At 37.5% G+C, this 72,089-nt stretch overlaps 1 protein-coding gene and 1 pseudogene across 1 annotated transcript; both read left to right on the top strand.

Moving 5' to 3' along the window:
* Nucleotides 1-15,400: 15,400 nt before the first annotated feature.
* On the top strand, nucleotides 15,401-19,313 carry LOC113303571 (chromatin remodeling protein EBS-like). The gene is made up of 5 exons (XM_026552618.1): nucleotides 15,401-15,755; nucleotides 15,906-16,248; nucleotides 16,706-16,774; nucleotides 17,902-18,040; nucleotides 18,956-19,313. Exons 1-5 carry the CDS (start codon nucleotides 15,683-15,685, stop codon nucleotides 18,980-18,982), a joined length of 651 nt encoding a protein of 216 aa, XP_026408403.1. The 5' UTR covers nucleotides 15,401-15,682; the 3' UTR covers nucleotides 18,983-19,313.
* A 1,448-nt stretch (nucleotides 19,314-20,761) lies between these two features.
* On the top strand, nucleotides 20,762-35,123 carry LOC113351820 (annotated as a pseudogene).
* The last annotated feature ends 36,966 nt before the right edge of the window (nucleotides 35,124-72,089 follow it).

The following is a 72,089-nucleotide window of genomic DNA, read 5'->3' as shown; positions in this document are numbered from 1 at the left end:
TACCCTGGTGAGCCCAATTACTATCCACACGTGCATCAGTCTTACGAGCAAGAAGATTATAGTACTAGTTCTTCGTCTCTATAGGATACAATCAAACTATTGAAAAGTAGTCCTTTTTATGATCCCTCTGTTCCTGTTCCTCCTTTAGAAGAGTCCCTCAGGAAGTTAGCTGAGTCGACGCGTAAGTTAGATGAGATGAATAGTATAATTATAGACGAAAGAACTACAATAATGAGTGAACCTTCTTTAGAAGAACACCTCAAGCGGATAGCTGAGACGAACGAAAGAATTACTCGAAATTATATGAATTTCCAACACAGTGTTCCCAGTTTTACCCTTGAAAATGAGGATAGTTACTATTCACCTAATCAAGATGACGAGGATAGAATTGGAGACACTATTTTAGATGAGGTTCGATCTCTTTCATGTTATTATGATGAGGATAGTGTTGATGGAGAATCATACTTATGTAAGAATAGTGATCAGGAAATGGTTACTCCAATTGAGCTTTACAATGATAATATTATTTCTAGTTCAAATCCAAATAATTTTAATAATTATTCACCTATTCAAAAGGACGAGGATTTTACTAGAGATACCCTCGTTTTAGACGATGTAGTATTTCCTGTTTACAAATCCGATAATGATTTAGAGGAACGAGTTTATTCTGAGAATAATGTTTTAGAGTCTAGCGATTTAGAAACAATAGTCTTAGACGAAGAAGATGAACTCGTAGAGCTTTTAAATATGAGTGAGGATGCATCACCTGAGTATAACCTAAAAGAAGCAATTGACCATTTTCAGGATTCCGATGATCTAGAAATTAGGGAAATTGTAGTTAGTCTACCTAGAGACACCCAAAACTCTAAGTTTGGGGGTGATTATCATTCTCCCTGTGCTTTACCTTTAACTCTTAGAAAGTTCCCTCGTGTAGGGCTTGACATTTGTGCCTCAACCATCGTACAAGATTATCTCCATACACGTTTTCCCGAACCTAATAATGTTCAGAAAGATGCTCAGTTGTTAGAAACCCATCATCTGGTTGATGTGGTTAACCCAGGCTATGATACCAAGATTGACTTTGTTTTCCCACCAAAAAAATTTCAACCAATTGTGAGAACATATGATTTTCAGATGTGTCGGTTATTAAGTTTTGAGACTAAACCTAATTACTTTAAGATATTAAGGTCGACACATTTTCTTAAGTAAGACCACCTCTTTAATTGTGGTCAGCTGTGTGAGTCAAATCTAATTGACTTAGAGGATCCCCAATTATTCAGGTTGTTGTTATGTGCTTCTAAGTTCTTAGTTGAGTTTTTCCAGACTCTAATGCCTGAAGCGGATCTTAGCTTTGAGGAAATCCAACCGATGAAAACCTTTTATTTAGACCCTTGTATAGAGCTTGAACCTGAACCACAACTAGATGTAGTTGTCTTAAGCAAGGGTATGTTCGGTATCTTCTTGGTTTGTTTCAGTTTCCTCTTCTTGTGGGTAACACTTTTTGATCCAGATGACCCACAATTATTTCGGCTACTGCTATACGATTCTACGAGGTGACTAATTCTTCCAATGTCTGGCTGAAGACTTTAAACTTAGCACTTCTTGGGAGGTAACCCATTTTCATGCGACACGGTAATATTCTTCCTTATTTCTTTTCCCTCAAGTGGTAATAGTTTCTCCTTGTTCATGTTTTTAATTTTATCTTTCGAACATTGAGGACAATGTTAGATTTAAGTTTGGGGGTAAGGGAGAAACTTTTAGCGTCACATAGTATCCGGTTAGCTAAATTTATATACTGTTTCTCACCGAAAAGATGAAAATTGGAATTGCTAGGGATAACATTCTATTGAGACATTAGAGAAAAAGACATTGAGATCTTTGAAATTCAGGAGAGAACTTGTTCCTTTTAGAGGGTAACCGTGATGGACCTAACCATCCATGATGGAAACGCAAGTAGGTCAGGAAATGCCAGAAAGACAAAGCAACCTCACAATGTAGTCTTAGTTACTGGATTGCGACTCTCTCTCAGTAGAAACTTATCATCATCAACAAGCAGGGAGACATCAAAATCTATGAAAAAAGTTGAAGACGTTTAAGGTTTAGAAGCAACAATAGAAGAGAATAATTCAAAAATCAAAGTTGAAGACTTAGTTACAAAAATCTATAAGAGCAAACGATTTAAGTTGTTGAAGTTCATGATACCAAGACATCACAAGTTGCGAAGATCCAAGTTCTAAGTCCTTCTCTCATGGCCATGTAAATTTTTGTCTTGTAATTGTTTTTTTACTGAAAAAAAAATGAAAAGAAAAAGAGAAAAGAAAAAAAAAGAAAAGAAAAGAAAATCATCATTGCGTTCTTTTTGTTATATAATTTGTTTTTTGTTTTTTGTTCAATAAGGCCATAGGGAAGTAGAAATTTTTAAGTCAAGCAAGAAATCGAAGAGAAGAGTTAATTGTCAAGGCTCTATGAGGTTCGGTAGTTTATCATCAACAGTTGAAGACCGAAGAAGACGTTGTTTCTACTGAGTACTATGAGAGAGTCGAAGAAAGATACATTTGGTTGCTTTGTTAGTCCGCTTTCAATATGGCACAAGATCTTTCTAGCACTGGTTTAACTCATCACACATAATTAGTCCAGCTGTGTAGCAGATGTCCCTCACATCTTTATCTCTCTCCTAATCTTATCCAGATGTAAAGCAGTGGACGCATCTTACAATGTTTATCTAGCTGTGTAGCGGATATCTCTTTATCTAGCAGTATTGCGGATGTGTCTCCCCTTTTCTTCAGTCAGCTTTAGAGCTGACACCTTTAATTTCTCTGGCATTCTAGTTACTTGGAGATAGGTTGAGAATATGTATGTCCTCATAGCTCTTTGGATACTTATGACCAATTAGAAGTCATGGTTTTGTGGGTACACCTCTGGTAAACCCTCCCGAGATTAACTCGGTTTTTTTTTTGCTCGAGGACTAGCAAATAATAAGTTTGGGGGTATTTGATAGACGCATTTATGTGTCTAATTTGTCCCCAATGTTTCGTATTGTTAGTACTCGTTTTCGTCCTTATTATGGTGTTTTGTGTGTTTGTAGGCATTTTTGGGAAATAAACATTTTTGGAAAATTCGTCTCGAAAAGTTGCTCGGGATACCCTCGGAGCACATTTGCTAAACGGACCCCCGCTTTGGATAAGGGGCACCTCATTTACAAAGGGGCAGCTTCTTTACTATTTGCACCCCAGGACAGCAACTGCTAACCGCACCCCATCACTGGTTAAGGGGAGACCATCTTCTTCTCAGTTTGAATTAATTGTTTTGGCGAGAAATTTTGGCAAGGGAAGAACATAATTAGGGTTCGAGTTTTGGTGCTTTTCTAAGGAGACTCAATGGCTGAAATTTCAGGGGAAGGCCTGTTTAAGCTTAACAGGCATGGTATGATCGATGCTTTGAGTTAAAATTGGCTGGAGCGTCCGTTGGAAGAAATCAGGGAAGTGTTATTTTTCTTGAAAAACCCGAGAAGGTTGTTTTGGATTTGGAAGTTATTTAGAGAGATTCAATCGATAAAATCTGTTGTGTTGGGCATGTTTCATCTAAACAGGAGCGGTAAGTCCATCAAATTCGAAGCAATATGGCTGCAACGTGGGATTGAAGTGAAACAGAGGTTGAATGATACTCGGGATTCTGTTGGGACGGAGAGTTTGGGAGAGGAATAGAGCACCACAGAGTCAAAAAAATCAAGCTGCAGAAACCTCCATTGCTGCTGCTACATGAAGAACATTGACCCACAGGCACTGTCGTTCATGCTACAGTGACAACGACACAAGGACGACAGACTTATTTGCTACAGCGTTTGCGATACAGACTCGTGGGTCTTAGAGCAACAGTAACAGTGACACATCCTCTGTATCGTTTTTTTTTTTTTTTGGTTTGTAACAAATATAATTGTTACAAACCCGGTTTTGAATTATTTCTCCATTTTCATCATTTGTAAACACCCTTTGAGCAATAATAATGATTTTTGAGCGTGTTTCCAACAACATGATGAGAGGCTAAATTCTCTCGTAACCAAGGCAATGGATGAAGCTATTCACACATGAATAATGGGTAACTATTTCATTTTCTCTAATATTTAATTATAATTCACTCAATCACTGCTTTTGCAGAGTTCTTAAAAGTTTACATAATTTTCTTCATTAGTTGTGATTCAATTAGATAGGTTGTGCTTTGTTTAGATAATCTATGCTTAGGGGATACAATTAACATTTGAGAATATGTTTGATTATTTGTGAATTAAGAAATAAAGGACTAAAAGGCTAATTAGAGTTATGAAATATTTGACATCATTCATTCATGTGTAATAGTGGATTCTAGTGTCTTGGTTTCCCAATATCTTGAAACCAAATTTTGAGTTAAGTTTTCTTTAATTTTTAAGTCTAAATTCTTTTGCTTTCACAAGTCTCAACGAACCTTTTTACTACAACTCAATTGAAAATCACATCAAACGTGCAGCATGCAAATTGAAGGATCTTTACCTACCTATTTTACCAAATTATTTATGATATACACTTACATATTTTGCCAAATTATTTATTAGTAAAGATATTGCCAAATCTTCATTTACCCTACGTGTTCATCTCTCTCGTCTTAAATCATTTCATGTTTCTGCTCTTAAATCTTCTAACCTCCCCCTAGAAAACAAAACAAGTTGTTTACTTTGATCATCTGATTCATCTCCTGGATAAACCATATATTCCCCTGTCAGTTTTGCTTTGCGGATTAATCGGATCGACCGTGTAAGTAATTCTTTTCAGTACTGCTTTGTTAACTGAGATTGTAACTCTAATGGTCATAATATGGTATCGTCTTCACATGCAACTGTATGTAGGTAGATAACCTCTGATTATTTGTATGATTCATATATGATAACTGAACTCACATTGTGATTTGTGATTACTCTTTGTGACAAGTTTTATTATTTCGTAGTTTTATTCGGACCACAATAACATTTTCACAAGATGTTGACAAGTTTTTTCTCCGTACAGGTATCTGAGAATTCATAATGGATCCTAGAGTGGATCCTAGAGTAATGGATAAATCTTGGATGTATACCGATAAAACCAAACCGCATTATCAAGACGGAGTCGATGCATTTATAAAGTTTGCTACGCATACATACCAACAGGATATTGTGACTGGGAAACGGAAACCATACAACAAGGGAAAAGTTAAGTTTCTATGTCCATGTGTAAAATGTCTCAAAGTCTACGTGCACAAGGCAAGTGAAGTTAAGTATCACTAATATACTTCTGGATTCATTCAAAATTATGCCGTATGGACGAAGCATGGAGAAGGAGATGAGTCATCATGGTGGACACTTCTGGATGGTAATGGCAGCGACGGTCCGCACTCTGATGAACCAGCACATGCTGCAGAGACTATAAAAATGGTTAATGCTTTATTAGGAGAAAATTTTCAAAGGAATCTGAGAAGATGCAACGGATACTCAATGATGATGGGAAACCCATATACGAAGGATGTAAGGATTTTACAAAGATATCTGCAATGTGTGAACTGTTTAACTTGAAGAGCAAGCACGGAGCTTCCGAAAAGTTCTTTAATGAACTTTCTACCACTGTTACAATCCATGTTCCCTCCAGGAAATGAGATGATGAAAAGTACATATGAATCTAAGAAGGTGATGAGAGATTTGGGTTCAGGTTACGAAAAGATACATGTATGCATCAATGACTGCATTCTCTATAGGAATAAATACAAGGATGACATCAAGTGTCCCACCTGTGGGGAATCAAGATGGAAAGTTGACGACACCACCAAAGAGGTGCATGAAAAAATTTCGGCAAAAGTCTTGTGGTATTTCCCAATTATCCCAAGACTGAAACTATTGTTTCAATCAAAGAGAATTGTCGAATATTTATTGTGGCACGACACCAGAAAGAAGAGGGTGTTTTACGGCATCTGGCGGACTCACCAGCATGGAAAAATATAGATGAAAGATATCCCGTAATTCGTGATGATCCTCGAAATATGCGGCTAGGCATTTCGGCTGACGGGGTTGACGTAAACAAAGGCATGCAAAAACAACACAGTGCATGGCCAATTCTGACAATGATTTACAACCTTCCGCCAGAGTTGTGTATGAAGAGAAAGTTCACCATGCTGTCATTAATTATTGATGGGGGCCTTGTAAGGACATTAATGTTATGTTACAACCGTTTTTCGAGGATCTCAAGGAATTGTTTGAGGGAGTCCAATGTTTTGATGCGCTGAAACATGAGATGTTTACTCTACGTGCGGTTGTTTTATGGACAATAAATGATTACCCTGCTCTCGGTACACTGTGTGGTTTCCCCTACCAGGGAAGAGACACCTGTAAGGTGTATGTGATAAATACTTACTATGTCAGGCTAAAACATTCTAGAAAAGAGGTTTATACCGGGCATAGAAGATACCTACCATACGATCATCCATTCAGACGTCAGAAGGGGTTCAACGGAAAAGAAGAAACTGAAAAGGCTCCGGAACTTATGACCCCGTCACAAATATACAATGAGGTAAGATTATAAAGAATAAATGGGGAAAGGGACGGAAGAACATTGTGGTGGAATTCGTGCAGGATAACCCTGGAAGAGGTGGAAAGATGAAGAGAATCGAAAAGACCATCGACCCAAAAAAGGGGAAGGGGAAGGAGAAGGAGACCGAAAGGCGCTACTGGAAAAAGTTCAATATATGGTTCCGGCTCCTCCCCTACTGGCGGTATCATGTTGTCCACCATTGCATAGATTTCATGCACGTCGAAAAGAATGTATGCGAGAGTATCGTTGGAACATTGTTGAACAATGAATTTAAGTCGAAAGACCACCTTGCTGCTCGAATGGACCTGAAGGAGATGGGTTTTAGAGACGAGTTGCAACCTCGGGAAAATGGCAAAGGGGGATATATACTAAAGGCATCATGTCACTCATTAAGCCCGGAGGAAAAGGACAAGTTCTGTGCAACATTATCCGAGATAAAGGTTCCACAAGGGTATTGTTCAAACTTTTCAACACTGGTGAATCGAAAAGATCGAAAGCTTATCGGACTAAAATCGCATGATTATCACATACTAATGCAACATTTTTTGCCCATTGCGATTAAATCAATTATGCCGCAGCCAACAAGATATGCTATTATCAGGTTTTGTTTCTTTTTCAGGGCAATATCTAGCAAAGAAATCAAGGTGCAGAGCTAGAAAAATTGCAGTCGGATCTCGTTGTGACGTTGTGCTTGCTCGAGAAATACTTTCCTCCATCCTTTTTCGACATCATGGTTCATTTAACTGTGCATCTTACCAGGGAAGTGCAAATTTGTGGTTGTATTCTTTCGATGGATGTATCCGTTTGAAAGGTGCATGAAGGTCATAAAAGGGCATGTGCGAAACAGAAACAGACCTGGAGGAAGCATTGCTGAAGGGAACCTTGCGGAAGAGACAATTGAGGTTATCAGTGAGCACCAACAAAGCATGAATGATACAGTCGGAATTCCACCACAAACTCAACACATCTGACACTGGCGAAGATTCTTATTCTTTCAGGGGAAAACCAATGTCAAATCCTAAGTTTCCTCGTGTTGATAAGGATCTGTTTGATAAAGCGCATTTCTATGTATTGCGGAATTCGCCTGAAGTTGCTCCTTACGTTGAGTAAGTATAACTAGATCTAACCAGATAACCTCATTTTTTATTTAGTTTTTGATTTGTGTCCGAATTTCTGTAAAGATAATAACATTAATCATTGCACTGTCCAGCCGACACCAGAATTTTTTGAAGGATAAATATCTTGGTATGAGTGATAGACAGCTAGATCAAAAACATCGTGAAGAGTTCGCCAAATGGTTACAAAAAGTGGTAAGAGTTTGCAGAAAATGTCACTCTTGCTATGTAACTTTTGCGTTGTTGGAGAGGCTAATCCTTATAATGTATTTCAGGTTGACAGTGAGTGGGCAGACTCTAGGGAAAACTTCAATCAGGACTTAAGGTGGCTATCAATCCCACCGAATGCACAAGTAGAGACATACGAAGCATATCACATCAATGGATACCTGTTTCGCACAAAATCTCATGATGGTTCTGTTAACCAGAATATAGAGGTTTACGTAGAGGCAACTGACACGCACATTAGACAAGCGGGGATCACCCTTAATTTGGCGGATTATTATGGTGTTTTACAAGAGATATGGGTGCTGACTTATCATTCGCTGAAAGTGCCACTTTTCAGGTGTAAATGGGTTACCAAAGCAGGGGTCTCAAAAGACAAACTTGGTTATATTTTGGTTGAGATTGATTAGTTGGGACTCCAGAATGATCCTTTCGTTGTAGCCTCCCAAGCTAAGCAGGTATTTTATGTGCCAAACCAGGAAAATAAAAGAAAGTCTATTGTGTTAGGTGCACCTACCCAAATATGGAAATATGATGGTGATGAAGTCGACGAGGAATTCAGTACGACAGTTATTTGTCGGAATGAGTATAAATTGCCAAAGGTAGATAAACTTGACCTGTAAAGGACATCCAGGGATGATTACTATCGGGACAACATTAAGAGTAGAACTGCAAGGAAACCACCAGCACCAGCACCAATAGCAGTCCCTTCTTCTCAAACGACTGCATCTGAGCAACCATTTCCAAGGACTAAGCCACAAGCCAGGTGATAGAATGTAGTTGTTTGGATTTTTCTGTTAACTAGAGAATGAATGTATGGATTGTTGAAAAAAAATTGATTCTTAAATCATGGTGGGGTTTTGTATGCAGATGGGTTTTAGCAATGTTGGATGAGTTTGGATTTGGCTATACTGATTATTGAATTAATATTCTGTCATGCTAGGATTAGTAGTAATAGTACTAGGCTTGCACATAGATTTTTTTTTTGAAATTGGGCCTAAAATAGTTTTTGAATTAATCTTACTCCAACAACATTTTATAAACTGGACTAATACCCACCATCTTAAACAACATTTTATATACCCTATTGATTCATTAATTCAGTCATTCCTACCCATCTCTACTTAACAATCATTGGAATTTTAGAATCATTCACCAAGAACATTGCTTGTTTGTACATTTATAAAAACAAGAAGACAATAACAAAAACAAGTCCAATACTACAAACATTCCTTTAACATTTATCAGATCATTGAGCATTATATCAAGTTTTTTCAATTTCCGCATCAGCACCACAAGTTCACACAACTATCAAACCCTCAAAAGATCAAAGCTTTAAACTACCATTATATATTCTCAAAATACCTTCACCAAAAGGCCATAACCCAAACCCCTTTCATTACAAACCATTGCTACAAACTTGAAACAACGACTACCCCTTTCAACTTTACAATCCAAACACAAGAAAATTCCCTGTATCTTACTACTTGCCCACAAAATCAAAATAAAATGAAATCCAAAACCGTCCGCATCAACTTTCAAAATACAAAGAAACTTGCCATCTCTGAAAATGGTAATCACTCTGCTAATTAACCCCTCAAATACCCCATTGTGCCAATTCAATTCCATTTATGGCGCTTAGTTAGCCGTCATGTCACTTTGTTAACTACGCCCATTCAAAGCCATTCGTGTCCCCTTCATTCTAACAACCATCATTACCCTATCAAGACCTATTTTAAACACCTAATTCCCATTAAGACTTTTACCCTCTTTGGAACTGCCATTAAGGGAGTATCTGGTGGGTCACCAAACTTTCATGTTTATCTTTGGGGTTTAATTAACTCTTTATGTTTTATGCATACTAGGAGATGGCAGCACCAGTTGGGAGGCTTCATTGCAACCTGCTAAAAATGCTCTTCCTGCTAGAACAGTCCTTCATATAATAGCGTGTCCAAAAAAGGAAAAATTTGGCCATATTACGTTTCCAAAGTAATATTAACAATAATTAAAGCAAATACTAATTAACTACTAAACTCAAAATGGATATTAAGAGAAGTAATAAGGGAGAAGGGAGAATTTCTTATTCACTTAAGAAATTGGGATACAAAATACAATAGCCTAAGGGAGCTATTTATACAAGTCTTAAGGTGTTAGCTTGTATACACCACCTAGTATTACATGTCACACTACATGTAGGATGTTATGTTGCAATAACACCTCTAGCTTGCAAACCATGCAATTCAACACCCACTAGCTTTAGGGGTTAATCTCATCCAACAAAGTAGTTTACTATTGCTTAAGTAGCTTATACAAGTTGCTTATACAAGGTGCTTGGTGTAACAAGGTGCTTATGCAAGGTGTTTGGTGTAACTAATGGTGCTAAGTGGATAGCCACCATATCCCATGCATATTATAACAGGCCACACTTTGATTTGGCGTGTTTATTAAAATGTTGAGTAGCTGAACCAGTTTAGTTTTTTTAAAACACCCTATAGACACGTCTAAAGATGGGCAGCTTCGTGGATTGATACGTTACCTAACTTCTTTGAGGTCATGCGTTCGAATATTGCGTTTGAAATCTTTTTATTAATTTTTCAGAAGGATGGGCTTGTTCAGAAGGATGACAGCGTCTTCTTCTAGAAGTTTTAAGGTAATTGGGCTTCCACTTGCCACTTCAATCCCGTCTCTGACAAAAATAGTTGAGGGCAGCTGCGGTTCGGTACTGGGTTTCGACTTCAGGTCACGGGTAGCCCTCTTAGAGAGTCCGCTTGCCAAATAGTTGCCAAGTGTTTGCTGCCGCCTCTTAACGGCCAATAAGTTGGTGTGGCGTTCAATAGGTCTTTGCATGCACTTAGTAGGCATGTGCCTCCACGATATCTCAACTAATTGATCTCGAGGATTGAAAAAGGATGGGTGAGATGTGTTAACTGTTGGTCTTCTCGTCCATAAGACCTGTTTGGAAGAAATCAGTTTTAATTTCCAATTCTGTAACTCTGTAACTTCCACATTCCATCTCCGCAAAATCCCTTCAGTGTTCCAATTGTTGAAGCTATGTCTAAGCGAGGTTATAATGCATATCTAAATCTGAATGATCGCCCAGCCATGTCTACAAATCAGGAATCCATGGGTAGACCAGAGGAAAAGAAGGCTAAGATGAATATGCAAGAAAACCAGGTATTGATTTTTGATAATCATGGAAGAATTGTTGGGTTCAAGGTGTTGAAAGTGAATTTCATAGTTGTAATTGGCTTTATTAGTAACTGTGATGGTGTTATTGATTGGGATTCCCCCATTTCTCCAATTTGACGGGTAGTAGAGATAAGCAGTAGCAGCAGTGAGGAACCAAAGCCAAACATGCAAGTTGGTACTGGAGGTGTTGGAGAAGTCAAAGAGGATAAGGTTGTTATGCATGATAGTGCCAGTGCTTATGCGTTGGATCCTCAACTTCCTCAACTCCAAGGGGATGATGAAGGGTGGGTGGTGTATGTCGTTCATCCTGACAAAGGCCAGTTTGTGATTAATGAAGGTGTGGTGCTTGTAGGGGAGCAACAGGTGGTTTGTGGTGGTGCTAGACAGGGGTTTTATTCTGCACCAGTTCCAGTTGCATGCAAAGCTAAGATTCGGGAGAATGACACTCATGGTCTCCCCAATGATGTGGTAGTCTCCCCAATATCTTCATGCTGGCACCAGTGATGCGACAGTTGGCAGAGGATGCTTATGATATTGCAATCTTCGGACCAGGGGAGATAACTGATTCTAATGAGATTCCTGAGGATGTAGTAGTGCCTATGCCTCCTCCTAGGGGAAACTATTTTGTGCCAAGGAGGAGGGATGCACCATAAGGGAGTGGATCTAACAAGAAGGTTGTTGGAAATGGTGTGGGGACCTCTGGGGTTGCACCAGGAGCTTGACCAGTATTCAACCATCCCCTTCCAGATGGTAAAGTAAGTATTCCTGTAAATGTTTTTTGGGTGAATATTGCATATGTTTCTCATGGATAAACAGTTAATGCTGGTGTTGATTTTGGATTTGATAGTGTTGGTTTTAAAGACAATGATGTTCAATTGGATGTATATGTGGTTCTGGGTTATTGTATTATGCTTGGTTGAGTGGCTGCTGTGTTTAATTTTGGTTTTGTGCTTGATATGGTGACTATAGTAAATAGCAGGGGGAATTTGAAAGGGGGTTATGCCCAAAAGTGTTTTCTACAAAAAGTTATTTACTAAAAATGTCTAGTTTTTTAAAAATCCGAAAAAGGTATAATGTGTACACATTATAGGTGTGAATTCTTGATATTGTGTACACAATATCAAGCAATGAGTACATATTCAAACATTTTTGGTAATTTATAACATTTTTGAGAATAACTAAAGAAAACTAGACACCTTTGGAAATTTTCTCGTTATCATGAAGGTTTGAAATTGTTTTATGGGGTTAATAGTTTTATCTGGGCATTCATATGAACTACTCCAACTAGTAGCATAGGCAAATTTGAAGTTATAAAGATAAAATAACATATTAGTACAGGAATGCTTGAGAGAGCAATGAAAAATCTTACCAGAAATGTAGTGTGGTAGCTGAGAGGAAATTTTGATAGCACACATAGTCCAGGAGTAGGATCTTTTAGAAACCAAATTGCAGACTCCCAAGTTATTTATAACATTCCAATGCAACGGATTACCAAATAAATTTTGATTATAGGTGTTTAGAAGATTTGAAGAAATAGTTTTGGAGAACCCAATAACTTGTAGAACATGCAAGTCAGAATCTATTCCAGAGAAAGCTAGGGAATTAGTCTTGAGGGTTTTGGGTGTACTTTTTGGCCACACTTTCAACTTGGTGTGTTTATTTAAATGTTGATTAGTTCAACCAATCTAGTATTTTCAAAACACTAATAAAAAACATCTAAAGATGGGCAGCTTGGTGGATTGGTACGTTATCTAAATCCCTCAAGGTCATGCGTTCGAATATGGGCGAAAGATTTTTATTAATTTTTCAAAATGAACGTTTTAGCCACGCTATAAAACCGACGTGTCTATAGAACGCACACTATGGACACACATATACTAGCGTGTCCAAAGAAGAACTTTTTGGCCACACTTTCAACTTGGCGTGTTTATTTAAATGTTGAGTAGTTCAACCAATCTAGTATTTTCAAAACACTAATCATAAACATCTAAAGATGGGCAGCTTGGTGGATTGGTACGTTATCTAAATCCTTCGAGGTCATGCGTTCGAATATGGGTGAAAGATCTTTATTAATTTTTCCAAAACGAAATTTTTAGCCACGTTATAAAACCGGCGTGTCTATAGAACGCACACTATGGACACACATATACTAGCGTGTCCAAAGAAGAAATTTTTGGCCGCACTTTCAACTTGGCGTGTTTATTTAAATGTTGAGTAGTTCAACCAATCTAGTATTTTCAAAACACTAATCATAAACATCTAAAGATGGCCAGCTTGGTAGATTGGTACGTTATCTAAATATTCGAGGTCATGCATTCGAATATGGGCGAAAGATTTTTATTAATTTTTTCAAAACGAACTTTTTAGCCACGCTATAAAACCGGTGTGTCTTTAGAACGCACACTATGGACACACATATACTAGCGTGTCCAAAGAAGAACTTTTTGGCCACACTTTCAACTTGGCGTGTTTATATATCCTACACCATGGACACGATATACTGGCGTGTCTATAAATCGTACACTATGGACACACATATACCGGCGTATCCAAAGAAGAACTTTTTGGCCACACTTTGAATTTGGCGTGTCAACCAATCGTACAATGTGGACACGCATATACTGGCGTGTCTAATGAACCAACTTTAAAACCACACCTTAAATGGCGTGACTAACCTTTTGGACACGCCACAACTCCCTAATGTGGCCATAAACTGGTCTATAAACACGCCCAATACCTAATGTGGCCATAGACTGGTCTATAAACACGCCCAATTAAAATTTTGAAGTTAACGTGACTAAACGGTTGAAATGTTGACACGCTAGTAGCCCTGGCGTGGCTGAAAGCACTTATATGAACACGACCATTGAACATTGCGTGTCTATAGGGTAGAAGTATACCCTATAGACACGCCAAAACCAAAAAGGCGTGACATGAAAATTTATATTTGGCGTGGCTAAAGGCCATTTCTGTACTAGTGCAGTGATGTATCCTTAGATGTTTCTGTAATCACAAAGGAGGTACTTATTGTTAGAGCACTGGTCGATTGAACCCACCAAGCGTTGGTATGTTTAGTTCCAAAACTCGGTCGCTTAAATTGGTTACTAACGTCAACTTTGTTAGGTTAAACTTAAGATGTATAAATGATAATACAATCTCTTTTTATTCATTAAAGAGCTGAAGACGTATTGAAGATTACGAGGACATATTTAGGTCAGTAGCTATTAAATTTGACGTCCATTTCAATGAAGTTATTACAGTCGTATTCATTCCATAACACGTGAAGTTTGTTTTCATGACTTTAGTTATTTAGATGATTTGATCATTCATATGATCTAAGTGTCAAAGGAAGTATATACAACTTGTAGTGTTGAGCTACGTAGTATAAGTTTACTATATTTTCTTTGCTTCGACATAACACTAATATGTCTCTTGTCATGGATTAGTGTTATACGTTTAGGAAACTAGATATATGTACCTAATGGTGAATTCGGAGTATGAACTCGTGTTGGAGAAATTTGTTTCGTTGATATAGTTTAATTTTGTTTAGACTAGAATTAGGTTTGGTAAAATCTAATAGGATCCAGGATCCATCCCAATTTACCGATCCTGGGCTTGTATTTTTGAAATATCTATCTTAATTTTATATTTAAGTTTCCTAATTAGTTTTATCTTTAAGATTCCAAAAACTGAGTAGGTCTGAATAAAAAATTTATATGTCAGAAAATATTAAACACGTATTTAACTCGAGTTTACTATTGTTCATATTATTCATTTGATACTCAAGGTCTATTATGAGAAACATTTTCAAATCCACGTTTGGAATTGATATCGATGTGATTTCCTTTTCCAAAATCTTACATTTCTAATTTAGCATATTCTTAGATTTTATTACAATATTGCGTGTTAATAACATCGATAGCATACGAAAGATATTTGTAGATCAAATTGGCATAAATATCACTTATTGCCGCTCCAGTATACTAGTTAGGGCACGGGCATGCTCTAGATAGAAACAAACCAACACACCAGTCAAACTAGGAACGAGAAAGTTGTTAGTTTTTAATTTTGGTCGTGTATTTGTGTGTATCCATTTCTAAATTATCTTTGTTGTTATTGCTAGAAATAAAAGAATATAAAAATCACTGTTTTTCATGCCAGTAAGAAGTAAAAAAGTATGTGCATGATGGGTGACAGGTGATGGATGGTGATGATGATGTATGGTAACATCCAAAAACAAGCCCCTCATTTTGTCCAAAATATGTAGCCGTCTTTTCCTTATTATTATACAACACTCCCCGATTTTCTTTTTTCTTTAAGTTGAAAGAGCGAGCTAGGGTTTCTATTCTCTACTGTTCTTCGCTTCCCCCTCCCTTCACAACCTAACTTGCTATTGATCTTTAAACCCACTAATCTTCTCCTTAAAAATCATACATACCCTACTCTAATCTCAATCAATGCACTTATTTTTCACAATTTCAAAATTCCTCCTCATTTCAGATACTCAGTAAATCTACTCTCTCTTTCTCTCAAACCCTTAAAAAAATAGACACTTTGAAAAAATCGACTATGGCAAAGACTAGACCAGGCAAGAGAGATTTGGATTCTTACACCATCAAAGGAACTAACAAAGTTGTCAAAGGTAATCAAAAAAATTTCTTGTTTTTGTGTTGACTCTTACATGTTTGATTAAATGCTTCAGTGTAGTAGTTGTTTTGTTCAGCTGGTGAAAAGTTGGGTTTTCTTTTTTAGCTTAAAAAGTTTTAATTTTTTCTTTTTTGTGTTGTTTTAGCTGGAGATTGTGTGCTGATGAGACCTTCAGATACTGATAAAGCACCATATGTAGCAAAAGTGGAGAAAATCGAAGCCGATAATCGCAACAATGTTAAGGTTAAAGTACGATGGTATTATCGGCCCGAAGAGTCCATCGGCGGAAGAAGGCAGTTTCATGGAGCAAAAGAGTTGTTTCTTTCAGATCATTTTGATGTGCAAAGTGCTCATACTATTGAAGGAAAATGTACCGTTCACTCATTCAAGAACTATACTAAGCTTGAGAATGTTGGAACTGAAGATTATTTCTGCAGATTTGAGTATAAAGCTTCTACTGGTGGATTCACTCCTGATAGAGTTGCAGTGTAAGTTTGATTCAAGTCTAGATCTCTCGTATTGGACCTTCATAACTATGTGATGTACATTGTTAATTTCTCTCTTTAACAGTGTGACCTTGTGGAGGAAGTTTTTGTGAATACGCGATCAAATCCCACTCTAAAAATTGGTGAAAGATTTAGTGATTTAGTCCCTAAGCAGAGAAATGTTACTTCTGATGACACCCATTTGGTAGACATTTCCCAGGAAGGTTTTTGATGAAAGCTGTCCAATCCGTTCCCATTTTTTATTTTGATTTTCTATCAGGTGGTCCAACCCCTTCACACATGCATAATCATGATGTACATGGTTACTACTGGGTTCCAGATTTATTTGGTGCTCACTTTACCAATAAACTCTAAAACCCTGTTTAAACTCTATAAAGTTACTTATATCTCCCGTAATGGATGTTTGAAATATTTTTTTTGTTTTTGGTTTCTTTTGAAGGTATTGCAAATGTGAGATGCCTTATAACCCGGATGACCTCATGGTGCAGTGCGAGGGATGCAAGGATTGGTAATCTCTTTGATACATTGTCGTAGTGATTTGCAATGCATTGTGGTTAATATTGGATTTTTACTGTGTGGATTCTTGCATCCATCAGCTTTTATGTGATTTTATATATGCTTGCGTTTAAGCTTTTAGCTTGACGGATAAATGTTCTTAGCTACGGTTCCCCCCCTGAATATGTAATTTTCCTTTATTACAGATAGAATGCTATTAAATTTTGCTGCAGCCTCTTTTCTATCATGTTTAGTTAACTCCAGCATATAAACCTTAGAATCAATAACCAAAGTTTCTTGTTTTACAAACAGAGTGCAAATTTCTAAGGGTAGTAGCATTTGTCGTTCTATTGGTGTAGAAGACCGTTTTGTTGGTGCAAGTTTTACATTTACCAAAATTTTAAATCTGTTGCAGATTATATGGGCTAGGCTCTTTGTCTATGCTTAATTTTAAATATATCATATTTATACCACTACTTCAAAATTTGAGAACTCGTGGCAATTGCTTGTTTTTTATCTGTTGTCCCAACTGATCAGTATTCACTCACTCATCACTCGGCCAGATTTCCTCATTCTCATTAAGTGACTAATCTGATTATTGGAATATTCAGTAAGTACTTGCAAGTTACAAGAAATGAAGTGATAGAAAGGAAGCATGTGTATTGTGGACTAAAGGGATTGTTGGAATATTCAGCAAGTACCTACAAGTTACAAGAATGAAATAATAGAACACACGTTAGATCTTTTTCTGTTCTTTACTCAAACATGTTCTCCTTGGTTTTACTTCCTAGAGACCTTACGGTCCTTACCTTGCATCAAATTGGAGACTGCAAAGTGATACTCATAGTAAATATCTACTAGATCAGAAATATATATGTAGATATATTTTCTTGTCGTTTATAGGACTTATCGTGTAAGATATTGATGCCTTAAATAAAGTGTCATTGATCTCCCAAGCGTCCTTATAAGTTTGATTTGCCTTAAACATTGGTAACTAAAAGATTGCTCTTTATTGTTAATAAATCATCGCTTTCCACTGCATTTCGTTTTCTCTAGCACACTTTAAATTTGACTAATTTTATTGTCTTGCACGCATGAAGTTACATATAACGTATCTGAGATATATCATTTTCAAATCAGGTTTCATCCTTCGTGTATGGGCATGACCATTGAACAAGCGAAGAAATTAGAACGCTTTCTGTGTGCTGATTGTTCCTCCGAAGATGAGGTCAAAAGATCTCCAAACAAATTTCCAGTTTCACCATCAGCCGAAACTAAAGTGAGAATATTGATTCCAGACTTGTTCCTTTTCTGCTTGTCTGTGATTGTCTTTCTTTAAATTGTTTTTCTTTTTTCTGTATAGGATACTTATTAGTGCATATGCATGTTATTATATGGGCTAGCTTTTTTCGGGTTTGAGGAGTGAGGATAATGTAAGTCTTTCGTTTATCACACACTAGTTCACGGGGCTTTGTGTACATGCATAGAGCTGCTAAGTTCTTAGTGAGGTGAGATTTTGTAGGTGGAAAACGGATATAAAATGACTATGCAACACTGACAATGGAAATGGTTTGCTAGCATGAATTACAAAACAATATTAAGATAAAACTTGAAGGTTAAAACAATATCTATTATGAACATTGTTACTTAAGAGGTTATACCATCTGGGGGTGGGTGGAGACGAGATCGTGTCTGAAACTGTTGCTGTTCACCATAACACCAATTTACAAATGTGATTAGCAGTTGGAAGATTAACATCTTCTACAAGTTCGAGTTATCACCTACTTTTTCTTTACAGGAAACGAGGCCTCATAGTCATGGTCATCCACTACAGTGTTTTTTTTTGTCAGAAACTAAATGGTAGTTTCTAGTGGGCTCTTTTAACGGAATGTGCATACCCAGATGCCTATATGCGTTTTAACGAGTCATATTTATCTCTATTCATTTTTCCTGTAATTACGTTGAACCGGGCTTTGTTAATATTGGATTTTTCTTCTTCTACTGAAACTAGAGGGTTGTTTCTTTGATATGAACTTCTGTTGCTGACCCTTGTGTTTGAATTTCATTGGCATGAGACGCCATCAAAATGATGAACGAGAAACACTCCATGGCTGTTATTTTCACCAACTGTTTTCCTTTGGTTACTCCAATATCACTGTATTCTCATATTTGTGCAATTGAAATATCATTTTAGGCTGAGGCAAAGCGCCGGAAGAAGTAATCAGTTGATGCGGAGTTCATGGTGCACGAGGATGAGTTACTCATGTTGCATGTTAGCTCTTCACTGTTGGTTTTATGTGGAATTGTATAGTGCAGTAAACATACTGTGCACGCGCAAAGCTGAGATGATCTATCAATGTGTAATATGTCTTTACTTTATGACATGTCGTGGATTAGATGTAGACACTACACAGTGATTTTTACACCACGTCTTTTGCAATCTGCGAAAACTGGTATTTAGGAAAATGGACTTGATTTATTTTCCCTTAGCGCGTAGGTGTTGTAGTATGTGGAAAAACCTTGAATGAAAATTTGTCCGATGTTTATAATTTCTTGCCATCTTAATTTTCAATTGTTAACGAGGCAATGCCAAGTAATTCCTAGTATGCGCAAATGAAACTGCATGCTGGATGTTCAGCCTTGATGAAGCATAATGATCCATCAGAACTGCTTCGTTTAGCTGGTGCCAGTGTTCTTTTTCCTGGTGGTAACATCGACTGGATCCAATGCACCAATGTGTGTCTATCTAATCTAAACCTTTCTCACAGTTTTTGGTTTTTTTCTTTTGCTCGTTGTCAACAAATTTGAGTCATGTATACTGTTCAAATATTGTGACATCCAGGAAGATCAATCTTCTCAATAGGTCGAGTTATTTTCTCTCAGAGATGTGTTGATTTTGACCTAGTGTCTTCTTATTGGATGCGGTGGAGTTCCACTGGTTGTGACGAACATACGTCTTATTCAGGGCGGGGAGTGCATTATTTCTCTCTGCATCTGTTCTGATTTTGAGATGAAGGATAGGTTTTTAGCTACTGCTCATTGTAAAATGTAAATGGTTGGGGGTATATATAAAAATGAAATGTGTGTTGGTGCACATTAATCAACTTGATCATATCAAACAGCTATTTTTGTAGTAGTCAAAACTATAAACAGCTAAAAAGTGGTAGTGTTTAGGCATTTTCAAGATATAAAACCGAACTGTGCCGAGTTACTCGTGTTAAAAAAAAAAAAGTGTTCCATGTCAAATTGGGAGGCTGACAATGATTATTTTATCATAAAACCAATCGCGGATGACAATCATGCATATCATCTAGAGCCGTGAACAACTTAGGGTTTCAGTGAGAAATTCTCAGAGAACGACGTATGTTTGGTGTGGAGATGCTAAAAGTAACTTTGAAACAACAGCCAAAGTAGCGGTTACTGTTTTCTACTAATGATGTTCTTACAATCAAGTAGTCAGATCAACTTTATTCATGTTTATACAGTGCATTGAATAGTTGTAGTAGTACTCGATGTCTCGATCAATTTGTTTGCTTTACGATGCTGTCGATCAATCAGAAAAACCTTATATTCTATCGTTGCTACAAATTTATTATATATCGAGGATGTTGACTTCATGGTATCGTCAAGGCATGCAAGTTATATTCTAACCTACAGGTGCGTTTTGCATGAAGGTAGGTGCTAAAAAACAATCCGAGAACAGAACTGACAGAAGCAACGGTTGCAAATAATGTGACTGTTTTCGGCTCTTCATATAGTTAAAGTTCTTTTGATTAGTTACACAAACCAGCTTTTATTCATGCTAAATGTATGATGCTGATCAAGACAGAAACAATGCTACTTCTTTTATCATCAGATAATGTTATTGTGTAAAGTACTATAACTAACCAGTTATTAGCGTTATGTTTTTGTACACTTGATCGTGCTTTTTGTTGTCGTCGAATAATGTTCCCTCATTAACAAAACTTCTACGTACATATCCTAGTCGCAGCCTAAAGAGATGACGATTTCCCTAGTCTCATCACAGTATGCTAGCTTTCTTGTAGGTGTTGTTCTTTTTCTATTGTGTTCACCGATCATCAAATCAAGCTTTGCAGACGATCAACGTGCAATATACCTGGTTTTAATGGAAGGAGAACCTGTAGCATTTCGCCAAAGCGATGCCACGCCTTTTGAAGAAGGAAAAACACTTGATCCAAACAGGTGATACATATTAATGAGAGCAACTATGAATTTTACGTCAAGATTGAGCAAAATGAAATGAAAAATAATAATAATAATGAAAAAAAACGCCATGCCAATCTTTTATGATTGATATTTTCTTATATATGCAGTCTGGCTTCAAAAGCCCATGCTAAACGCTTGGTGGACTCGCATGATCTTCTTCTTCAAAGCACTCTAAAGCTTGGGACTTACAATAAGATTTATAGCTTCAAACACATTGTTAATGGCTTCGCTATTCATACCACTTCTTCTCAAGTATGTACTCCCTCTTTCTCGCTGTCTGTCTCTCTCTGTATTTGCATGTTGCATTGATTCGATTACCAATAAAACGTTTCGTCTATAATGTCGATATTCATAGGCTAAAATACTTGAATCAGCTCGAGGGGTGAGGTTGGTAGAGAAAGATAGAGGTGCGAAGTTAATGACAACATATAGTCCTCAATACTTAGGACTACCTACAGGGGTATGGAGTCGAGAAGGAGGATATAGAAATGCTGGTGAAGGTATTGTCGTCGGAATCATTGATACGGGCATCAACCCAATGCATCCAAGCTTTGCTTACGATCCTACGAATCCATTTACGTCGAACTTATCTAGGTTTTCAGGTGCTTTTTTTTTTACTCGGTCAAAAATGTATTGAGCAAAAAGCTAAAAAGCAAAACAGGGGGAGTTCAAACTAGCACTCAGCCGAAAACAAGCTAAACGCCAGAGAGAACTAATTGAAACGAAAATAACTTTGGCCAGGCCATTCTACAGGCAGAATGAAGCCCGGACGACCCTCATAAAATTCAAAGATATCTTCAGCCAGCAAACAGGCTCGCTTGGCTAAAGCATCAGCAGAAAAATTTATCTCTCTATAGCTATGGATATAACGAAAATTGGAGAAAAACTTCTTGGCTACTCTCCATTTCTGTCTCAGCTGCCAGGGCAATTCATCCTTCTCAAAAGCTTGGATACAACTCATCGAATCAGAACGAATGCAAATGTTGGTGGCCTTCCAGATCTTAGCTAACATCGCACCATAAATGATTGCACATGCCTCAGCATAGAAGTTGGTTTGCCAGCCCAGACCAACACAAAGAACGCCAAGCACCGCTGAATTAGCATCACGAAACATAACCCCCGCACCAGCTTGACTCGGATTACCCATTGACGCACCAGCGCAGCAAATCATTATCTCATCGGGATTTGGAGGAAACCATCTAATCTCAAGAGGGATAGAGAATTTTCAAGACATGTGCTGAACCCGGAAATAGTTCAAAATCCTCAAATCTTCTACATTGTTGAACATATGACCCTTCATTCTAATTGAGTTGTCGCGAATCATTTGCTAAACCCGACCCTTAAAACCAAGCCAATGAATTGGTGCATTCTCAAAGTAAGCCTTGTTACGAGTCTTCCACAGCTCCATGACAATGGCTAGATTTGTGACAAGCCACAAATCCTTAATCATCCTACTACGACCTTTTGCAGCCTGGTAAGAACTCACTAAATCCTCGTTCGGCTGGATACTGAAGATACCAGCAGCCCAAGCCCAGATCCTCCTAGCAAAACTGCAGTGCCAAGTAATATGGCTTAAGGTCTCAAAATTCTTGCGGCATAAGCGACACATTGAGGCCAAACTTCTCCCAGTCTTCATAATGATGTTGTCATCAGTTGCACAATATTGCTTGGTCCATATCTTCCAGTACTGCACACCCAAAGAAGGATGCACCACCTTTCTCGAGAACATAGCTGCACATGGCTGAATATCAGTTGGAGAGTTGATAGCTGCCTTAGCAGATTTGACCGAAAAAACACATTTTTTATCCAGGTCCCAAATCTTATAATCATCACCCCCAGCAATAATTGGCAAGTTATCCTCATCAATGTTACAACGAAGAATCAAATTTCTTGTAGCTTGAGGGATTTCCCAAATACCATCGACAATAATATCGCACACTTTTGCCTGAAAATCCTTAGGCCCTTTGGAAGAAATGCCTAGCTTCTTAGCAATCGAAAAATCACCACACCAATTATCAAAGAAAAGGGAAGAGTTCTCACCATTGCCTATAATTGATCTTGTGTGTTTTTGCACAAAGTTGAAAACCAATCTAATACCTGGAAAGACAGACGAACCCATCTTGTAGTCAATTAAATTTCCATTGCTCTTGAAGTATTTAGCTTTCAGAAACCTTGCCCAAATCTTGTCAGAATCTCTTATAGAGATCCAAAGCTTCATCAGCATTGCTTTTTTAACATCTAACATCTTTTTGAGACCCATCCCTCCTTCACTCTTCGTGCAACACAAGCTATCATAACGAACTGTGAAGTATTTACACTTCTCCGCATCTCCAGACTAAAGGAAATTTCTAATGGCCTTCTCAACTTGCTTGATGGCCATACATGGCCATTTATAAACAGCCATGGAATGAATAATATGGCTCGAAATCAAAGACTTAATCAGCACCAGTCTTGCTTGAAAAGAGAGGAGCTGACCTTTCATACCCGCAAGCTTGTCCCTGATCTTCTCCACCACCTGACGAACATGAATAATCCTAACAATGCCAGGCTTTAGTTGAATACCAAGGTATCTGTCAGGGAATTAAGCTCTCTCCATGCCCAAGAAATTTGAAATTGCCACAGCTCTCGAATAAGACCTCCTCCATAGTAAAATTGACTCTTGGCAAGATTCACACACTGGCCAGAGGCCTTTTGTACATACCCAAAAGAGAAATCAGATTTTGAAGACTTTGCAGATTGCCCCTGCAGAAAATAAGAATGTCATCCGCAAAAGCAGATGAGAGGAGCAATACCTTTCTTTTTAACCATAGTGCATACTACGACGAGCAAAGAGCTTGGACAGATTACAGCTCAAACATCTTCAATGAGGACAAAAATTAGAGGAGAAAGGGATCCTTGCCTTAAACCTCTAGAAATGCTAAAGAAACCTTCGGGCTACCATTCACCATGATCGAGATTTTGGCTGAGTTGAGAATGTTAAGAATCCAAGCACACCAGTTGTCAAAAACCCATATTGACGGAAAACTCAGCAATAAACTCCCAACTCACCGTATCAAAAGCTTGAGCAATATCAAGTTTGAGGCCAATATTACCATACCTTCTGCTACTACTAATCTCATTGACCAGCTCGGAAGCCAAAGCAATGTTTTCATGAATGTTTCTACCCTTCATAAAAGCCACTTGCTCCTCTGAAATCAAATTGTTAAGCACAGAGCTCAGCCTTGTCGCCATTATCTTGTGATGATTTTGAAAAAGAAATTGCTCAACCAATTGGCCTAGTCTTTAACAGCATCAGACTTGCTATTTTAGGGATGAGCACAATGAAACTTGAGTTAATACCATTGGAATTTTCCGCATCCCAACAATTGACAATAGCCTTGCAAAGATCTGCAGAATCGTATCCCAGCAAAGTCTGTAGAAATTCCCAGAGAAGCCATCAGGGCCTGGCGCAGAATCAGCACCCAAATCGAACACAGCAGCCTTAATCTCTAAGGAAGGATAGCCATGAGAATACTCTCCTGAGGAGAAATACGCATGATCAAAGTCAAACAGCTTTGGATCAATACAAGTATCCCCACCATTGAATTTATCCTTGTAATGGTTGACAAGAAAATTTTAATGTCCTCCTGCAAAAACAAAGTAGAGTTAGTAGAAATTTTGAGCTCCGAGATAGTGTTTTGGCTTCTCCTCATGCGAATGCTATTGTGGAAAAATCTAGTGTTTTGGTCTCCTTCTTCCAGCCAAGTAACTCTCGACTTCATACGAAGCATAGAAGCCAGGTCAACCCGCACATCATCAGCTGCTTTCTTGGCATCAGCCACCCTAGAGAACTGCACTTCATCAGCTGGATCTAAATCAAGCAGGTCCATTTCAGCATCCAGCTTAAGCTCAGCTTGTTTCAACCTAAACTGAACATCGCCAAACACCGTTCTGTTCCAAACTTTCAACACATCTTTAAGTCTTCTAAGCTTGCTGGAAAAGACAAAATGAGGGGCACCAACCATACTCAAGTTCCAGGTATCTTTAACCAAGTTCATAAAACTTGGATGCGACATCCACATTTTCTGAATTCTAAAAGGAGTTCTTTTCGGTCTTGGACTTTGAAAAGCAAAACCAATAAGAGGAGAATGATCAGAACAGATTCTAGGCAAGGCCTTACATCTCCAATTCTCATATTTGAAAAACCAAGCATCATTGACTACAGATCTATCATGTTTGGATACAATTCTTCTACTACCTTTCTGGCGGTTAGACCAGGTGTATTTCTTGCCCAAAGAGTCCACTTCCACCAAACTATTATCTGATATCCAACTTCTAAATTCATTCATATAAACCTCTTTGATTGGAATGCCACCCTTTTTTTCTTCCATGCGTAACACACGGTTGAAATCACCCAAAACCATCCAAGGAAGCGAAGTAGAGCCCAAATCCAATTGACGCCACAGCATTTTCCTTGTGACTGGGTTGTAAGAAGCATGAACTGTTGTAATAATATTATCTTCCACTTCAATGGTAATAGCCTGTTTAGAAGAAGAAAGAATGCTAGGTCTTGTTAACGAGTTCTTCCACATAACCCAAAGATTGCCTTTAGCATCACCGGCCTCATTCGTAACAACATCCTCAGAGAAGTCGACCAATCTCAAAGATCTGACAAAACGAGCAGTGCAGAAAACCTACGCCTCTGCAATACAAATAATATCTGGTTTGTGCAAATTCTGAAGCTCTTTTAACTTGGCCTTTGCACCATCTTTAGCCAAGCCTTGAGCATTCCAAAAGAACACACGCATTAAATAACCAAGTTTGTGGAAGGGCTTGTCGAACCCTTTTCCTCCCCCTTGCCAGAATTGTTAGCTTGCTTGCTGGTTTTTTTCTTCATTACAACTTTGTTTGGCTTCTCGTTATCCAAATTAGCTAACTTCTTTTTCCCTGCCAGATCTTTTTTGACTCTATCTTCCTCATCTTTGGCAGCTCCCCACCCCAAAACAGCAGTCTCATCTTCCACCAAGTTGGTCGCACTACTAGTTTGTAGAACAGGTTGTAAGTTATCTGAATCAATTGTCACCCCATCAACACCAATCAATAATTTATTAGAAACCACAAGAGGCTCGGCAGGTTTGATTGGAGAAACTCTTCTAGCTGTTTTAGCAGGGGAGCTAAAACCTACACCTTCAATATGCTCTTTCAGAGAATCTGCATCTTCTGTGACTGCAATCTCATTAGCTGGAGCAGCAACGTCTTGTATTTCAGAAATCCTTGGCTCAGCATGGTGATTCTTCTTAGTGATTGATCTTCTCATATTCTGTAGCTTAGCTAATGCCAATCCCTGCTCTGTTCTAGCTAACTCTGCAGCTCTTGCCAAGTTAATCGCCTTCCTCTTATGTTCTTCATAGAAGACAATGAGTAATTCTTCCTCTTTATCTAAGTTTGAAGCATGAGCTCCCGTATTGTTATCCCCATCAGAACTTGCAGCGTATGGCAAAGACTCAGCAGCTTCATCTACAGCAAAATCATCTACAACACCAACCTGCACTTGCTGAGTTGCAGAATCAACAACCTGGTCTTGCTGAGCTGCAGTATCAACAATTTCTTCTTCATCCCCATTAGAGCTAGCAGAGGCACTCGGGAAAAGCGTATGTATCCCCTCAAAACCCACACCATCCGCCGTTTTTTTTGAGATTTCAGCCATCTTATCTTTTTCTTGCCAATTTGTCTTCGTGTACTCCTTTTTCTTCCAAACATTTTCCAGCCCATCCAATTCAATTTTCAGTGCTGCTCTCTTCAACTGATCTGTTTCTTGGTCATACATCTTCTTCAAGTCTTTATACTTCTTGTTTCTGCAATTTTCTTCCACATGCCCAATTGTTTTGCAATGTTCACAGAAATCAGGTTTGTTATAGATCTCATAATCAACATAGAAACCATTAGGCAACTCTTCATCATCTATGATAATATTACCCAGCGGTTTGGAGAAGTCGATATCAATGAGCACAGCAGCAAAGTACCCATATTCATGCTTTAGAGTTCTAGGATCGACAACAACTGGTTTGCCAAGACCACGAGCAATTCTGAACAGAATTTCTTCCTCCCAGTATTCAAGATGCAGATATGGGAAACGAACCCAAACAGCAGCTCTTGAAATCTTTTCCGACTCCGGGTTGAACATGGGAGTCCATGGCAACACCTTCAGCTGTTGAGCTTTAACCTTCCAAGGACCTTCATAGCTGACACGCTTACGATCTGCCTCATTGAACAGCTTGATAATGAAATATCCCCTTACCCATGGGATGAACTGAACTTGTCCAGTTAGACTCCATTGATTACACAAGATCTTCTTAGCTTCCTCAAATTTCAGACCAAGGGTTCTGAAATTGAAGCGACCCACAAGACTATATTTCCAAACTTCTTTAGAACGAGAACTTAAATCTTTTGGAATCTTAATTACAATCTCACCTGTTGAGGAACGAACAGGAGGGTATGATAGTGAATCTGCATCTATAGATGACATTTTATGGCTTCTTTTCTTGACTATGGTAGCATATGAGCGATTACCCACATCAGATTTGCCTCCATTGTTGCCTCCATTGTTGGATCTATTGCCTATTTCGGGTAAACCACCATTGTTTGGGGTGTTTGCTACAGTAACATCTGGGTTTTTCGAATTTTTCTGGGTGAAAACTTTTCTTGTTCTCGATTTGGAACGGGAACGATTTTTTTGATGATTAAAACTAATATTCGTAGGAGGTTCCATCCGTATATCAGGTGGAAGAGATCGAATATGTTCCTCCATGGGAGGCACAAAAAAGGGCAGAAAAATAAGAGCGAGGAAGAAGAGAGAACAGGAGAGAGAAAGTCGGACCAAACCCTAAAATTTTGCTTTTTTTGGTTTTCGGGTGCTTGTGAGACTGGACCTAGGTTTGATGTGAGTGCATGCAATGGGAAGATAGTCTCTGCTAGGTATTTCTCAGCTGGAGCTCAAGCTGTTGCACCACTTAACTCATCAATAGACTTCTTATCACCTTTTGATGCAGTTGGGCACGGAAGGTATAGACTATATTACCTGCAAAATTACTTTCGTAACGAAAAAAATTAATTGAAGAAAATACAATAATGCCGTTACATCGATATAAACAGCCACGTGGCATCAATCGCTGCTGGTAATTCTATGGTTCCAGTCATCATGAATGGGTTCTTTTATGGGTTCGCCAGTGGGATGGCTCCGCGTGCACGGTAACGTTTTCTTGTTACTAGGATTGTCAAATACATTAGCTTCTATGTATATTATGTCAGGAACAACTAATTTGGAAAATCATTTGATAATCATGGATGTATGGAGCACTAATGCACATACCTTTTGCTTTTTTAATTGAATAGGATTGTTGTTTACAAGGCAATCTTTCCGAGTGTGGGAACAGTAGCAGATGTGGTTTCTGCAATTGATCAAGTATTACAAATATTTCACCATAACCAAATATATCTCCATGATATATACTCCCTCCGTCCCTAATTAGATGACCTACTTGGTTTTAAGTTTTGTCCCATAAATAGATGACCTATTTTTGTTACTATAAGAAGTATGTATAATTTGATAGTTATGTTTATATTCGTTAAGTAAATGTTTTAAAATTCTTTTCAACGGTATAAAATTTACGAAAAATCGTGATATAGTTTAAGAGATAAATCATTTCTAAGTTTTACTAACATCCTTGTCTTAAAATTGTGCAAACTACAACTAGGTCATCTAATTAGGGACGGAATGAGTATATCTAAACATTCTTCAAATACATTATACATGATTGATAAACCTATATATTGCAACTGGTGCAGGAAATTATAGATGGAGTAGATATCTTAACACTTTCAGTTGGACCAGATGAACCTCCAGAAGACACAATTACTTTCTTCAATGTTTTCGACATCTTCATGTTATTTGCTCGTCGTGCCGGAGTCTTTGTTGTCCAAGCAGCTGGTAATAAAGTACCATCTATGTTAGATGTATATTCCAGTATCTTTTGTATACTCCAGTATCTTTTGTATTAGATGTAAATATTTGCTTACCTTCTTTAAGAGATATGTTACCTATGTCAGGATATTCGACATAATCTTTTGTAAGCTAACTTCTTTATATAGGAGTTCTCATTGACAATGAAATCACACAATTTATTGTCTCGTCTGGTTTCACACTCTTGTGTTCTATATACTTTCTTGTCTTGTAACTATCTTCATGGTATCTTGAGTCCGGTTTTAGATATGCCAGACGATTTAATTACATCTTCTTCTTCTTCTAAGAATCGTTCATCTATATATACTTTAGCTTCAAACGATGGACTGGGAACTATCATCACACATGTAGTTCGCAAAGGATCGAATTATAAAGAATGGACTAAAGGGTTTCGTATCTCTCTGGGCGCAAAACGAAAACTTGGCTTCATTAATGGTAAAGTCTCCAAACCTTCTGTTGATTCTTCTGGTTTGGATGATTGGTGGACTGTCAACTACATGATTGTTGCCTGGATTTTTAATACGATTGATCCAATTCTTCGTTCTTCAATTTCTTATCATGATACTGCTTTCGATTTATGGGAAGACATTAGACTTCGCTTTTCTCTAGGGAATGGAATAAAAATATTTCAGCTCAAATATGATGTTGCTAGTTGCAAACAAAAAGATGGAGAGTCCATTCAATATTATTACGGGAAGATGAAGAAACTCTGGGATGACATCAATGATTTTGATGCCTTACCTTCCTGTCAATGCTCCGGTTGCACTTGCGGTTTGAATGTGACTCTCAGAACTCGGCGTAATAACGATCAGGTACGTGAACTTTTAATGGGTCTCGTACCCTATTACGCTAATGTTCGTTCTAGTATTTTGGGCACCGAACCACTTCCGTCTCTGCATGCGGTGTATTCTCGTCTCATCCAAGAGGAAGAAGTCAAATCATATACTCAACAAAGGGAGGATACAGCTACTCCAATGGCTTTTCACGTACATAAGCCACAAGGATCAAAAACCGGAGGGGCCAAACCTCCATTAAAGTGCACTTATTGCGGTCACAATGGACATCTTGAGGATCGTTGTTGGGAGAAGCATGGTTATCCAGATGGTCGCCAGCCAAGACGTCCACCTGCGACTCAGACCAAAAACGAATCATCATCTTTCCGTAACCCATCATATGCCAAGGAGAATGCTATTGTTGGTGAGATATCAGCAACTACAAATCACGTTCGTCTAACTGGTAAGAGTGGTCATACCTGGATTGTTGACACCGGAGCTTCCAATCATGTTTGTTGCGATGACAACTTGTTTGAATCTTGTCGTGATATTAGTCCTATTCAAATTGGTTTGCCTAATGGTGTAAGTATACAGGCAACCAAAATTGGGACTGTAAAGTTGAATGATTCTCTTATATTGCACAATGTGCTGTATGTTCCAAAGTTCACTTGCAATCTCATCTCCGTGTCTCAATTTCTATCTTCATCACATGCTAACCATGCACAGAAGCATCTGTTAAGTGTTCAATTCACTAACTCTGAATGTTTTATACAGGACCATACTCTGAGGACGAAGATTGGTATGGGTAAGCTCACTGATGGGCTTTATTGCTTGATAGCGAGGGAACCATCTCGTGTTAATGTTGTGTTAGCGAAGGTTGCTGCGGAATTATGGCACAAACGACTTGGCCATCCTTCTATTCAAGTATTGAAGTCTCTACCTCAAGTCGGTCGTATTGATAGTCAGTTAGATTTTCATGCTTGTGAAGTCTGTCATAGATCCAAGAAAACTCGTACTTCTTTTCCATTAAGTGATAATAAGGCAGACGATTTATTTCAGTTAATTCATTGCGATGTTTGGGGCCCTTATCGTGCAAATCGTGCTTGTAACTCGAGATATTTTTTGACTATTGTGGATGATTTTTCTAAATGTGTTTGGGTGTATTTGATGAAAATTAAAGATGAGGTGCCTATCTTGTTAACAAATTTTTTTGCGATGGTTGAACGTCAGTTTACACAAAAGGTTAAGATTCTACGCAGTGACAATGGAACTGAGTTCAAAGGTCTTTTTCCTTATTTTCGAAAGAATGGTATTGTTCATCAAACTTCTTGTGTTAAGACACCGCAGCAAAATGCAAGGGTGGAAAGGAAGCATCGTCATATTTTTAATGTTGCTCGTGCACTACGATTTCAGGCTTGTTTACCAATCGATTTTTGGGGTGAATGTGTCCTAACTGCTGCATATCTGATTAATAGAACTCCTTCTCGTGTTATTAATTTCAAAACACCGCATGATATTCTATATGGTTCGGCTCCTACTTTTAACTCTCTTCGAGTCTTTGGCTGTCTTTGTTATGCGAAAAATCTTAGTCCTTGCGATAAATTTGAAAGTCGCAGTCGTCGTTGTATATTTCTCGGTTATCCGTTTGGAAAGAAGGCAAGGCATCTATTTGATCTAGACACAGGTCAATATTTTCAGTCCCGAGATGTAGAGTTTATTGAAGATGTTTTTCCGTTAGCTGATAAAAATGAGCTTCTGCGACTGCACTCTTTGTATCTTGATGAGACTGCTGGAACTATATCTAGGGATATGTCTGCAGATCCCTTTGAAGCTGATTATAATGTCTTACCAGTTTCTGGTGGTTCTTCTTCCGCTGCTGATAATGACGCACCTCCACAGACTAGTTTAGAAGCTCACCATATCTCCAGGATGTTGCACCAGATCTCCAGGACGTTGCACAAGACTCTGTACACATCACAGACGATGATAATGTACAAGTACTTCATCCGCCAGAACCTGTTGTATGTGATACACGTTCTGTTGAAGGAGATTCTGAATTAGTATTACCTGATGCTCCTCCACCTGCTGTACCTGATTCTGAATTAGTATTACCTGATGCTCCTCCACCTGTTGTACCTGTATCTGGTACAGATTATATTCCCACAGTGACCGAAGATAGTGAACCTCATCACCACATAGTTACAGATGAGGATCTGGGGCGCGGTAAACGTACAAAGTTTGAGAATGTACGTCACAGGGATTTTGTAAGTTGGCAGGGTGTTTCAAAACAGGCTAACACAACCTTGGTTCCCCCTGAAGCTTCACCTGTACCAATCAAGACCTCAGGTACTCCCTATCAAATAACCCATTTCGTGAATTATGATGCTTTTTCTGTTGCCCATCGTACATTTGTTGCAGCCATTTCGAATGATGTTGAACCCAAATCATTTAAGGAGGCTATGGATGATCCCAGATGGCGTAAAGCAATGGAGGAAGAGATTGCTGCCCTAATCTCCAACGGTACATGGACAATTGAAGATATGCCTCTTAACAAACATGTAATTGGTTGTATGTGGGTTTTCCGAATTAAGCGAAGATCTGATGGCTCCGTTGAGCGCTACAAAGCCATATTAGTCATCCTTGGCACCCATCAAAAGGAAGGAATTGACTTCACAGACACTTTTGCTCCTATAGTAAAAATGGTTACTGTACGAACTCTTCTTGCGGTTGCTGCAATCAATAACTGGGAGTTAGTTCAAATGGATGTCCACAATGCGTTTCTTCATGGTGATTTATATGAAGAAGTATTTATGCGACTTCCTCCTGGGTTCGGTAATGGATTTTCTGGAAAAGTCTGTCGACTTCGTAAGTCTTTGTATGGTTTACGTCAGGCTCCCCGGTGTTGGTATGCAAAGCTGGCAACTGCTTTGCGTACATATGGTTTCTCTACAAGTGCCTCAGATCACTCGTTATTTCTCTATCGCAAAAGAAATATTATTATGTATATTCTAGTATATGTGGATGATCTTGTTATTACTGGTAACAATAAGGCTGCCATTTGTGAGTTTCAAGCATATCTCAGTAGATGCTTTCATATGAAGGATTTGGGCAAATTAAAATATTTTCTTGGTATTGAGGTAGCTAGAAGCTCTAAAGGAATTTTCCTTTGCCAGCGTAAATATGTTCTAGATATCTTGACGGAAACAGGTCTTCTCGGATCCAAACCAGCTAGTATCCCAATGGAGGAGAATCATCGGCTAGCTCTTGCTTCAGACACGCTCATGCCTGATCCTGCTCGTTATCGAAGGTTGGTGGGGAGACTAATTTATTTAAATATTACACGGCCTGATATATGTTACTCTGTTCATACTTTGTCTCAGTTTATGCAACATCCAACTCAATCTCATTGGGATGCTGCACTTCGAGTTGTGCGTTATTTGAAATCTAGCCCTGGGCAAGGTATTTTACTTCGAGTTGATTCCAAATTAGTTCTTGAGGCCTATTGTGATGCATATTGGGCTAGTTGTCCAATTAGTCTTCGTTCTCTCACGGCCCATTTTATTTTTCTCGGCGGTTCTTCTATATCGTGGAAAACGAAGAAACAAACCACAGTGTCTCGTTCTTCAGTCGAAGCAGAATATCGTGCTTTGGCCTCCACAACTTGTGAGATTATATGGTTAAAAGGATTGCTCCGAAATTTTGGTGCAGGATATCTAAAACCAGTTTCAATTCATTGGGATAGTCAAGCTGCGTTACACATTGCTAATAATCCCGTCTTTCATGAGCGTACGAAGCATATCGAGATTGACTGTCATTTTGTGCGTGATGAAATTCTTCGAGGTACTATCGTTCCATCTTATATTCATACAACTTCTCAGCTAGCTGATATTCTGACTAAAGCTTTGGGACGTCAGCAGTTTCAAAATCTTCTTCTCAAGATGGGCATTTCGACTCTTCATGCTCCAACTTGAGGGGGGGTGTTAGATGTATATTCCAGTATCTTTTGTATTAGATGTAAATATTTGCTTACCTTCTTTAAGAGATATGTTACCTATGTCAGGATATTCGACATAATCTTTTGTAAGCTAACTTCTTTATATAGGAGTTCTCATTGACAATGAAATCACACAATTTCTTGTCTCGTCTGGTTTCACACTCTTGTGTTCTATATACTTTCTTGTCTTGTAACTACCTTCAATCTCCATCCACTGTCGTTTCTTTCAGTCCTTGGGCAGTTGGTGTTGCTGCATGCAGCACAGACAGAAGTTTTCCAGGTACTCTTATTCTTGGAAATGGTCAAAGAATCTCGGGTGTTGGATTGTCAGGTAACCAACATCTCAAAAATCATCCTCCTGTTGTGTTATGCTGATGTCGTAGTAATTTTCTTAGAATTTGGTGGGTTAATTTCGAATAGGACCAACTATGGGAAACGGGTTAACTGCAGTATAAGCTGGTGTTAGCCAAGGATGCAGTGAAGGAAAATGGGACATTTCCAAAGACACCAGAATATGTCGAAGAATGTCAATACCCTGAAGCATTAGATCCTACGGCAGTGCAGGGTAGTATTGTTATCTGCAGCTTTTCTGCTGGCTTTGCTAATGGGACCTCCACTGTCACCACCATTATCGACACAGCTAGGGCATTAAGATTCGCGGGCTTTATTCTAGTAGCTAATCCTGCTTATGGGGAATTCATGGCCGAACCCATTCCGTTCTCTGTTCCTGGGATTATGGTTCCAAGACTAGTTGATGCAAAAGTAAGTTCCAAGTGACTGAGAAATGAAAAACTCGTCTAGTAAATTGAATATGATAGATTGATGATTTTTCTCTTTGGATGATGGTTCTGATTATTGCCGATTACTATGAGCAGCGAATTTATAGGGATCAGAGTGGATTTGGTAGAAGATATAGTGGAAAGGCAGCAATTGGAGATGGAAGGTTAGCTCATTTTCAAGGTCCAGCGCCCGTTGTCAGTAGGTTCTCTTCAAGAGGACCAGATATTATTGACAGTAACAGGAATCCGGTAGACGTTCTTAAGCCAGATATTCTCGCACCAGGACACCTTGTATGGGCAGCTTGGAGTCCCGTTAGTATTTTTTATCAAATCCTTATGGGTAAGACTGCACTTTTTCTTTTTTCTTTTTTGTGTGTGTGTGTTTAATTATCTATGTCCTTTTGTTAGTACTCTTTGTTTTGGTCTAGAACTGACTGACTTACTTGGATGAATGTATAGGGCAAAATTACGCATTATTATCTGGAACAAGCATGGCAACTCCACATGTATCTGGAATTGCAGCATTAATCAAGCAATTCAATCCATTGGACAAAAATCGTGCCTGCAAAATGAAAAATAAAAGGGGTTAGGATTTATTGACTCAAAGAAACAAAAAGGCAGAAAACAAAGGACATCTAAAGCTAGTTTAATCCACTTACCAAGAGCGTTGTTTTCAAAGTATTAGAGTGTTATTTATCTATGACTGTAGATCGATAAAAGATAACATCGTTATCTGTCGTTGAGTGTGAATGGGCATATGAGAATTAACTCAGAAATGTGTGTTAATTCGTGTTTAATTTTTTTTAATAGCTTAAGACTTGAACAACCTTGAGCACCAGGCTTAAGTTTCCCGATATCAAGACTTGAACAACCTTGATATCAGAATAAAAAAATATCCTATATTGTAGAATGGTATATGCCATGAGTAAATAGCATAGATCAGTCTTAACATACCTCTTTGTTGATGAAGTTCTCACAAATGTCTTCGTTTAATTTTTAATCTTCAATCTTTGAGGGTTATTCAATGATATCCAATACTCAATTACCTCGCTCTAATCCTAGTCCAAGACTTGACTTTAGTAAACTATAATTAAGATACAGTTTTGTACATCTAACATTGACAACAAGCTTGAAATCGTAAAACTTGCGAGTTCGACCAACGGTGCTCTAACTAAAACTATTTATGAAAAGGATATTGTGCTTCAGGTTCTCAAATCTTTGCCAGCAAGATACAAACCTAAGAAACATGCCATTACGGAAGGAAACGATCTTCCAAAACAATCAAAAAATGATCTTGTGGGAAAATTGAAGATCTTTCATAATGAACAACAGACTGTAAGACAAAAATTCATTATCCTGGAAGTCGTCGTCGTTCCTAGTAACTCTGTTAAACTTAGTACGTCTTGGGTTGATGAGTGTTATGACGATCAAGTTGAAGTAGACACAACAATATCTTTGGCCACTCAACAGGTCAGAGGGTTCCTAAAAAGAAGAATAGATAGACAATCTGGAATGAGATTCACCTCGAGATATCAGATCCATGAAAATAGAGACTTTCAAGATGAGGATGACTTCAATGCTTTAAGTATCGACGATTAGGCCACATGGAAAAATATTGTCTAAGAAAAGACCATTATCAAGGAAATGAACCACTCTCTGCCTATCTTGATAATATGCCTGATGAGCATATCTTCTAAAATTATACATATAATTCACCATATGTTGCAAAAATATTTATAGATGCTTTCCTTGATTAATGATGATTCAGTTGATTTAATTCTTGACTTTCTAAACAAAAGTGAAAAGATTCATCAAGGAACATCAATTGAAGAAAAACTTAGACAAGATAAAATATTTTTATCTTAGAAAGACTCACGAGGTTTAAAAACATACTGAAGAATACTCCAAAAACTCTAACTCTCAAAAAGACCGAAATTAATTCCGTAAAAAGTGATTTAAGGCTTTCTGGTATTTCAGATAAAATCTCAAGCATGTTTTGTTGGTCAAAAGTGTTTTGCGAACACTAGTGGTATATGATTTAATGGAAACACCTCTTACACCAAGAATAATATGTTTATACTTGCAGGAAAATCTCCCCTGGAAAAAGAAGATGTTGAGGTTAATTTTGGTACTAGTGAAGGCACGAAATATCACAGAGATAATCTTTTAAAAAAATTATTCTTATCGTGACAAATTTGGACACGTTTAAGAAACATGTCGAAGTTTCGGGAACGATAATAAATTTGTTAAGAGACTCCAGAACGACACGAAGTTGATGAATGAAAAGTCAGAGAACTTTACAAAAGGAATTTCGATGCCATTCCACGATGTCGTATCCAAACCGTGCAAGCAATGGAAAAGTAAAAGGCAAAAAAGGTAAAAAGCTATCTAGTCATCATGTTAAAATTCAAATAACCTTGTTGTATCCGTTGATAAGATATGTGGTGAGTCTAACACTCACCTTTTTACTACCTAGTTGTAGTAGAGGGTGTTTCATCATATCTTGACTTGACAATATGAGGATTATGGTACTAAGTCGTATGATTTTAATAGATTTTATGCTGCAAAGAAAAAAATTCGATTTCAAGTTTGTCTTGGTTAAACTCTAGAAATATGATTCGAGCAGTGGATGTTCTTCGATCTTTAGCAAACCTACTTAAAACAATTTATTGTTTACAAAATATTTGTATTTCATTTTGATAATTTGAATATTGCCCAAGCAAACAATGTATATTTTTTATGGCTATTGGGAATATTTCAAATTTATGAATTCCTGAAACTGTACAGGTTTGCAAACCCAGTTTACATACCTTTTGCATCTGAGTTTGGAAATGAGGGAAAGTTTGCAAACCCGGGTTGTATACCCCTGCCGTCTGACTTCGCGAACTTCCATGAGGTTTGCAAACCCAGTTTGCATACCTATGCAATTCCAGATGTCAAAAGTTCATGAACTGTTTATATGACTATGTTCTCTTTTGCTGCAACTCTCATACACACTCCTAAGACAACTTTATTCACAAAATATCTTTAAGCTTGTGAACCATTGTTTAGTCTTGAGTTTTATTGAACACCAGTATTGCATGGAAGTTCAAAGGCATACTTAGCCGTTATGGACTATGTGAACGATTCCATAACTATAGATCATAATGCATATTCTTTTATGTAGGAGGACTCTTCACATGCTTATATGATTTCCTAACTAGGAATTTCATCTAAACTAAGAAAGTGTTTGCTTGAATCTCAAGCAACTTTAACATAAATTTAAATCTATCGCCTTGAAAATCTATAAATAGAGAGACTCTTGCAACAAGATTTCTGAATCCCTAGAAATTTTCAGTCCTAGTTGCATAGCTAGAGTCATCCTCTTTAACCTAGGTTTTTTTACGAAACTATTTTAGGTCGCGACTTTAAAGACTTCAATTAGGGATTCGTAAACTAGTTTTTTTTACGAAACTATTTTAGGTCGCGACTTTGAAGACTTCAATTAGGGATTCGTAAAGCCCGGTCAAACTATCTTTTACCTGATAGTCCTTGTAATCGTATCTTTTTTTACTGGTTATTGAAGTTCACGAACTTTAGATCAGGAATAAGATAAATAGAAATCACAAAGTTATATCCGTCTCAGACTTTGTGATTTCTCAAGATAGGTATTTAAATTTTTCTTCGATTTTTTTGGATTGTTCTTGAGAGGTGGTTAGAGATCTAGGATTTTATTTGATAAGGATGTAAGTGTTCCGGATTCGTGGAGGTTGTTATATTTATCTAGTGCAATGAGATTTCCAAACCTTGATTATATATCTGAAGGGAAATAAAATAGGTTTGTCTGTTAGAGGCAGATGGTATCAAAAATATTCACTAGGGTTGAAGCAACTCTTTGGATGTAAAAGACATCAACTAAAGAAATCAATTGCACAGGGTCTTGCGAGATCCAATATATTTAAGAAGCATGACTGCAACTGAATTGCTTGAAGGGTTAATTCAGTCTTAACTGAATTCCGTTTCGAAGTCTGATAGTAGGCTAGTGTCTATAGTGGTTTAATAATGAAAACGCGGGGGTATAACAACCATACCCAATATTTCGTTCGACAATTTTTATGGACTAAACTCCTATTTAATTCCAAGAGCACCAACTTAAAAGTGAGACTCAATCAAGAAAGAAATTAAAGAGCTTTATCTCTTTCTCAATACAATCAGTAAATCAATTAGATAGAAATCCGTGAGACTCATTGATATGAGAATAAGTCGGATGGTACCAAATACCAATGGCTGAGTGTCAATCAAGTTCTATCCAACAATCAAGGTTGGATTTATCAACTGATTGAACTATGCACAACCTGTGATATATCAATTATATAAACAAATATAATACGGAAACAAAATAACACAGACACCAGAAATTTTGCTAACGAGGAAACCGCAAATGCAGAAAAACCCCGGAACATAGTCCAGATTTGAACACCACACTATATTAAGCCGCTACAGACTCTAGCCTACTGCAAGTTAACTTCGGACTAGAACGTAGTTAAGCCATAATCAAGTCGCACACTGATTAAGGTACAGTTATGTTCCTTACGCCTCTAGAACCACGCTGAATTCTGCGCACTTGATTCCCTTAGCTGATCTCACCCACAACTAAGAGTTTCTACGACCCAAATTCGAAGACTTATAAACAAATCTGTCTCCCACATATATGTCTATCCTTTATTCTTTTTGTTTCGTCATTTGATACAAAGATCAAGGTGAACAAGAACCAACTAATAATTCGGTCTTATACTCCCGAAGAGCAGCCTAGAAATATCAGTCACTTCACAATAACCTAACTGCTATAAGATTCACTCAAACTAGATCGAAGTATCAACGAGATCTTTAGAACTGTTTGTATATCTAAAGACATCTCGTGATAATCCATTGTTAACAGACTCCGTTATGTGCGTGATTGATCACAAGAGATTCAAGTGGTGTTGTGCAGGTTATTGAAGATTAAAGAAGATTTGAAGAAGAAGAAGAAGAAGATTTCTTATTGGTTTTTGTGAGATCAATATTCTCAATATATCTCTTTGAGATTTATTTTGATTGAGTGCGAATCTATACTTGACTATTTCGGTAGTTAAAGTTAGATTGATCTAACCGGACAAAGGAGTTTATTAGATTAAACGGAAGAGCCTTTGTCAACGACTCATCTATATCTTGTAGCAAAGGTTGATTAGAGTGGTTACCAAACAGATTCTTCCTTTGTTGTTTGGAATACGATCCAAAGGACTTGATATTCACGTGCGTGACTCTAGAAGTCGAATGCGCATGGATTTTGAGGGAACTAAGTAGCTAGGGGTAGTCCGCTTGGTCTCAACTATACGAAGTTGGTTTTAGATTTTGTATAGCGGCTTAATTATGAGAGTACTCAAAACTGGACTAGGTCCCGGGGTTTTTCTGCATTTTTGGTTTCCTCGTTAACAAAATCTTGTTGTGTCTTTTACTTTAATTTCGCATTATAATTGTTTATTATAATAAAGTAAAATACACATACGTTAACTCTGTGATACTTGATAGTGGTCCTATAGAATTTGGTTATTACCGAACCTATTATCAAGTAGCACAGTATGATTATCGTACCGTCTCAATCTTGTATCGTCTCAATCTTGTATTATCAAGTAGCACACTAGAATTTGTTTATTACTTGATAGTACCATCAATCACACAAGTTATCTTGTTGTCGTACGGTCTCGATCTCGTATCCATAGACAATCACACAAAGTGTTAATACCGAAATTGTTGTATTTTCTCGACTTTGTCTGTAGACGATCACTCTTGGTAAGAGGACTTATAGATTAAAACAAAAAGATTGTGGTGTATTTGGGAACCCTCGTCTTTTCAGTCGTGCATCTCCTACACAAGTAGAAATTGCAAGACCTTGCAGAGGGATTCTGTGAAGCAATTGCGATTGAAGATAACACCAGCAAGTGGACCTTGAGTTAAGAGTTTAACTACTAGGATCAACCTAATTCACAAAGCCTAAAGCACTCGATTGGATTAAACCTTGAGTGAGCTACTACTTGGTGGTTCGGTTGGATAGAATCTGATACTATAGAGCTTCTGTATCCGTGGTAAAAGGAGTTTTGGGGATAACAATGAGCTAGCTGCTATTCTACGGTTGGTGATGAATGGTTCTAACGAAGATAGATAAGTATACTAATCCAGTTCTCTTGGTAACGGCGAAGGATTCCTTGATCATCTCTTTCTTTTATTTGTTATTCTTTTTATTTTACTTTGATCAAACAATCCCCCTTGTCTTTTATTATTTTTCTGAAATAACCTATCAATCACACAACTCTCTGTGGGAACGATCCTGACTACTGCTATATTACTAGTTAATTAGTGGGAAATATCTTGATTAAGTTGTTGCACTTACGACACGCATCAAATATTCTAGCTATGAACGAAAAGAAAATAACTCAACTAAACATAGAACATTTTGCCATCAAGTATACCTGACCATTAGCACATCTTACTCAACAGGATTTTTCATGAGTAAGATTTTAAACCTTGTGATCAATTAACACAAGTATGAGCTTCGTGCTTATTAAATGAATAATTTTCACGGTTAAACCTCTTTTTTATTCTAATTTTTTGAGGAAACTCCTTTGATGTGAAAAGACATCATAAAACTTACTATCATCAAAATATGAGACTAAGTTTGAATCCTTACCTGAAGAAGTTTGTCTGGTGGAGTTTGACAGTATGTCAATGAGATGTTTATATCCTTCAATTATTAGATTTATTTAGATTTTCTTTCGTAGCTCCATTGTGATTGACTTCTTCTGGTACCTTTTTCACATCTTGAAAATCATCCCGAACACTAGTTTCTGAAGGATTCTTTTGAAACTTTCTTGACCGATTCAAGTTAAAGCTATTATTACAGGTTCAGACATTAGAGGAGCAAATTGAACTGATCTTCCTGGAACATTTCTCGGGGTGAGTCCTGAAACCGATTGGTTTAGACATACAAATATCAATTACACCTTTGAGTATTAAATTTTATGTGTGTTGGAGTCGACCAATATAATTATCATCCAACCTTAATTTGCACTTCCGTCGAACATGTCCCTTTGTGTCACAACAGAAACATACTTTCTGATCACCGGAGTGATTAGAGAGAGTAGGTTTAACATAATCGTTAGAAGTTTTCTTCCTTCCTTGAGATGCAGTAGTTCCTTAATTAGAGGAAGTTGTAAGCACATTTTTAATGATATGAAGGGATTGCAACTTGGCTTCAGAAACTGATTTCGTTAAAGAACCACGATTAGAAGTAGTCATGCTTATTGACATCTCAATTTTGTCAGAAGCAATAGGTATAGTGGACTCTTCAGAACAAACCTTGCATTGAATAATGAATTTACTCAATAAACGTTTAATCTCTAAAGCATTCTCCTCCAGTTTTAACTCTAGTAAATTTCTTGACAAGCTTACTTCAGCTTTTTCTTCACGGAGAATCTTTAATTGAGAGTCACGGTCATTAACCATACCAGTAAGCATATTGACTTTGTGTTTCAGCCTAATAACTTCAGTGGATTGAATTCTAGCTTTTCTTAGAATTGCTGCACTTTCTTTGGCTGCTTCCCTTTCTACTTCAGAGTCAGACTCATTAGTAAAGTAAAAATGATAACACTTATCAATCTATATTTGAGTTGGACATGTCTTTATCTTTAATATATTCCATATAAACATAACTTTTATTACTGGTGATGCGTTTGTTAGAGATAACACATTTTTCCGTAGAGTCAGATTGCTACAAACACAGACTTATGAGGTCTTAGCGTGTTTGCCTGCTCTGATACCAATTGAAAACGCGGGGGTATAACAACCACACCCAATATTTCGTTCAGCAATCTGTATAGACTAAACTCCAATATAATTCTGAGAGCAGCAACTTAAAAGTGATACTCAATCAAGAAAGATAACTTGGACGGTACCAAAGACCAATGCCCAAGTGTCAATCAAGTTCTATCCAACAATCAAGGACGGATTTATCAACTGATTGAACTACACACAACCTGTGATATTTCAATTATATAAACAAATATAATGCGAAAAAGAAATAACACAGACACTAGAAATTTTGCTAGCGAAGAAACCGCAAATGCAGAAAAACCCCGGGACCTAGTCCAGATTTGAACACCACACTGTATTAAGACACTACAGACTCTAGACTACTACAAGTCAACTTCGGACTGGAATTTAGTTGAGCCCTAACCAAGTATCATATCGATTAAGGTACAATCACGTTCCTTACGCCTCTAGAACCATGCCGGATTTTGCACACTTGATTCCCTTAGCTGATCTCACCCACAACTAAGAGTTGTTAAGACCCAAAGTCGAAGACTCATAAACAAATCTATCTCCCACAGATATGTCTCTCCTTTATTCTTTTTGTTCCATCTTTTGACCCAAAGATCAAGGTAATCCGTTCTTATACTCCCAAAGAGCAACCTAGAAATATTAGTCACCTCATAATAACCTAACTGATTAGCAGAAAAAGTTATTGTGGAATCACAAGAGTCTAAGACGAAGAAATGTTGTGATTACTTTTTATATCTTACCTATCAGAGATAAATCTCGAGTAAATCTTAGAAAAGATAAAACTCAATACAATAGAACAAGTAATATCAGAATAGGCAACTACAAAGAAAATAGTTGGATCTGGCTTCACGAATCCCAAATGAAGTCTTCAAGTCGTTAACCTAATAATGGTTTTGCAAAACCTAGGTTAAAGGATAATCGACTATAGTTTGAAACTAGGACACACATAAGTGACGGGATTAGGTTTTCCAGTTGCTAGAGTTCTCCCTTATATAGCCTCTCAAATCAGGGTTTCTTTCAATCAAAGCTAAGATAGCTTAGTAACAAAGCATTCAATATTCGCCGTTAGATGAATTCCTGATTTAAGATTCATGCTAAGTCTGCTTAGAATTCAAGCAATTAATCTCCACTGTTAGATGGTCTTAGCTTGTTAACACAAATGAAATACACTTATATTTAGATATGGGTAACCGTACCTAAACGTGTATATTGGGTTGGATCAATAACAGTTAACCGAAGTTAGCCATATGGACACTTTTGACTTAACCGTATTCATCTAACACTTCTAGATCAAATATGATGATCAATCAATCATGATAGATAATCAAATGAATCTAATTGTGTTTCAAAAATAATTGTTCAATTGTTCATTATCTCATAGAAATATTCATGAACAAATTGAAACGAAATCGGTTTGTTTCGTGATTGTACAAAGTACTTATAGAAGAATCCATTCATAAATATTAAGCCACAGTTTGCAAAGTTAATTTTCATTCCTTAAATCATAAATTTTTTAGTTCATGAGTATGAGAATCATACATTACCGATTCTAGAACTTAACCACTGTGTTCGCAAACTGGGTACACAAACAACAGCTCCAGACCTTGGCCTAGTCAAGCCGTTCGCAAACCCGGTTCGCGAACAACCGTTCCGGACCCAACTCAGGTAAACTCGTTTGCATACTAGGTACGCAAAAAAGAGTTACGGACCTTCTCAGGTAAATCCGTGCGCTTACTAGGTACGCAAACAAGAGTTTCGGACCTGAATCATCACAATACAGTTCGCATACTGGGTATGCATACCGTATTGTATCCGGACATGGGTAATTGTTCTAAACTCTTATTTCAATCATTGTAACATCCTTAGAAGACGACAATAGTAGTCTTACACATACCATTAGCTTCAAGTAATTTTCAAGTGATCAAATGATCAATGCGAAACTTCCCGAGCTAACATCAAATGACTGTCTCACACAAATCATGTAAGATTTTCAAGGTAATTTTCACATGATCATCTTTTGACTTAATATTTAGTTTCCAACAAATAAATTGTTTCCTACTAAACTTGTCATGAATACGATGAACATAGCTAAAGCTAAAATCTTCCAATACGTATTTCAAGAGATAGATAAGCGAGATAAACTTGGATGGAAATATCAAATGTGTATAATGTAAAAGTATATATATAGCTATACGACTTAGTCTCATTAGAAGATAGAATAGAATAGACGTCTGAGTGATAAATAATTTTTAGTCTCCAAGTCTTCACATACCTTTTGTTGATGGAGTTCCTCCAAGCTCCTCAGTAGATCTTCTTCTACAATTGGTGAACACCGTGAAGTCTAAAGATCAACTATACATTCTATCCTAATCCGAGACATAGCTATAAGTAGACTAGAAATCAAGTATATAGTTTTGATCAATTAAACTTGACAAACAATATTGAGATAGCAACGCTTGCGAGTGCGACCGAGCAGTGCTCTAACAAATAAAATGTGGTGTTCAAAGCTAGCCAAGGTCCCTGGGCTTTTCTGCAGGTGCAATTTTCCTTGTTAACAAAATTTCTGGTGTCTTATGTTTTTCTTTTCCGCATTATATTGTTTATCTTTATAATAGAAATAACACAAGTTGTACGTAATTAATAGATATTTTAAGTCCTTATAGATCGAGATTAGATCGAGATTTTCTCTTGTTGATCTTGGATATTGATATTTTAGATCGTCCAAGAACTCTTACACATAATCAGGTACATGGAACTTTGGTCTATTCATATTGTTTGAGAAAGAGAAAGAGAAATACTCTATGTACTATCTTCTTCAAGGGTCTTTGCTTTGATCTACTTGTGATTGTATTAGGTTTTGTCCGTACAGGCTTCCAAACGAAAAATGTGGTGGTATACTTGGTACCGTATCTTTTTCAGTTTTTGTTAACATGTGAGAGGTATTCACTATTTCAGAAAGTTTATGGTTAAAATCTTCAAAAGAATCTGTCAGGCATGCGAAGGTTTTCCCAGTCAAAGATTGAGTTTTGAAGCCTTGCTTCTTTTTTCGAGGTATTTCCTTCAAGTACGATCGTGTATATATATATACCCCATGATTCTTTTAATGTCTCACCATTATACAAATTATGTTGAAGAATTTGGCTTATGACATATGTGATAACATTTAGCCCATCAAAATTATGCTTTGTTGCGCTAATCTCATCAGTGTCATATGTCAATATTCTTAACTGTGGTTATACAATCGACAATGATTGGCTGAATATAATACATGTAATCACCTAATATTCGATAATGACTGGCTGAATGGAATATAAGTAATGATATTCCCTAAACAAAAAACAAGGCCTTTTCAACACAAGTGATTTCAAAGTTAAAAAGAATTTTGCAGTTAGGCGTGCTTCATGAGTCTGCTTCTGAGTGACCGCAACGATGCTCGTTTAAATCCCACACTGCTAGATGACAATAATGGCCAAGTGGGAAAAATATTAGTGGAGGGGTCGGGTTAAGATGCATATCTTGGACCCCGAAATAACTTCATAATGCATATTTTGAGTCACGTGGAACGTTTTTGGCAACAAGGTAGAATTTGACTATTCAAACATGGTAAAGAAACATATTTTTTTAGGAGACAACATGTCATGATGTAAATTTTTGGCCACCAAATAAAGGTAGATTATGAGGAAGAATTTTAGGTCACGAGACAGAGTTTACATCATGAGGTATATTTTGTTACTAAATTTTTTTTTGATCATGAGAGAAACTTTGTATTACAATACAAATTTCATATCATGAGGTATTTTAGGTTACCCAAAGGTCATAATGACAGACTTGGGATCATCATGCATCATTTACGTCATTAAATAGATTTAAGTCATTGTGGCTAATATTATTTCTTAAATTTTAGATCTTCCGAATGTTAGAGCATTGCTCGGTCGAACTCACAAGTGTTTCTATATCAAGCTTGTTGTCAAATTTAGTTGTCAAAACTATATCTTGAGTTCTAGTGTACAATTAGTTAAGTCTCGGTCTAGGATAAAGGTAGTTGAGAAACGAACCAGTCATCATTTGTGTTCTATCGTTTGAAGGCGAAGATCAACCAAAGCTTTTGGAGAAATTCATTAAAAAAGGTAAGTGAAGACTGAACCACCTATTTCTCAAGTTATATTCACCTTTTTATCCTTGAGACGATTGTCGCATAGTTAATTTGACTAGCTTGCATAGACAAGAATTTTGAGTAGAGAACTAATTGTTTAGTTCACGAATTTCTCGAAATATAATGACTAAGCTTAATGAAAATTTTTCATACTTGATAAAATTTTGGTGGAGAACAATCTATTGTTCGGAACCAAATAATGTTTCAAGTTTATCATTCTAAAATATCCTGGAATAGTGATATGTGTCATTGATGTTATTCAGGAATGTTTTGAATTGATTTAGAGAAATATAGAACTACTATATCCAGAATACACGACAGTGTTATCAGTCTTATAAACTGAGAAAGTTGTTATATGACTTTTAGATTTGTGTGATATGCATATTCGTATGTACATCATGGGAAAATCTGTTTGTTTCGTGATCCCGATAGGTATGCATATTTGTATGCAAACCATTTTGGAACTGTAGTAAGGGAATCAGGTTAAGTTAATCAAACCAGTATGTGAGCCAATACAGTTCTATGTTTTAGACTCAGTTTAGTACCCAAACCGGTATGTGAACTGAAAAATTTCTGTGAACTTCGGAACCGGTAAAAGTCTTAAGTTTACAAAGCGGTACGTGAACTGAAAAAGTTCTGTCAACTCTGGAACTTTGAGTTGCACGTAAGTTTGCAAACCGGTACATGAACTAAATAAGTTATATGAAATTCGGAACTCGGTTATTTCTTTTAAGTTTGCAAACCGGTTCGTGTACTGTGACTCAGCCGACTCACGAACGACTCAAATAATTATACCTTGTACATTTACCAACTATGTCGATTATGATTCAGTTGAAATTAAGTTATTTCTACGAAATGATTTGCATTTTGTCAATTATCTAATTAACACTAGACTCATTTGATCACTTGATTGTGACTCAAGATTAATGTCTTAGTGAACATGAAAATAAGTGTTAAGATTTTAAAGTTCAAATCGGCTAGTTTCGGCTAACCAAGTTGGTCATAGTCTTTATACACGGTTCGGTTACGGTTTACCTAACCAGAGTGTATATCTTATTTATGTGTATAAGATTTAAAGCTTTCATCTGACGGTGAATATTGATTGCTTGGTTCCAAAGCTATCTTAGCTTAAACCTAAAGCAACCTAGGCTTTCAAGTCTATATAAGGAAAACTCTTGGCAACTGGGATCTTTGAATCCTGACACTACTTTTTGGTGTGTCATAGTTGTATCTAAAGTTGTCCTCTCTAGAAACCCTTTTAGGGTTTAGCGACTACAAAGACTTCATTGGGATTCGTGAAGCCAGGTCTAGTTATCTTTTGTCTTGATAACTCGAGTATCCTGATCTTGATTGTTTTTTGAGCTTGCTTCAACGATCAATATAGATAATAATTATCAAAGTTCTCTTCGTCCCAGACTTTGTTGATTCCACAAGTTTTATACTTGTGAGGTGAATAATAATCTAAGTTGCACTTCTGGTTGCCAGACTTTTGTCAAGTTGCTATCTGTAGATACCAAAAATCTATTGTGCCACGTGGCACAATATTAAAGGTGGAGAAACTTATTATGTTACAACAACCCACATTACATCTCTCCTTATGATGCTTAGTTATGAAGCTATCTCCCTCAACGTGTGGCGTACTATTAAAGGAGGGAGTAGCAAAGAACGCTATAATGGAGTACACCAAATCACTACCAAGATTGATTAATTATTAAGCAATATGTTGTAGTATAGGCACGTGGGTGTGTCTGTCTGTCAGAGGTAGCTGAGCAGTCTGCACATCTTTTAGTATGAAGGCGCAGTCTTCAACCACGTGGGCTCAGAGTACGTGGCATCATCTGACTGGCGAAGGTATGTGTCCAACGAAGGTACAACTTGTATGGAGGTTTCACAGTTCACGATAGCAATGGAGGAAGCTAAGGTGGCATTGTCTGATTGGAGACAGGAAGCGGCCAACGAAGGTACCATATTGACCAAGGACCGTCGTATCTCGATGGAACAGAAGACAACAAAGATATCCTGGACACAAAGGGATCCATAAATACCTGTCCTTACCACAAGAGAAAGGAGGATATTTGGGCTGGTTAGGAATTAGGGAAAAGGCTCTCTGTCTCTACTCTTACTTCTAGAGCTTCATACTTTCTTCAATGCAGTTCTTCCACTCAAATATAACAAGATCAATAATAAACTTATCATCTTTACCCGTGGATGTAGGTTAAGATTATCCGAACCATGTAATAACTTATGTGTTGATAACTTAGATGCACTTACATTATCTTCTCTCTTAGAGATTTACTTACCGAGTTATCTCTGTTTTCTGAGTTATCTCTATATTCTGAGCTATCTCTGCTTCCTGGGTTATCTGTTCATCTGAGATATCTCTTTATTTAGCTTATTTGCTTACTCGCCTCTGTATTACATATATACCTATGTTTTCTTAGCATCTTCTCTTGCGAAGTATCTTTACTTACTTAGTATATGATCTTCTGAGTAGATCTTATTTCGAACATACCTTTTATTTACTCAACAGTATCAGCTCAAATGAGGTATCCATACTACTTAGTATCGGATTCTCTGAGTTGTTCATATCACGTAGACTATGGAAAAATTAGTAGTCGCAGTTTGGCGCTAGAAACGAGCTGGACCGAAAAGCTCTCGATTTCGTTATTTTTTCCGTTTCATCATCTTTTTTCTTTAGATCTTCGTTGGAAGATTGGATCTAATAATAAGAAAGTTGGATCTAAGAATAAGAGAGTTCGATCTTACTTTCTAGGAAAGATTTATCATTCTTTGTCAAGTTTTTCGAGTAGTAAACCTTGATAGAAGCTTGAAATCTTACGGATCTACAAAAGGTGGTTATGAAACACCATTAAAAACACTTTTTAAAGTTTAAAAAGCTATTATTTTATTGTTATTTGCTTGCTCATAAGCAAACCTTTTCTGGATCTGAATACCTTTGTCTTCGAGGGAATCTCAGTAAAAGTTACGGAGTAAAATCCCTAAAGTTATTTATGAACTGAGGGTCGTTTTCTTTCGCATACGCCTTCTTTTACTCAGCTTGCGGTATTCTCTGTCATTTTTTAATATCTGAGAAAACCTTTTCTGGATCTGGATACCTTTGTTTCCGAAGGAATCTCAGTAAAATGTTTTTGAGTAAAATCCTTAAGGTCATTTATGAGCTGAGGGTCGTTTTCTTTCGCATACGCCTTCTTTTACTCAACTTGTAGTACTCTCTGCGGTTTTTGAATCTGAGGTTCATTTAGGAACTAAGTCTTAAACATTGGACAGTTCTATTAAATACGAATTGAGAAAACATATCCCTGTTAAGTTATATACTAAACTTTTAATTTATTTTTTTTTATTTCCGTAATGGGGCTACTATGAACGTACCCTACCCCTTTTTTCTCTTTACTCTAAGGAAACGGAAATACGAAGGTCAAAATTACGAAACCTTGGAGCGAAGATAAAGCTTATCTTTGGCTCGAGTGTATTTATTTAAATTTTCAACATCCAAAGACAAAAACGAAGACTGTCCTTGGTCCGTACGTACCTAAGTACGAACTGCGAGGGGAAAAGGATGAAGTTTATCTTTGGCTCGAACGTGTCCATACACATTCTCAGCAGCCAAAGAAAAATGCGAAGGCTGTCCTTGGATCGAACATACCCATATACTTTCTCAAGAGTCAAGGACAATGATAAAGACGAAGGTTATCTTTGGCTCTTCTCAACAATCAAAGATAAAACAAAGGCCGCCTTTGGCTCGTACGTACCTAATTACGAGCATTTAGGAGCAAAGACGAAGCTCATCTTTGGATCGAATGTATTCATATACATTCTCAACAGCCAAAGACAATTACGAAGGTTGTCTTTGGCTCGTACATATCTAAGTACGAGTATACAGGGGAAAAGATGGAGCTTATCTTTGTATTCATATAAATTCTCAACAGCCGAAGACTATTACGAAGATTGTCCTTGGGTCGTACATACCTAACTACGAACTGCGAGGGGCAAAAAACGAAGGTTCTCTTTGGCTCGAACGTGTCCATATACGTTCTCAGCAGCCAAAGAAAAAAGGTTGTCCTTGGCTAGAAGGTACCCATATACTTTCTCAACAGTTAAGGACAAAGATAAGTACAATTACGAACGCTCCCTTTGGATCGTACATATCTAAGTACGAGTATACATGGGCAAACATGGAGCTTATCTTTGGCTCGAATGTATTCATATACATTCTCAACAACCAAAGACTATTACGAAGATTTTCCTTGGTTCGTACATACCTAAGTACGAACTGCGAAGGGAAAAAACGAAGATTCTCTTTGGCTCGAACGTGTCCATATACGTTCTCAGCAGCCGAAGAAAAAAGGTTGTCCTTGGATGGAAGGTATCCATATACTTTCTCAACAGTCTAGGACAAAGATAAATACAATTACGAAGGCTGCCCTTGGATCGTACGTATCTAAGTACGAGAATCCAGGGGCAAAGATGGAGCTTATCTTTGGCTCGAGTATATTCATATAAATTCTCAACAGCCAAAGACTATTACGAAGATTGTCCTTGGTTCATAAATACCTAAGTACGAACTGCAAGGGGCAAAAAATGAAGGTTCTCTTTGGCTCGAACGTGTCCATATACGTTCTCAGCAGCCAAAGAAAAAGGTTTTCCTTGGCTAGAAGGTATCCATATACTTTCTCAACAGTCAAGGACAAAAATAAATACAATTATGAAGGCTGCCCTTGGATCGTACATATATAAGTATGAGTATACAGGGGCAATGATGGAGCTTATCTTTGGCTCGAATGTATTCATATACATTCTCAACAGCCAAAGACTATTACGAATATTGTCCTTGGTTCGTACATACCTAAGTACGAACTGCGAGGGGAAAAAAATGAAGGTTCTCTTTGGCTCGAACGTGTCCATATACGTTCTCAGCAGCCAAAGAAAGAAGGTTGTCCTTGTCTAGAAGGTATCCATATAATTTCTGAACAGTCAAGGACAAAGATAAATACAATTACGAAGGTTTCCCTTGGATCGTACATATCTAAGTACGAGTATACAGGGGCAAAGATGGAGCTTATCTTTGGCTCGAATGTATTTATCTACATTCTCAACAGCCAAAGACTATTACGAAGATTGTCCTTGGTTCGTACATACCTAAGTACGAACTGCAAGGGAAAAAAATGAAGGTTCTCTTTGGCTCGAACGTGTCCATATACGTTCTTAGCAGCCAAAGAAAAAGGTTGTCCTTGGCTGGTGATAAGCACGTAAGCGCGACGCTTTTTCACCCATAATTACATTAGCTATGACTCATTTTACTGCTAATAAACTTGTTTTAAGTCTCTTGAAGGGAATAAGCTCTTGTGGAGAAAGTTGCTCGAAAAGTGGTATTTTATCCCAGAAAAATACTAAAGACACCCCAATTTTGGATAAGGGCACCCCCAGAAATGTGTTAAAGGCACCCGAAGGAGTTGATAAAGGTACCCAGGAGATTTCACTATTTACAGCCCAAAATTACTCTTTGTACCCCTAAAAATTATTATTCGCACACCAGGAATTGTTATTTATACCCCAAATTGCTAAAGGGACACTGTAACTGGATAAGGGGAAGTCATCTTCAACCTTTTGAATCTGTGTTTTTGGCGGGAAAAATTGGTGAAGAACAACATAATTAGGGTTTTGAAATTGGGCGTGTTTTATGGAGACTAAAGGGATGAAATTAAATGGGTTTGTCTTACTTGACCTAACAGGACCGGTAACGGGTTCTGTTTCGATCGAAATTGGTTAGAGTGGTCGATTTGAAGTAAACCATTTCCGGCAAAATTCTGGTTCGAGATTTGAAGTTGTTTGAGAGAGATTCAATTACTGAAATCGTTGGGTCTGACTAGTATGAGATAAAAAGGAATGCTATAGTGGTTAGATTCGATCCAGTTGGGCTGGATAATCCGATTTGAAGAAAATTGCATTCTCGGGTTTATTTGGCTCCGGGAAGTTCTGTAAGAATATTGGGCAGGATTAAGAGAAATTCAATCTCGAATTTGGGTTGATTTAGGCCTGTTAAGTCAAAACAGGGTAGGTATATGAGTTGGAATCGAAAAACTTGGGTTGTACACGAAGATTGCACAAAACAGAGTATAGGTGAAGATTCTCGGGTTTGCACGAGTTATCTGTTGGTTGGCGTGTGTGTTAAGCGTGTTCGGCATCATCTAATGCGTGTACTCTTTATTTTTGGAAACATTCAACATCAACAGAAGCGTGAAAGGTGAACAAAGGAAAGAAAATAATCCTGAGAATATTTTTATTTACTGTCGAGTCATGGGGAATTATGGGGAGTTATTATCGAATATCTTCGGTCATGTTAGCTATATAAAGGATGCTTGGGTGGCAGAGAAAGTTTATCGAGAGTTTGGAGCAGTTAGAAGAGCCGGCAGATCACCGCAAAGTGATTCTGCAGTAGCAGGAAGAAGAAAAGTTGCAGGGGCACAGAGGAAGTGTCGATCTCTAGAACACGAAGAAAAAACGCACTGGAACTGTCGTTTAGGAACAATGTCTGATATAGATTCATTGTAACATTTAGTTTTATATCTGCAAAATTTTATTCAAATTTGAGACACCTGCTTTGTAACAGAGAGTCTGCAACGCCTATTTTCGTTGCAAATTCACTGCTTAATTAGTTTCCCACTTCTTGTAAACACTATTGAGCGATGAATAAATATTTTGAGCGTGTTTTCACCATGTGGATCTAAACCCAATACTGGGATGATGGAGGAAGCCGAATTTCATACATGGGTAAATTTATTTTATTCTTTTTTATGACTTTTGCACTTATTTTAAATTGATATATGATTTGAATTAATTGATTATTATTTTATTTGATGGGTCATACTTGCTTAAATGTTTTGATTTCACATGCTCACGATTTATAACTAATATTTTGAGAATCTACCTTGGAAAAAATAAGAGTCGATGTTATTTTATTTATTGAAAGATAATTGTTGAAGAATAAATAATTGAGACTTATAATATGAATTCGATGGAATCCTAATCCCAGTAAGTCTCGCTTTTGTTTATATTATTTTTTTATTTTCATTAAATCTTTAAATTTAATCCTCACAAGTCTTAGAGTTCGAATCTATTTACTACAACAATTAAAAATCAAACCAATTTTTGGCGCCGTTGTCGGGGACTTTTTTAAGATTAATTTTTAGGTTTATTTTTTATTTTGTACAATATTTTCATTTCATTTTAGATTTTCTTTTTACTTTTTAAGCATTTCTTTTTGTATTTCTTTTTAGGGACTTTTTGAGGATGATGACTTCTTTTGAGGCGACGTCACCTAAGATGACGCTTGGAGAATATATGCGTAGAAGTAAACATTCTCAGAAGTCTCACCTGAAATGACACTTGGGGAGTATATGACTGCGTCACAACATATGGATGTTCCTGCTCCGTATGTGATAAGTGAAGAAACACCTCTAATGATATATGAGAAGTATTACAAATACACATCACTTAGTTTGGAACAAAGAACGAGAATTATGGAATGCCAAAGATTATATGCTGAGGATGATCAGGTATGTAACGACTCTCTGATTCCGACAAAATATATAGATAACCCTGTGGATTATTGTGTGGATGATTTTTCTAATCCCTTAGAAGAATCTATCTCACATGATCTTTCACCCGACTTAGAGGTTTTTTCTAGACTCCTAGACTTCCGAAAGTTACCTAATTTAGGGTTAGAATTATGTGCTTCTAAAATTTTGTTGGATTACTTTGCATCCAAGTACCCAGAGGACGTCTCTGTTTCTGATATCGTGCATGAGTCAATTGACAATTTCCCAGTCCCAATAGTATCCCTATATTATGTTCTTTACACATTTCCTTGTGTGGTAAAAACTAGGTTTGGGTGTAATCCACTATTTTTGACAGTTTCAGTGTCCCCACATTTTCATAGAATAATTGTGAAGTTGTCGTTTGTAAATACTGTATTTTGGCTTGATCCCCAAATTTTCAGGCTGCTAATTTTTTGGGATCCATTTCTGTACTTACCAGTAGGTTTTTTTTTAAAAAAAAAAAATTGTTTGCATTTTCTTTAGTCTTTTTGCTTTTATTTGATTGTCATTGTTCTTTGTTATTACTATCTTTTGATATGTGTTACAGAGAATGATACTTTTCTCGCATCAATCAGGTGAAATCTTCTAATCACTTCTCTTTGATTTACATTTGTTTCTCTTATTAATATTTGTTGCATCCCATTATAGGTTGCACTGTTTGAAACATTGAGGACAATGTTAGATTCAAGTGTGGGGGAGTGGTTAACCTTTTAGATTTCTATTTTATGACCAGCTGTGTAGCGGGTTTAAAAAAATGATGATCAGCTGTTTAGCGGGTCTAAAAAAATAAAAAATAAAAAATATTATTATGATTCTTAGGGTTATGACCAACTGTGTAGCTGGTCTTTTTCGTTTTTCTTGCATGTTTTCACCAGCTGTTGAGCGGGTCTCGAAAAAAAAAAGATATGACCAGCGGTGTAGCGGGTCTCTCTCTTATTATATGACCAGCTATGTAGCGGGTCTTCTTTTGTTTTGCTCGAGGACTAGCAAAATGTAAGTGTGGGGGAGTTTAATAAGCACGTAAGTGCTACGCTTTTTCACCCATAATTACATTAGCCATGACTCATTTTATTGCTAATAAACTTGTTTTAAGTCTTTAGAAGGGAATAAGCTCTCGTGGAGAAAGTTGCTCGAAAAGTGGTATTTGGTCCCAGAAAGTACTAAAGGCACCCCAATTTTGGATAAGGGAAGTCCCAGAAATGTGTTCAAGGCACACAGAGGAGTTGTTAAAGGCACCCAGGAGTTTTCACTATTTACAGCCCAAAATTACTCTTTGTACCCCACAAATTACTATTCACACCCCGGAATTGCTATTTATACCCCAAATTGCTGAAGGGACACTATAACTGGATAAGGGGAAGTCATCTTCAACCTTTTGAATTTATGTTTTTGGCGGGAAAAATTGGTGAAGAACAGCAGAATTAGGGTTCTGAAATTGGGCGTGTTTTATGGAGACTAAAGGGCTGAAATTACATGGGTTTGTCCTAATTGACCTAACAGGACCGGTAATGGGTTTCGTTTCGATTGAAATTGGCTAGAGTGGTGGATTTTAAGTAAACCATTTCCAAAAAAAATAGGGTTCGAGATTTGAAGTTGTTTGAGAGAGATTCAATGACTGAAATCGTTGGGGATGTCTGGTAGTCGGAATCGCTAGTAATCGTCGGTCATCCATATGGCGGTGAATTCGTTCCCGGGCCTTGTACACACCTCCCGTCACACTATGGGAGCCAAGATAAAAAGGAATTCTATAGTGGTTAGATTCGATCCAGTTGGGCTGGATAATCCGATTTGAAGAAAATTGCATTCTCGGGTTTATTTGGCTCCGGGAAGTTCTGTAAGAATATTGGGCAGGATTGAGAGAAATTCAATCTCGAATTTGGGTTGATTTAGGCCTGTTAAGTCAAAACAGGGCAGGTATATGAGTTGGAATCGAAAAACTTGGGGTGTACACGAAGATTGCACAAAACAGAGTATAGGTGAAGATTCTCGGGTTTGCACGAGTTATCTGTTGGTTGGCGTGTGTGTTAAGCATGTTTAGCTTCATCTAATGTGTGTACTCTTTATTGTTGGAAACATTCAACATCAACAGAAGCGTGAAAGGTGAAGAAAGGAAAGAAAATAATCCTGAGAATATTTTTATTTACTGTCGAGTCATGGAGAATTATGGGGAGTTATTATCGAATATCTTCGGTCTTGTTAGCTATATAAAGGATGCTTGGGTGGCAGAGAAAGTTTATCGAGAGTTGGGAGCAGTTAGAAGAGCCGACAGATCACTGCAAAGTGATTCTGCAGTAGCAGGAAGAAGAAAAGTTGCAGCGGCATAAAGGAAGTGTCAATCTCTAGAACACGAAGAACAAACGCACCGGAACTGTCGCTTAGGAACAGTGTCTGCTATCGCTTCATTGTAACATTTATTTTATATCTGTAACATTTTATTCAAATTTGAGACACATGCTTTGTAACAGAGAGTCTGCAAGCCTATTTTCATTGCAAATTCGCTGCTTAATTAGTTTCCCACTTCTTGTAAACATTATTGAGCGATGAATAAATATTTTGAGCGTGTTTTCACCATGTGGAGCTAAACCTAACACTGGGATGACGGAGGAAGCCGAATTTCATACATGGGTAAATTTATTTTATTCTTTTTATGACTTTTGCACAAATTTTAAATTGATTTATGATTTGAATTAATTGATTATTATTTTATTTCATGGGTCATGCTTTCTTAAATGTTTTGATTTCCCATGCTTACGATTTATAACTAATATTTTGAGAATCTACCTTGGCAAAAATAAGAGCCGATGTTATTTTATTTATTGAGCGATAATTATTGAAGAATAAATGATTAAGCCTTATGATATGAATTCGATGGAATCCAAATCCCAGTAACTCTCGTTTTTGTTTATATTATTTTTTTTACTTTCATTAAATCTGTAAATTTAATCTTCACAAGTATTAGAGTTTGAATCTATTTACTACAACAATTAAAAATCAAATCAGCAGGAAGGTATCCATATACTTTCTCAACAGTCAAGGACAAAGATAATACAATTACGAAGGATGCCCTTGGATTGTACATATCTAAGTACGAGAATCCAGGGGCAAAGATGGAGATTATATTTGGCTCGAGTATATTCATATACATTCTCAACATCCAAAGACTATTACGAAGATTTTCCTTGGTTCGTACATACCTAAGTACAAACTGCGAGGGGCAAAAAACGAAGGTTCTCTTTGGCTCGACCGCGTCCATATAAGTTCTCAATAGCCAAAGAAAAAAGGTTGTCCTTGGCTAGAAGGTATCCATATACTTTCTCAACAGTCAAGGACAAAGATAAATACAATTACGAAGGCTGCCCTTGGATCGTACGTATCTAAGTACGAAAATCCAAGGGCAAAGATAGAGCTTATCTTTGGCTCGAGTATATTCATATATATTCTCAACAACCAAAGACAAAAACGAAGGTTGTCCTTGGCTCGTATGTATCTAAGTAAACGAATCCAAGGGGCAATAACGAAGCTTATCTTTGGCTTGAATGTATTCATATACATTCTCAGCAGTAAAAGATTATTACGAAGGCTTCCCTTGGCTTGTAGATATCTAAGTACGAGTATACAAGGGCAAAGATGGAGCTTATCTTTGGCTTGTGTGTATTCATACACATTCTTAACAACCAAAGACAATTACGAAGAGTGTCCTTGACTCGTACGTATCTAAGTACGCGAATCCAGGGGGAAATACGAAGGTTATCTTTGGCTCGAACGTGTCCATACACGTTCTGAAAGACTATTATGAAGTTTTCCCTTAGCTCGTACGTATCTAAGTACGAGCAGCCAATGGAAAAGATGGAGCTAATCTTTGGCTCGTTATAGACATTCTGAATAGCCAAAGACAATTACGAAGATTGTCCTTGGATCGTACATATATAAGTATGAGCAACTAGGGACAAAGATGAAGTGCAAGGACAAAGGTTCAAAATACAAATCGCATGGAAAGACAAATATTTGTTCCTCTAAAACTCTTAAGCTTATCGGAAGATATTACCTGCTGAAAGTTTATAGCTTTCTATACTCAGTCAGACGGAGTTCATCAAGCAACAGCTCTGTGAGCTACTATAAGTGGGTAGCATGAACATCATCAAAGAAGGTCAATCCTCCCAAAGCAGACCTATAGACGAAGGTGGAAGTCATGATAATTGGAGCCAAAGACATCAGCAATGGTTGTATTTTACAACTTAAGTCTGAATCTGAAGGTATGCATGGGAGCGAAGCCCGTTAAAGGTATACTCACCGCTTGCAACCATACATGCGAGCGAAGTCCGTTAAAGGCAGATTCACCACTACCAAGCATGCATGTGAGCGAAGCCTGTTAAAGGCAGACTCATTATTGCGAACAATGGGTTATTCAATCCAAAGCTATGAATGTACAAGTCAACAAATCCCGTGTGCATAGGTGTATGCATACTCAACGAGGCTACAAACTATACTCAGCTATGAGGAGTCACACGACAACGCGTAGGCAGACGCAACCTGTCAACCACCACTATTGCGATACTCCCAATCTAAAAATGCAGAAAGCATGTATACGTTTGTATACCCACAAGTGCACAACTCAAATGCAACGAAGAACGAAGTCTGTATACAATATATATACCCCAACTCTCCAACCTGAGGGACATACGAAGTGCCAAAGACTAATGCAAGGGGCAGTTCGTTGCAAGAAGAAATTCTTCTACTAAGAAGAATCAACAATTCAATCCTATAGGGTACCTTCGAATACACAGGGTGCCAAAGGAATTTGTATTCCTATGCAAGAACGAAGCCTACAAGAGCAACTCACTGCAACCATAACAAAGCCTACAAGGGGCATCTCACTACACGCAAAGTACCATGTGACACCCATTAACTAAAAGGAATCTCCCCAGGATGAACATATAGCCGACACTGACGAGGAGGAAACCTCAAATTACACAGACGAAGGCTCCATAAATGCAAATACTTTTCCTTTCAAAATCTGCAAGAACCATCTTTCAAAAGCAAAATGGGGCAAACATACATCAATTATGGCGCCTCTACGACATCAGTTAAAAACAACATATACATGTTGAAGGTAATACAATTGTAAGGTATGCTTATATACGTAGCAATCAATATAAAGCTTGGATTTAGAGTATAGCTTTTATTGCGTGTGAAATGAAACAAACATACAAAAACAAAGGGTTAGAACTGACACCCACCGTTAGAATTGACGACAAAAACGAAGGGTTAGAAATGACACCCACCATTAGAATTGACGATGAGGCAAGGCACGACATAACTGCGCATATGTCAATCTCGGATCCTCAGGGAAAATGAATCCCACTAAGAGGAAAATAATAAGCAATATATCCCACAAATAGAGATACATTTTCGAATTAAAGCAGCCTTTGCGCTGAACGCGGAGGGTTGCAGGAAATATTTTTCCCACGTAAGGACCCTCACCGCCACGGTACCTTCTGGCAAAAGGATACTCTGGTAGGACGTTGAATGTTCCACCAAGGTTAATCATACCTTAGCATCGAGCAATGGCTTGATTGTGCAACAAACTAGACATCCTATGTCATAAATATTGTGCAACAAAGCAAGAAAATGTTGTAGCACACATTACCAAAAGGTGACAAATACCAACTGGCGTATGTACGTATTTTATTTACGCAGGTACAACAATACGGCGAAAAGCTTAACCAAAGATAAAGGTTCCAAAAGGTATACTTCCATTACAAAGGTGTGAAGTTACAAAAATGAAGGTACACCAGGAAACAACTCCATGCCAGGCAAGTAGAGAGACATCTTAGAGTCACCTTAGCCAAAAGAAAAACTAAAAGGTAAATAATATACACCTGAGCAATAAGTTTAAACTTAGCTTAAACTCAGCTACATGCTATGAGGGGATACCTTCTGGCCACGTTATATCTTGGTCGGGTGCCGACTGGTTCAAAATGATAGCAAAAATGCCTAAGCAGCGAGCGAAGGCTCCGCTTTTAAAAGGGGTGAAAACTACTATCCCAGTCTCAACTTTCATTAACGAAGGCGTGGACTTCGTAAACAAATACATAATACATACATGCATACATACATACTTACATATATGCATACACATATACACACATACATACATGCTTGCATACATACAAACATTCATATATTTGTGTGATAATATTAGCATCAGAACCTTGTTCAATACTTCGAGGGTACCTCAGTAAATTACTTCGATACTTATCTACATCGATAAACTACTTCAATACTTCGAGGGTACCTCAGCAAATTACTTCGAAGGTACCTCAGTAAATTATTTCGAAGGTACCTCAGTAAATTACTTCGATACTTCTATACTTCGAGGGTACCTCAGCAAATTACTTCGATACTTTTATATTTCGAGGGTACCTCGGAAAATTACTGCACAACTTCAATACTTCGAGGGTACCTCAATAAAATACTTCGATATTTCTCTACATCAGCAAAATGCTTCAATACTTCAATGGTACCACAACGAGTTTACTTCGATGGTACCTAAGCGAATTATTTTGATACTTCAAGGGTAACTCAAAAAGTTACCCCGAAGGTATCTCAGCTAACCAAGTCGATACTTCGATAATATCTCAGCGAAATAAATGAATGAGGATAAGGATATTTTCGTAAGGATCATTCTTCGAACAACCCTCAAGAAAAGGGGCAATCTGTAAATACCAAAAATCTACTGTGCCATGTGGCACAATATTAAAGGTGGAGCAACTTATTATGTTACAACAACCCACACTACATCTATCCTTAGGATGCTTAGTTATGAAGCTATCTCCCTCAACGTGTGGCGTAATATTAAAGGAGGGAGTAGCAAAGAACGCTACAACGGAGTACATCAAATCACTACCAAGATTGATTAGTTATTAAGCAATAGGTTGTAGTATAGGCACGTGGGTGTGTCTGTCTGTCAGAGGTAGATGAGCAGTCTGCACATCTTTTAGTACGAAGGCACATTCTTCAACCACGTGGGCTCAGAGTACGTGGCATCCTCTGACTGGCGAAGGTATGCGGCCAACGAAGGTACAACTTGTACGGAGGTTTCATAGTTCACGATGGCACGTGGAGGAAGCTAAGGTGGCATTGTTTGATTGGAGACGGAAAGCGGCCAACGAAGGTACCATATTGACCAAGGACCATCGTATCTCGATGGAACATAAGACAACAAAGATATCCTAGACACAAATGGATCTATAAATACCCATCCTTACCACAAGAGAAAGGAGGATATTTGGGCTGGTTAGGAATTAGGGAAAATGCTCCCTCTCTCTACTCTTACTTCTAGAGCTTCATACTTTCATCAATGGAGTTCTTCCACTCAAATGTAACAAGATCAATAATAAACTTATCATATTTACCGGTAGACATAGGTTAAGATTAACCGACCCACGTAATATCTTGTGTGTTGATAACTTAGATGCACTTACATTATCTTCTCTCTTAGAGATTTACTTACTGAGTTATCTCTGTTTTCTGAGTTATCTCTGTATTCTGAGTTATCTCTGCTTCCTGAGTTATCTGTTCATCTGAGATATCTCTTTATTTATCTTATTTGCTTACTCGCCTCTGTATTACGGAGATACCTTTGTTTTCTTAGCATCTTCTCTTTCGAAGTATCTTTACTTACTTAGTATATGATCTTCTGAGTAGATCTTATTTCGAACATACCTTTTATTTACTCAACAGTATCAGCTCAAGTAAGGTATCCAAACTACTTATTATCGGATTCTCTGAGTTGTTCATATCACGTAGACTATGGGAAATTAGTAGTCCCACTATCGGTTTCCATCACCTGGATCTTTCGTTTGATTTGATCATCCGTTTAGATCGTAAATCATGAAATCAATCATAGGCTTAATCTGTGGGAGGCAGATTTAGTTTAAAGTCTTCAACTGAGTTGAAGTAACTCTTAGTTGGTGTGAGACCATCTAAGGGAATCAATTGCGCGGAGTCCTAACTGGGATTCATGAGGCGTAAGGAGCGCGACGGCTCAACTACATTCCATATTGAAGTTAATTGGTAGTAGGCTTAGTGTCTGTAGCGGCTTAATACAGTTTGGTGTTCAATCTGGACTAAGTCCCGGGGTTTTTCTGTATTTGCGGTTTCCTCGTTAACAAAATTTCTGGTGTCTGTGTTATTTCTTTTTCCGCATTATATTGTTTATCTTTATAAATGAAATATCACAGGTTGTGCGTTGATCAATCAGAGTAGATAGTCCGATCTAATTTGTTGAATACGACTTGATTGATCCTCGGATATTGCTCTTTGGTTCCGTCGAAGAACTCTCTTTGTGATTAGGTTCACGGATCCAATTCTGTAAACGTTCTAATCTCAATAGAAATAGAGATATAACTCTAGACACTTTCCTTGATTGAGTTTTAACTCTCGGAGTTGTGTTGAGTTTGTCCATGCAGATTGCCTACGAAAAAGTTGGTGTGTATTTTAATACCCTCAATGTTTTCACCGAATTTAATAAATAAATAAAAAAAACAGTCGTTTTTTTTTTGTTCGTAAATTTCAATATTAAAAATCTTAATAAAATCATGTTGTTTATTAAAAATAAGAAAAATTTCGTTTCAAACTTATTTTACTCAAGTTCATCTCACTAAATCAAAATGCCCTCCTCCATAATAAGTCGATATTTGATTCTATTCTTATCACTTCCGAAGAATCCACAATTGGTGGGATATGAAAACTAATTGGGGGATATTTTACTAATCGGCATGGTTTTTGAATACCGACAGTTGCGATCAACATGGTTTTTCAGTATCGGTTGCTACAGTAAAATATCCCCAATTAATTTCTGTATCCCCCAATGAATTGTTCCTTCTGAAATCTACCATTATATAAAGCATAAAAAGAAGGGATAATTAGCTTGTGGTACTCAGGTTTTGTCCAAGACTAGGCATTTGTCTAACATTTGTCCAACGTTGACTCAAGTTTACCAGTTGAGTCTAAACTTTTGTTTTAATAATTATTTAAAAAATTTAATAAAATGTAATTAGATAACGCCCTTAACGGCACCGTTAGGGAAAAAAGAAAAACGAAATTGAAAATCCAATAAAACTGTTCAATATTTCGGCGTCTGTTGAACGCCTCATTCATCTTCATCCAAGACCACCACCATTCAAATCTCTACATCATCATCCACAAATATACAACGATCCCAATTCGGAAAAATTGAGTCAAACCCTAAACAATCACACAGAAAAATAAAGAATTAGATTATCATTAATTCGTTCATCATCAACATTCAGTAATTGAGTGAGATTCAACACACTCTGCTATATATATCTTCACTGAGAAACACCGTCGTTAGCTATTCTCGTTTTAACTTCCAGAGGAAATTCATCATCAAAAATCAATTCTCTCACCATTGTATTACAAATCCAAAAAAACCCCAATTTTTCAATCTGGGCACTCTTAAACTGAATTCATCTCCAACCTCAAATTTACACCTCCCAAACCAAAATTTAACATACCAAACCCCTTAAAATTCCTTCAAACCCATGAATCAAATACCAAAAAACAGAGCTGGAATCAAAATGAGAATCGAAAATCTGGGTCACTTGACGATCCAAAATTTTCCCATGAATCATGCTCGTTAGAAGTATCAATATAGGGATTATCAGAAGAAATTGTTGAGCAATTTCTCCATGGAATCGAAGATCTGGTAGTGAATAGTGATATCGAAGAGATTCGAGAGACAATTCGATTAAGGTTTTGCATCGGAGCTTGTAATACACAAGAAATGTTAGGGTTTTTCCTTGTGTGATTCTTAGACAAAACTTTAGGGCAGGAGATTAACGGGTTTAAGGGTTATGATTTAGGGTTTGAATTTTTTTTTGAAGAAAATGAATTTGGATATGGTATCTAATCACAGATGAATTAAATCTGAAAAAGAGGGGAAATAATTTCGTGATGCTGTTGATATGGGATTTAAAGAAGAGAAAAGAGATGAAGATAGTTTTGAGACATGGTTTCTGTTTGTATGTATATGGATTTTAAGAAGAAGAAGATGCAAATGGGTTTCCATTCAAGTGTGACGGATTAATTAAGAGAAACAAGGTTTAAATCCTAGCCGTTAATCTTTTAGGTATATGGAGATCTAATGTAGGTCGTCCATGTGTTTGATGGGTTAAGGATACAGTCATCCATTGTTACTAAAGATAAATATATTTTTGTAAATGCGTATTAATTAACTGAAACTTCAGCCACGTCATGACTTAACTGATCAATTTAGGTCAACGTCTGGTCCAGGTACCAAGTCCTAGTTTTGGACAAATGTTAGATCAAAACCTAGTTCTGGGCAAAATTTGAGTACCAAAGGCCAATTATCCCTAAAAAGAATCCTGGTGGTTGGATGGCCTTGGAACTTTTTATAAGAACTTGGTTCCCAATCTCGCTGGATTGGTTGGATACTTGAATGCTTGTCGACTTTTAGGTATTAGGTTCTTTTGAATGGATGTCTTGGAGAGACCTTTTTTTCTCAAAAAGGTCTTAGGCAATGTGACCCTTTGTCACCTTATCTTTTTGTTTTGGGTTTTAAGATTCTATTGAGACTTATTGTTCAAGGAGACTGACTGCAGGTGTATTAAAAGGATATCAGATTGCTTCCAATGCTTCTGTCATTTCTCAGAACTTTTACGCAGATAATAATACCATAATTTTAGAGGCTAAGTTGAAGAATGTCAAGGCAATTACCAAGATATTAGATATTTATTACACCTGGTTTGGGCAAACTATTAACTTTCACTAGTCAAGCGTTGTCTTTTCTGAAAATGTTCATATGAGACTTGCAGACATATGGCAAGAGGTTTACATGTGAAGCTGGTTCTTCTTCCCCGAGAGTATCTAGGGTGCAACATCCAATGGGGTCGACAAAAGGCAAGTAATTTTTAAATTGTATGGTAAAGATTATTAATAAGCTTCAAGGTTGGAAACTTTCTGCTCTTAACATGGCATGAAGAGATGTACTTTTAAAATCATTACTTGATCCGTCCTTGTTAATGGGAGAAAACGATTTGCTGATTTTTTAGGAAGTGAGGAGACGACCGTGCGGAGGAGACTCCTCGAACCGAGCAAATTGCTTTAACATTTTGCAAACAGATGCACTGCAAAGGTAGTGCTTTAAATTCGAAAGATCAATCTGTAAGACTCCGGCCTAAATCAAGACAATGGTCGTCCTAGAGTCAATTCGGTCACAAGAGAGGATGGGTCGATCTGTATGAGGGAAGCTGAAAAGTGTGTGAGATCAATGATGATCAAGGATTGTGAATGTGTTGTGTATTATGCGTGAGGAAAATACGTTCTGATGGTTGAATTTGCTCTATTGAGAGTAATTTCTCAGACTCTGAGTTTTTTTTGTCATGTTGTTCAATCATGGGTTCAGAGACTTATTTATATTGCCAAATTATGAAGGATCGTTCAGACTTATTTATGAACAAATTAGGTCAAATTATGAAAATATGTGGGACCGGCTTCTTTCAAGCCAAAGGGCCAACCTTGGTCGGTCAAGATAACGTGCCCGTGTCACCATAGTGTCCGTGTCTCAGTCCTGAGAATTTTAATATTTTCTGGTGTGCATTTGAGCAACATTTGAGAAAATATGAAGAAATCAAGGTTTTGTTCAAACTGAGGATCTTCGTAAAATGAAGGAAATAATAATAATAATAATAATAATAATCATCGTTCTCCCATTAATGGAAAAAAATAATAATAATAATAATAATAATAATAAAATAAGGAATTAAAGGTGTGGGACCGGCCACGGTTAGGGCATGGCCGGCGGCTAGTACGCCCGGTCCCGCGACACCTTTCCTAATTTTATATTATTTCCATTATACAGAGGAAATCTCATGAAACTGAGGAGTTTTCTGAAACTAAGGAGTTTGTTGAAACTAAGGAGTTTCCATGAGATGAAGGAAATAATAATAATAATAAAATAATGAGTTACAAGGTGTGGGACCGGCCACGGCTTGGTCATGGTCGGCCGGCTAGTAATCCCGGTCTCGCGACACCTTTCCTAATTTTATATTATTTCCATGATACGGAGGAAATCTCATGAAACTAAGGAGTTTGTTGAAACTAAGGAGTTTCCATGAGATGAAGGAAATAATAATAATAATAAAATAAGGAGTTACAAGGAGTGGGACCGGCCATGGTCAGCCGGCTAGTAAGCCCGGTCCCGCGACACCTTTTTTAATTTTATGTTATTTCCATGATGTGAAGAAACATATCATGAAACTAAAGAGTTTTGCCAAAATGAAGGAATTTTCATGAGATCAAGGAAAAATAGTAAAACAAGATAAAATAAACGAAGGGGCGTGGGACCGTCCATGGCGGCATGACCCGCCGGCTAGTGGGCTTGGTCCGCTTAGACGCATCAATTATTATTATTTTTTTCCCTATTTTGTATAGGTTTCCTCGTTCCTTCGTATTTTTGAATGCTCGTTCGCGCATTCAGGTGCTCGTTAGTGCATTATTGCTGATTACACTTGCACCATTTTCTCGGGGCTTACTCGATGGTGGCTTAGACGCTCGTACGTTCAATATTTATTAGTAACCCATGGAATTCTGCCGGGAAAAGTCATGAATTGAAGTAACGGAATATTATAAAGAACGTAGAATGTTTTCTAGGAATTCAATTGATGAATCTAGCGACTAGATAATTAATTGATGACTCTATACTAGCTAGGAGCATTACAATTATTCGAGAATTAAGTGATATGAGCTAATTGAAGCGTCATATTTATTCTGTACAGTCAGGGAAAACATTGTTACATCCTGAAGACGTTATCGCTCTATACTAGCAGACAATCTGTCTAGGAGCCGTCCAATCGTTAAGATTATATACATATGTCTTTTATATAGTCAGGGAAAACATTGTTACATTCTGAAGACGTTATCGCTTTATACTAGCATGCAAGATGTCTAGGAGCCATCCAATCGTTTGATTCTATATAAAAGTGATCACTGAAGTTGTTCAGTATTAATGAAATATGTTGTGGTCTCAATTGAGAGAATACATATTCATATATGCTCTGAGAGGTAATACACTCAATCAGAGGTTCTTATGGATGATCTGAGAGGAAATACACTCAGTCAAAGATAATCGTGGCATGAGTTTTCATGCTTAAACGAGAGACATGATTCTCAATATTCGTCTGATTACTGGATCAGGAATATGCAAGGTAATGACTTTATGATTTTAGCCTTTGTCAAAAATCCACCATCAACATTAAGTCCCCTGCTTAGTGAGGGGCAATCATGTTCCTCAGTTTGCACCGGATGGTGATTTTTTAGTCATAGGCGAAATAAGTAATTGAACTTAGACGTAAAAGAGTGTTACCGGATTTTCAATTTGCTTCAATGATGTGACGTACGAGCAAGTTGTTGCTTGAATGAAATTCTCAGTAGTATAATAAAGCATCGTCTGGTGAGCATAAATTGGTATGGCACCGCTGATTTGGATGGTGGTACGCTCAATATTGATCGGTTTAGGATTCACGGGCCTACTGCTTGAAAGAGAAAATCATTGTCCCACCAAGTTGTTGGTCTTCGAAGCACCAATATGTAGCACCAACTGCGGTGGAATTGTTTTCGTCGATGTTTTGAATCCTCAAATGACTTGTGGAGGATCCAAATAAGTCTTCAAGTAGAATCATCTTGATAGCTACAAGAAATATTCACTTGATGATTGAATTGATGAAGATCCATGGGATGGATGAGAAATTTCGTCATAATTCGTCATCAGAAAATTCAGAAGTTAGGTCTTCGTTGAAAATGTTGTACAATCTTCATACGGTGTCCGTTTTTGACGATCTACCCCAACTTTTTGATGCTCAGGAAATTCCCTAGATTTAGCAAAGAATATTTTTGAGTTTTGATCTCGTTTAAGGGTTGAAATCGATGAAACAGTAAACTTCCATGAAGTCTTCAGAAATTTTTCAGCTGTCATGTAGTTTGATGTTTCAGCCACATCTTTTTGCTCATTCGTCCAATTGCTATGAATTTTAGATATGTTGTAGGAGACATTCATATGAATAGAATGACATATAACTCATCCGTAGATTCTTCATCAATTTCTCCCAACTTGTCTCTTTGTGCAGGGCAGTGTAAAATCATCTCAGACGAGCTTGTTGCAAAACACCCTTTTTGCGTCTTTAGGCCATTTGCTTGTGTCTTGAGCACTTGATGAAGGATGTTGATGATGTTAATCACTTACGTTCTGAATTTTTTGGTTGCCCTTTGAATTCCATATTTGAAGCACTCCAATTCATATGATCGTCTTATCATGTGTGAAACGACGAAACAGAGGATGATGAAACTGGTAATGGTGACATGAGCAATCTTGTGAACCAAAATGGTGATGCACTGTCTCTGCATATCAGGTTCGTGAAGATGTTGCTTTTGAATACATTTGAAGTTACTAAATCCCGAGTTGACGTTGTTCCAATATTTCTGCTCCATGAATATAAGAAACCTTGGTTTCTGAAGTGTACGAGCGTCCATACGCCTGAACGATCCTTCTTCTGTTTTTTTAGCTTGTTTATCCATGCTTTGGAAATTATAATTGTGCTAGAAGACCTTGAGATGATGAAGAAACGAGCAACATTAGACTGAACGATCAATCTGAATTGGGAATGACCACGATCGTGTCTAGTCATGGTCTGCCAGTCCCCAGTATTTTGTGAAATCTTCTTTTCGTTTTTCTTTCTTTTGACAAGACCTAGATAGAAAAACTTGATGTAAATACCTAGGTGGTCGAAGTTGGAGGTACCTTGATAAAGGACTTAGGGAAAGACCTGGTAGACATCGATCTAGAAATTTCTGCTTGCGCATCGTCCACTCTGAAAGCCATTGAAACTTCATACGATGTCGGAATTCGATGTTTGACCTCAAATTTCGAAGCTAAGAGACTGAGGATTCATACACAAAAATAATCCTTGAATTTGGAGATGTCTAGGGCACTCAATGACGCATGCACATTCGTAACTTATAATCTCGTGTAAATTTTCAGATTCCATGAACTTGAGTGCGGAGGCCATATCTTTCAGCTCGTATGTCCGATTGATGTTCCATTTTCAGTATGGTGTAGCACAGACGTAAACAACCATCTTTTGTCAGTGAAGCATCGTCCCATTCCTCACCCATTGGTACGTTTTTGTAAACCCATGGCCTAAAGTGTATTGTATCTCATTTGTAGAGGTGATGAAAACATCTTGTAGAAGACTTTGACTTGTGCCCGTCCGTCGTGCAAGCTTTGGGAAGACTTTCATGCTAACATGTTTTCATGTGTACACATCTTGATATGAATCATTAGTGCTTGGAGAAGTATGATCCATCGAGTAACACTTCAGAGAATGGGTAGTTGATGAAGCCGGTCATGAAGATGTTGCTCCTGAGATTATTATTGATGCTGGATCACGATTGCATTTTCTCCAGAAATTCTTGTTGATGCCGATACTATGGTCGGAGTTGCTCCAGAAAAGGCTAGAACCATGATTATCGACATAGTCTTTACTCCTCCATCCTGTGAGCCTTTACATTCACGAACTAATTGATGAGTTGAGCGTCCCAAAGATGAGGGTGTACTAGGGTTTAACCCAAACTCTCCAGAACCTTTACTGTGAAGTGTCTTGTCAGGGAATCGATGTTGTTGCGGCAGATAACAGTGGCAGTCTCCATTCTGGGTGTGATCGGTGAGGAGAATAAGTTTCTTAGTTGTGCAAGTTTTGCGATGTAAAGAGGTTCCGTTGATGATGTTTCATGGAATCACATCATATTTCCATGAATTTTTATGTGGATCACATTTATTGAAACTAATCTGAATTGATCTTTCAACAAGATCAAGTCCCCAAGTGTATCCCAGAGGTGTTCATTTGCTTAACAGGAAAAATATATGTTGAAGGATTTTGTGTCATCCATGGATGAATGACGTTGCATTTGCTTCAGAAGTCTTCTGTTGATCGTCTTGGTGTTGAATCAGTGTGATGTTAATAATACTCGTGCTGAAGCTAGAGGTGCTAGATGTACTCTTTGATTGGGAGTACAATTTGAAGGCTTCTAAGAATAAGGCACCGAGAGATGAACGGTTTTTGATTTTCAGATGGCCGGGAAAAAGTAGGCGATTGACAGTGTAGGGATTTTCTTTTGGTTTGATAAAGATTTTCAATTAAATAAACTAATGTTGATTGCTGGAAGAGATTCAATTACTGAATGCAAGTATTGCGTATGTTTTGGAGGGATTGATCAAAACATGAATAAATTAAGAAAATCCTGCTTCAAACTTCAGATGCTTGAGGGTCAAAGCATCAGATCCCTTAAGAGAACGTCTTAGGTATGATCGTCTTGGCCCTGAATATTTTCTGTTCGGTACTTCCTTCATTAGTCCTCCAATATGTGAGATTTCATGCTCGTACAGGCGCCAACACTTTTCCATAATTCCGCGGTGGACATTCCTGAATGCGGAAAAGGAGTACATCCGAGATATTCCTTGTCATGATTGCATATCATATCTAAAACGAACATTCTAGTGAGATGCTCGATTCGAAGAGGTGTGACCACTTAGTAAAATATTGTTGTGGTTAAGATTTCCATGACGTCTTGCAACGGCTAAGTTGTTGGCAGAATTGAGTCCTCATACTAGGAGAGTATGTAGGATAAATATATGATATGGACATAGAACGAATGAGACTTGCCTTAGCACAAAATAATTTGAGAAATGTAAATGCACCTTCTTCAGGTTCTTTCTTCAACCTCATCAGAAATTCCTCCCAGTTCCATGACGATGGAGCGCTCACAAAATCCTCTGGATCGAACCTTCTTCGTTGGAGAGATGTGAAACCAAATGCGTTTTGTCAGTAGCCATATTTTTCAGCATGGATCCATGTTCATCCGAGGATCATGCCATATCCTGGATCTTCCTTGACTATGAAAACTTGGATTCTGTCTAGGTTGAGCCTATTTTCATCTTGAGAGTAATGTAACCATAAGCATCTCTGAGCGCTCCTTGGGAACATGAGTAGCTTCTTTTCGAGTGATGCCTACGGCTCTAAGAGTCTTCAGTGGAATTATGTTGATGGCAGATCAATGTTCTTTCAAATTCGTTTCCTTTGAGATCGACTATGGTAAGCAGTCCACGGTCATGCATCTCCTTGTCTGTGGCTGAAGGCCCGGGGAGTATTTCCGGAAATGGACAGTCGTCTCCCTGACACGATGTGATTCAGTCGTCTCCATTTCAGTATTTCCGGAAATGGACAGTCGTCTCCGGTTCTTTGATAGGTTGTTCAGAGAGAGAAAGTCCTGACTGAGAGAGGATCCATGTGCATCCCTTCAGTCCCCAGGTTAAGTTCTCCTGATTCGACCTTTTCCTTGAGGATGCGCTTCAAAACTTTGTAGTCGCTTGTTGGATGATTGACGAACCTATGAAAGCGACAATAATGAGGATTCTCCATTTCTTCTTCAATCGATTTTTTCCTGATGTATGCAAATTTGATTGCACCATCTTGGATCCAGTCTTCTAGAAACTCGATCACCTTTTCAATGGAAAGAGGGAAGTCCGGGTCTGTCTGGTCATTTTGTTGACGTTGAGTCGACATTTGTGCATTTCAGGTTTGATAATCCTTCCTTTGTGGAGGAACCTGAGATACTGGAGAAGCATGCATGTACTGTCGTGCCTCGGTTTTCCTTTTACTTCCTTCAGCAACAACGTTCATGGAAGGATGGAGGTTGACTTTCGGATTGGAAGAATAACTGTTTTTCCTTATACCCTTGCAAACTTCTTTATTTTGGAATGGCTCGGATTGGCTGAGTAGAGCAGCAATCGATTGGTCAGTTGCTTCGTCTACGATCTGAGAATGTAAATCCTCCAA

The sequence above is a fragment of the Papaver somniferum genome, chromosome 1 (genome assembly GCF_003573695.1).
Source record: "Papaver somniferum cultivar HN1 chromosome 1, ASM357369v1, whole genome shotgun sequence".
NCBI classification, from domain to species: Eukaryota; Viridiplantae; Streptophyta; class Magnoliopsida; order Ranunculales; family Papaveraceae; genus Papaver; species Papaver somniferum.
This window is presented reverse-complemented; position numbering and strand designations above follow the sequence as displayed.

Coding starts and splice junctions, on each gene's coding strand:
- LOC113303571 (XM_026552618.1), top strand. CDS start 15,683: ATGGCAAAGACTAGACCAGGCAAGAGAGATTTGGATTCTTACACCATC. Junction 16,249..16,705: donor ACTCCTGATAGAGTTGCAGT/GTAAGTTTGATT, acceptor TTTCTTTTGAAG/GTATTGCAAATGTGAGATGC. Junction 16,775..17,901: donor TGCGAGGGATGCAAGGATTG/GTAATCTCTTTG, acceptor TTTTCAAATCAG/GTTTCATCCTTCGTGTATGG.